Below are 72,089 nucleotides of genomic sequence, written 5' to 3' on the forward strand. Positions count from 1 at the left end.
TCCTCTGGCTTCACGCATAGATTCCATCCCCTGTCTTTAACCGGGCCAACCCTTTCCCTGGCTACCCTCTTGCTCACTACATGTGTATCAAAAGCCTTGGGATTTTCCTGAATCTTGTTTGCCAATGCCTTTTTGTGGTCCCTTTTAGCCCTCCTGACTCCTTATTTGAATTCCTTCCTACTTTATCATATTCCTCACAGACTTTGTCTGTTCCCAGCCTTCTACCCCTTACAAATGGTTCCTTACTAGGCTCACAATATCCCTCGTTACCCAATCCAAGGTTCCTGAAACTTACCATGCTTCATCTTCATAGGAACATGCCGGTCCTGCATTCTAATCAACTGACGTTTGAAAGACTCCCACATGTCAAATGTTGAGTAACCCTCAAACAGCCGCCCCCAATCTAAATTCTTCAGTTCCTGCCCAATATTGTTATAATTAACCTTCCGACAATTTAGCACCTTCACCCGAGGACTACTCTTATCTTTATCCAACAGTGCCGTAGATTAGGAATAGGGCAACAACTTTGGTGTATCCATGAAAATGTGATTCTCAGAATCCAATGATGCAGCATAACTAAGACATTTCATGGCACAGATTAACAAAAGAGTCAAAATCTTATCCAAAATAAACACACAAAGGATCTAAATGTATTCAGATTGCCTGAACTTTAGTGGAATTATCAATATAGAAATACAATTGTTTTGAGCAGTTTATTTTATTCTCCTAACGCAGTAACTTGTGGCGATCTTGTATATTAAAAATAAATTATGATTTTGTTTCTTGGACTGTATACAAACACACTTTCATTGAAGAAATATTTTATCATGGAGTCCAAACCATCAAGAATCCTAATCCTCTCTTTGTGCAGTTTTGGATATCTGGGCAAGTTCTTTACTATACCACACAGAAACTAACATCCCAGAGGAACATGAGGAAGAGCTTTTGGTTAGGTACCAATCAGCAGTATTTTAAACACACACAGGTTTGGCATCAACTCGGGAACAGCAAAGGCTCCAATATTAATGTAAGAGTGGGTTCCAAGTGGGGTAAAGTCAGAGGCTTGGATTTTCCAAAATTTCATCTTGGTTTTAATACAAAATGTCGCAAAGAATTTACGGTGATGGTTCTTGGATTTTCATGTGTGGATTACTGATGGGACCACTTACCTGTGGGAATCCAGGCAGAGAGGTTAGTGCTGGCGGCAACTCATTCTGTCACCACAGGAGAAGTTTACATAAATCCCGGGCTGGATTCACCGTTTTGGAGGTGAAGTGCCGACGCTGGCATGGGAACTGTGACGTTTTACGGCAAAATCAGCGCTGAACCCTGACCGATCCTGCGACTGGTACGGGGCTAGCAGCCAGGGCGAGTAAAACTCCTGGCTCCCAAGATATAAACACTTGGAGAATGGCCGGGTCTGTGCCCACGCATGCGCATGGCGGCGATCTGCAGCAGTGGACATGATCCCCCCACACCCCCGGCCATCCTTTGCCCCCCCCCCCACTCCGGCCAGCAGCATGGCTCCTGGCGGACTGTGGTGGCGCTGGACACAGCCCGCAGCTGCCACGCCGGGTTCCCGACTGCTGAGACCACCCCCCCATGCGGTTGGGAACTTTACCCATTAGGGGCGGAGCCTTCAGGTGATGCGCCGACGGCATTCCAACGGCGTGCAGCATGCGACGCGACAACGTTATTTCGGAGGGGGCGGAAGATAGAAAACCGGCGCTGCCCCCGATTTCGGCATCCGAAGGGATGCACCGCCCGATCGCCGATGGGTGAATCCCATCCCCCATCCCTGGCCCAACCAAACATTTCAGTGCAATCGATTAAGCCTTGGAAAATTTTGGGCAGAGCTCTGGGAGGAATAAGAGGCACTGACCATGGTGGTGATTTTCACAACTATTGGTAATGTGTGGCCGCTGGCTCCAGCAGGTAGAAGGTCTACTTCCAGAAGGTTGCAGATGTCGGTCATCATTTCGGTAGTGCCTCCCCTGGCCTCAGGCTCTCTGTTGGTCTCCTCTCTTCTGTGCACCTGTTCACTGTGGTGGATGGGGGATGGATGGCTTCCAGCTCCCATGATCAATGGTGCCTCCAATCCGGTTGGTGGTCCTTTGAAATGCTCCCAACTTCGCAAAAACATCAATGCAGTCATGATAAGGGGTGGGATTCTCCATTGGCTGACGCTGAAATTGCAAAACAAGATTGGGCGGAGAACAGATTCCGACACCCAAAATCGCAGCGGGTGCTCATTTGACCCCAAATCACAATTCTCCGTCACCTCGACAGTGGCATCAATGCGTACCAGAACGCACGTCCACCGTTTTGACCTGTAGCCATCTCAGATGGCCACCTGCAAAGGGCCATGGGAATTATGGCCAACCCAGGACTCAGAGAGTCCCAGATCTTGCGTGTGTATTTGCAACCCAGATAACTAGACGCGATCGAAACCCCCGCTCGTTTGCTTTCTAATGGCCAATTTCCCCAGAACAATAGGACTGCACTCAAGAAACCGATACAGCCACAGACTGATCGGCGCCACTCCCTTTACTCAGAGACCCCAACTGCCAAGGCCAATGACCGCTAAGGACACGCCATGCCATCAAGGCACCCGCCCCTTTATTGGCCAAAATCGAAGGCAGTGATCGAAGCCTGTCGAATTATTGGGTCCAAGTTAAGGACCGCCCCAAAGAGCGTGAAATCCCAGAGGGATAAAAAGAGACACAGCCATGTGCTCGGTCTCTCTTGGATCCGGCCTGTGCCAACCCAAGTGCAGCATAACAACCAGACAGACAAGTTCAAGACCAACGATTGCTACCAGACAGATGAGCTCAGCAGAAACAGAGCCACTTCTTCCACCCAGCCATGCAAGATCCGGACAAAGGCCTTGTCCATCTGCATAGAGCCGGTTGCCCTGAAGTTAAGTATAGGTTATTGTAGTTGCTAGGTGTAGTGTTTTGTGTTGCACGTCAAAGTAATCCTTGTGTGTGAATAAACTATCTTTGAACTTAAACTGACTAACTGATTGTGTGCTCCTTTGGTCGATATCCGGTAAAGCCTTGTGGTGGTATCATTTGATACCTGGCGACTCTAAAGAGCATCATTATTAATTGGCAACATTATTGGTGCCGATTGGCAACAGACCCAGTATTCTCCAGAGCCTCTGCGATTCTCTGCGTCCGATTGGCCGAGTTCCCGATGGCGGGGTTAGCTTGTGCTTTTAAAAATTGTGAAAACGGCGTCATGGCTGATGAGGGTGAGAGAGAGGCGCGACTGTGGGCTGCCACGCCGGACACTGGCCAGGCTGTCTGGGTGGGGAGGGCCCTACCAGGGCTGGCGAAGGGGGGGGGGGGGGGTGTGGTGACAGGGGAACAGGCTGAGTGAGTGGTCAGTGTAACCTTCCACGGAACTGGGGTGGTGTCCTGTCATGGACTGCCATTGCCGCGTGGCTTGCACACCCCACTGACCTCCCACCTTGGCCTCTTGTTCTGCAAGTGACACCGGCCGTATGGGTACCCCCACACCCAACCTCCGTCACACCCTCCACCACACAACCGCCCGGCACCCACTGGTGGCCCACCCAGGGCAATGCCCAAAGTAGACCCTAAGGGGGAGGCCTGGTGGGGCTGTGCCAGACGACGTTACCCCAGCATCAGGGACTGCGCCAGTGCCAGAAGCCCCCACTGTGGGCTGGCCACCCACGGGACCAGGTGTGCAGAGGTGGGGGGGGGAGACATGTGGGGGCAGAGCCTGCAATGCCAACTGGTACCACCATGTAGCCCATTGGACCTAGTTGGGCACTGGGGTATGCACCATGCTAACATGTCGGCCTTCCACAGACGGGAACCATATTATGCCTGTGACCCAAGACACCCCGGAGCTCGAGTCTGGGGATGACACTGATTCCCTGTCACAGCTGTCTCCAACACCTTCCATCATCCCAGAGACTATCACCTCGGTTGGGCACCTTAATGAAGAGGCTCCTGGGACACTATCTGAAGCATGATGCTGCTCTCCTTGCTGCCATCTTGTTGGCTAGGATGGTGCGCGTGGGGAGTGAAGTGTGTATATGCGGCTGCAACTTGTCAGCCTCCTGAGTGTCAATCGTGAACCTTGGCAAATCCGGCACCATTCCTCATTGGAATCGATTATGTTCCACATTGTGCCGGTGCGAGCCCGTTAACAGTAGCAGAATGGGTCCTGGTGCCAGTTTTGTTGTCTTGGAACTCCACGAATCCTGCGCCACTTTCAATACTCGTCTCAGGAACGGAGAGTCCAGCCAGCAGTTTATAAACTCACAAGAGCTATCTGAATGCCGTGATATGGAAAGTCGTTCAGAAATTTTGAAAACCTTGGGCTGGATTCTCCGATTTTGAGACTAAGTGCTGACGTCGGTGTGGGAACAGTTGTGTTTTACGACAGCAAAAACGGCGCAACAGGTGCCCCGAAACAGCAACTCTAAATGGGCCAGCAGCATCGCCACGGGAACGCAATCGGTTCCAAGCGAAACGGCGCCGGATTCGCCGGGTCCGTGATTGCTGCACATGAGGCTCACACGCTGGAGCCGCACTTAAAAGGTCCTTCCCTCACACACACCGTCCCAGCCAACACGGTGGCTGGAAGGAGAGCAACGCCACAGTTCAGGGACGCTGAGCTGGAGACCCTCCTGGACGCCATGGAGGAGAGAAGGATGACCCTGTAGCCCAGCCTGGGAGGAAGGCCGTCAGGCACGACCGTTCGTCGTGTCTGAGAGCAGGTGGCAGACTTGGCCAGCGCCATGGGCAACTTCGTCCGGACTGGCATACACTGCAGGAAGAAACTGCACAACCTCCTCAGGGTGGCAAGGGTGAATAGGCAGTGCTGTGCCCCTGGCACCAACCCCTCACACAGATATCACCCAGACACCCCCCTCACCCCCCACCGGGGGACGGCCAAACCCCCACCCTGCCCCACATGCCTGAACGCTTGCCAGCCGCCATGGCCGGGTGCCCTGGCCCCTGAAGCCATCATCTACCCAATCCCTGGGCTGCATGCGCCGGACTGTCTAAGTGTCGTTGTTTGTGTTTGCGCCCCCCCCACCCCCCTCAGGAGAAGGCCGCGCACAACCTCCGGGAGCCGGAGAAGACCGGAGGGGGATCACCAGACCTGTGGCCCCTCACCATGCCCGAGCAGAAGGCATTGGATGTGGTCAGCGGTCCGGAGGAAAGGGCATCCCGGGTGGTGTGGTGTCGCCCTGTTCTGCCCGCTGGGGCTGCCGTCGGTGTGGCCCTGGGTGGACCCCCGGTGGGTGGCTGCTGGTTGGGTGGGGGGGAGGCGCACCCATACAGCTGCTGTCACTGTGTAGGACCAGGAGCCGGGATGGGTGGTCAGTAACGTGGCCAGTCATGTGGGGGAGGGGGGGGGCACCCCGGCTGCCCGCCTACACTCCCCCCCCCCCACTTCCTCCTTTCCTCCCCGGCCCTGTCAGGGCCTCACCGCCACAGCCGGCACAGCCGAGGTCTGGGCCGGCAGCCCGCAGTCACTCCACGCTATTTCCTACCTCCTCTCTCTCGCTCAGCAGCCAGGACGTCAGGTTCACGATTTTTATAACCACAAGTGAACCACGCCGTCGGGAACTCGGCCTATCGGAGGCGGTGAATCGCGGAGAAGTAGCCAGAGCATCGGGCCCGCTAATGATAGTCCTACTGTACGTCCAGGCCGCGCGACGAGCGACGCATTTACGGCATTTTGGGGGTGCCGGAGCATCCCGATTTGGCGTCAAACCGGTGTCTACCGTGATTTCGGCGTCGGAAGCTATTCTCTGACCAAACGCGTTTGCCGATTTCGGTATTGGCTAACGGAGAATCCAACCCCTTATTTCCTTGCATTATTTGATTCTGAATTATTAAGAACACATTTGGTCTTCATTCAGAGAGGCTTGGTGCCCCTGGTAATCTGTGCCTGTGCTCAGAGTAAAATAAATGAAGTGACACCTTCTAAAGTACTTTGCCAGTATTAAGCAGCTGACATAGCGCCGGCGACACATTCACAACACAGTTCCACCGAAATGTAAACATTTGCAATGTCAGTATGTAGTCAATTCAGGCTGCCTTCTTCCAGTGCTCCTGCACTCCCAGCAAACGTACAGAACTAGGTCAGCGTACACATAATTACTTTATGAGGAGCTTTCATTCAAGTGAAACACTTGTCAATTTTGCCCTAAGGTGGAGCCACGGCCGCATTAAATGTTGCTGACCTAACAATGGCTTTAAGTTTTGGCTGGGGAAAGAAGACTCCCAGTCACACGAGCCTGCAGTGTTATATCATGAATCCTTTGCTGTAACCGACAATTTGCTTGCTTTTTAACTGCCAAAAGCACATCTTGAACTTTCCTTTATCTTTGCCAGTAAGGGGCAATGAAAGAAGTCCACACTGAGTTGTAGAGATAAACAAACTCATTTGTTTAACACATGAACTATTATGTACAGCTCCAGTAGTTCCTGCCGGGGGAGGGGGGAGTTTCACCTGTCGGGAACTTGGTGTGGTGGACTCAGTCCAGCGCCGCCACAGTCGGGGGAGGGCCGATCCGCAGGCAGGGGGTGACATTATTCGGGGCTGGGGGCACTGTGTGGGGTGCTCCTGGGCGTGCAAGCCAGCCGAAGGTGGGGACTATTTCGCGGGCTTGGTCCGTGAGTGGCCACCGCCATGTAGCACGGTTGCTGCAGGCCACCGCCACGCGCATGCGCGGCCACGGTCCTGGCAATTTTCCGGGCTGTATCGGCAGCTGGAGCCGAGTGCTTTACGCTGCCTTCCTGCTATCCCCCAGCAAAATGCAGAAACAGTGGCCATTTTGCGCCATTTTCTCTGGCATAAAACGCCACCATTCCCACGCTGGCGTGGGGCCATAGCCCCAGAATTGGAGAATCCAACCCAAATGCGGGCTTCTCCGCTGGCCGATGTCGGAATTGTGAAATGCGATTGGAAGGAGAATTGGTCGTGAATCCAAAATCGTGGTCAGCGCCATGCTCCGGTGCCATGACAGCAGCGTCAATGCCTTCTACTCCGCACGTACAATAAACACATTATTAGCGGGCCTGACCTGGTATTCTCCGCAGCCTCCGCAATGCTGCGTCTCCACCGGGAGGATTCAAGGTTCACTTGTGATTTCAAAAATCGGGAAACAGACACCGTACCGATGAGGGAGAGAGAGGAGGTAGGACACGCGGAGGCGTGACCGTGGGCTGCCGGTCCTGCCACTGGCAGGGCTGGCTGGGTGGGAGGGACGTCTGCCAAGCCCCAGGGGGGCAGAGGGAGGTGACAGGGTGGGGGGGGTGACCAGGGGATGGGCCGTGGGGTCGGGGTGACCAACCATGGGACTGAGGTGTCCAGGCATGGACTGCCATTGCCGCGGCCTGCACCCCACTGACCTGTGGTTGTGCAGAGTGCCACCGGCTGTGTGGTGCACCCACCACCCTCCCACTACTCCCCACACCCCTGCACCCGCCTTCCAGTCACCCTTCCCACGCCATTCACCCCACCACCCCAGCCCCCACACTCCACCCCACCTGTCCTGGGCCTCAGCCACCGCCCGTACAGGGTGCCCCAGGTTGTGGAGATCTTGACACATGGCTGAAATCTTTGGCCCCAAGGCCTCCACCACGGACGTCACCCGTGCAGTGTTGGCCTGGGTGGCATGCATGGTCGGCACCACCTCCTGCTCCTGCAGGTGGCTGGACTCCTCCAACTGGACCTGCAGGTACCGGATGCTCGCCGACAACCCCTCATGGAGTCCCTGGCTCTGCGACTGCATCGGTCCACAGTGAATTTGATATATTGTGCCGACTGGGAATATAGGGCCTCCATGATGGCGCGGATGCACTTGTACACCGAGATCTGTGAGATTCCAGACAGGTCCCCTCGGCGCCTGGGAGGACCCCGTGGTGAAAACGTTCAGGCCGTCGGTCACCTGAACGGCCACTGGGAGTGGGTGTCCTCCCCCTTATCCCTGTGGTGCCAGGTGTGCCATGATCCTGCAGATAAGCCGGATGGTCCCCCTGCTTAGCTGGAGTCCTCAACAACAGGCCAATCCGACAGGTCCTCGAATGACAGGCGCTGCGGTTCACACGAGACACACGGTGCCTCCTTTCCACCTACTTCTCAGCCTGTTGGGCATCTGGCTGTCCTGTTTCTCGGAGCCATGCTCCACTGCTTCAGGGCCCTCCCTGAGCAGCTCCTGCTCGTACAGCCTCAGGGCATCCCCCACGGCTGCGGCAGCCAGGATGAAGGTCATTATTCTTGGTTGGAATCCCAAGTCCATTGTCTGGAGGGGGTGAAATGCAGATATGTTCACATGGTGCATACCCCCGTACCCAACCAAGTACAACATGCTCCGACCTGCAGTGCAGCCCCTGCCCCACATGTCTCCCTCCTCCCCCCCGCCCCCATCCCATACCCACCTCCGGCTGTTACCACTGGCACTCTGCCCTCCGCACCACTTTCCTGGCCCCGGAACCCATCCTTGTCGGCAGGGTTACTGGTGGCTGGCGCTACCCATGCCAGCGGTATGCTCTGTGGCCCCGTCCGTGCCCTCCTGTTGGGGCTACTATGGGCATATCCCTTGGGTGGGCTGCATGATGCCCCACCAGTGGGTGGTGCCCTGTTGTTGATGGGGGATTGATGGGGTGGAGAGGGGTTGGAGTGCGGGGTTGGTGGGGTGGGGGCACCCATACAGCCGGTAACACTCTGCGCAATCATGGGCCATGGTGGGGAGTCAGTGGATTGCAAAGCAAGATGGCTGCATTGCAAGCCATGGCAATGACGGTCGGTGTCTGGGCACTGTGGGCGGCAGGAGGTTCACCATCTCCGGTCGCCCTCCGCTACCCCTTCCCCAAGACTGGCAGACAAACGCCACCCCCCAGCCAGCCATATCAGTGGCATGACGTGGCAGTCCACGGTAGCACCTCTGGGGACATGTCCTACCTCCTCTCTCTCTCTCAGCCTGTTTCCTGATTTTTAAAACCACAAGTGAAACTCGCCATCGATAATTCCTTCTGGCTGAGGCGAAACATCTGGAACGGTCGGACACGTTAATGATATGCCAACGGCGTTGCTGTATGTGCGGAGTAGGATGCATTGATGCCGCTGTCGAGGCTCTGGAGTACGGCATTCTGTTGGGTCACAATTTTCAACTTACACACCATTGTTTACCCAATCGTGTTTCGCGATTCCGGCATCGATGGATGAAGAATCCCGACTGATGTTCTCCCGCCAGAAGCGGGGTGGGATTCTCCATTCCCTGACACTGATTTTGTAATTGGCCATCGGGCGAAGAATCCCTTTTTATGAACGAATCGGGGGCGGTGCCTGTTTTGAGATGCTCAGCCCCTTTCAAAATGGCATCATCGTGGAGTACACCCTACTCCAGGGATCCATGTAAAAGGGAGACCTCCCACAGGAGCCCCTGTAATAGGTATACGCCCCACAGGGACCCCTGAAATAGGGAGACCCCCCACAGAGATCCCTGTGATAGGAGGACCCCCCCCCCCAGGAACCCCTGTCATCGGGAGACCCCCCACAGGGGCCCCTGTACTAAGGATACCCCCACAGGACCACCTGCCTGAAGGGGTCCTCCCACAGATACTCCCTCTCCCCCAGAAAAGAGACCCCGTATGGAAGCTTGAGAGTAGTCCAGACAGCGACAGCGAGAGTATTTACAGCTGTAACACTTACCTTGCAGCTCCAAGTGTCCATTCCTGTAAGGAGAGCAGCTGTCACCTGCGACTGGTTCACACAGATCCATTAGCTGCAAGGCATTCATATCTTTCTAGTAGTGGTCTGTGATTGACAGCTTCTACAAACCATCTGCAGCTTTGATCCGTTCATCTCCCTTCACAGTTCAGTGGCCTAAGTGGTGAAACCCCAATGTTTGTAAACATTGACCACATCAAAGAGAGGTAAGTGCAGTGAAATCATACATTTGAGTGATTGGAATGCACATAGCGCTTAGAATGTTCTTACCTCTCTTTGATGTAGCGAGATCAACCAGCGTTTCACACCAGTGGGATCTCCCTGTCCTGCCAACAGTGCAGCCCCGCTACAGGCTTCCTGGCAGCATGGGGTGGATTGAATGGGAATTCCCACTCTCTCTGGTCATCGTAGTGATGCAAGTGGTGTGTTCTCAGCTCATGACTCCTGGTGGCATTAATCAATGTCTCGGCCCTTCATGTCATGCTGGCATGCATTCTTCAAGTGGAGCTTTGGGCTTTCTACTGGTTGTCTGGCTCGGGCTAGCACACCGTACACAATGTCCATGGGTATGCAACAGCCCACCATCCTGCAGATGGGTTCGAGCTAGTTTAATCTGCCTCTGTTTAGTGAGTGCTAACAGACTTGCTCAAACTAGGGCACATAACCATTACCCTAACTCTGTGGCTCCTTCTCCCAGTCAATTCTCTATCCGTGTCAAAAAGGTTGCCTCTAACTCCATGAACTCCCACTGGCAGTGTACTTCCGCCTGCGGGTTTTCCGACGGGATACGGTGGCTTCAATGGGAAATCCCATTAATAGCAGCATGTGCAGAGCATCCTGCCACCAGCGAACTGCGCGCCGCCTCCTGCCACTGAGAAACACACGGCTGGAAGGCTGGAGAAATCCGCCCAATAGAAATAATATCCAAAGACTCTCTTATCTCCCCTTTTGTGACCTCCACAAAAATCCAGCTAGACAGTGAGCCATGACTTACCTATTATAAATTCATGCTGGCTCTGATCAGATCATATTTGGCCAAGTGCTTGCTCGTTCTGACACTAATGACGGATTCTAATAACCATTAGACTGTAATAGATGAATAATTTCTTGCCCTCTCTCGCTCGAACTCCAAACCTAAGGATTCCTGAACCAAGAGTCCTTTTAGAGTACCCCGGCTAAAGTGTTTTCCGTTTCTACAACTACTTCTTTTAACATGCTGGGGTGGAAACCAAAGTTACACCCTCCAAGAAGGTTGAGTTATTTTTTTCTGATGTTTGAAAGTAATGCTGAAAGAGTCTTCACCTGATAATTCTCAGCCCTTACTCAGACTATTTCTCTCTACAGATGAACTCTTCATGGTGTTTTCACGACTGTAAGAAAGGTAGTGTTCAGTAAAATGCGGGTATCTAAGAAGCAAACTATGGGTTGAATGTAAACCATGAGCTCCTTATCTTCCTTGTGTCCCACAATCTTCCATCTACGTGAGATGAAGGAGGCGCAGCAAGTCCATTTGTGCAAAACACTGATTTTCAATTGCGGCTCGTTGGTGGATTTGGACCACTGAGGGAATGTTTTTTTTTGTTGCAGTTTAGTAATTATCCTTTACCGACCTTTGAGACTTGAGAAGCTTCAGCAACTAAGACTGAACCTGCAATGCTTTCAAATTTCTGGTGTCAGCAGACACAGGGACGAAGGGAGAGATAGAAGGAGGAAGGGATTTGCCGTTTAATCCGATATGGTGCAATCACACATTGTGACAAATGTGTTTGGTTCTTGTCCCTTGTACAGCTGCTTTTTTTAATACAGCAACAGCTCTCTTAGAACTCCAGACAAATTATTGTTAAACAGCTACTACTTTAGCTAGAAGTCCAGTCTTTGTTTCTTGTACCGTGGGGTAGGGTGTTTTTCCAAACTGTAATCTAACCAGCAATAGGTACATTATCCTCCAATAATCAGGCATCCTCTTGAAGTCCCCATTATCACAAATACCAGTCTTCAGCCAATACAATTCACTTCACTTGATAATAAGAAATGGCTGAGTGCAATGGATATAGAATAGGCTATCGCTACAGGAACCATCCCAGCTGTAGTGCTGAAGATTCAGAGTCCCAGGACTGACCACATCTCTAGCCTAGCTATTCCAGTATATCTACAACCCAACAAAGTTACAAATTGCCCAGGTATAATAAGGGACAAGTCAAACTTGGTCCATTTTTCCCCCACCAGCCTGGACAATACTATAACAGAAGCGATGGAAGGTGTCATTGTCAGTGCTAGCAAGTGGCACTTACTTGCCAATAACCTACTCCCCGATATTTAGTTTGCATTCCACCAGGGCTACCCGCCTGCAGATCTCATTGGAATACTCTCCACTTGGCTGGATGAATACACTCAAGAGGCTCAACACCATCCAAGACAAAGCAGCCCACTTGGTCGAGATCCCACCCATCACCTTAAACATACAGCCCCTCCTCCATTGGCGCACAGTGTCAACCATATAAAAGACACTCAGCAGAAACTCATTTCACAGACCTTCCAAACACACCGTCTAGTGGGCCAAGGCAGCAGGCCAATGGGAACACCAGTAACACTAAATGTCCCTCAATTTCACACATTCCTTCACTTTGGGTCAAAACCTCTCAGTACTTTGGGTATACCTGCACCACAATGACGGCAAGAATGTGGCTCACCATCACTTTCTCAAGGGCAATTAGGGATGGGTAATAAAAATGTTGGCCTAGCCAACATCCTGTGAACAAAAAAAAAGTACAGCTCCAGAACCAATGGAGCTCCTAAAAATATGATCCAGAGCCTATCCCATTTCATTCGAATTCTAAGATGAATGTCACCTGGTCGAGAGACCGTTGTTTCTTCCCAACGTGCGGATTTATTAACCTCTGTAAATGTGAAATGATTCTTGGCCCGTTCTGACTGGATCTGGAATTTGTTGAGTCTCTATCTGTGAAATCTGACAAAGTATCCATTTAACACATCTGCTATTCCCTCATTCTCACCAATATTTCCACCAATTTATTCCTCAGAGGAACTATCTGGTCTTTAAGAAAACATTCCATTGGAAATAGTTTCTTCGGGGCCCTTATTTCTACAGCTATCTCACCTCTTCTTTCACTTTTATGAATTGCTCCTGATGTCTAGCTTTGCAGTTCTATTACTCACCTCAGAAATGTTTACAATGTTGGCATTTGAGCTTCTAAAATCCTCAAAAGTTGTAGTTTTCAGCTTTAAACTTGATCATATCAAATCTGAATGTGCAATAATCAGTGAAACACAAGTGTATATTTTTTCTAGTTTGTGAATACATTTTATTGGACTGTTGAATGCTTCCCTCTGCTGCATTGTGTTAAGGCTATCAAATTGCTTCTGGTTTGACCCATATCACAGCAACATAACATTATTCAATTATCTCTGATCGGTATGCATTACCCGTCAAGGGTTACTTTGATTCCCTGGAGTTTTTCTGGAGTTTCCCCTACTTAGTCAAGCATTTTGCTGCCTCCCTGCTTTTCCTTATCTGATATTTTGTAATAATAATGCTTATCAGTTATAAATTTTACTCTAGCCCTCATCCCTTTCCCCTTTGCGAATGCAAACTCCAGAATGAAAGTGGAACATGGCTACAATGAAACTTATATCTTATCTCGCATCACTGTTTATTAAAATATTGGGATACATTGCAAAGATTACCTTGTGCTACTCTATAGCACTGTTAAGGGTTCTCAATTACAGCAAGTACTAAATCATATCAGAAATGCATAATTATCATACAAATGTGTGCATTCGCACCAATAGGAGGCCTCTAATACAGGAATAGTAGAGGAGGATTAGAAGGCAAAGTTCAATCTAGACCTGGAGCCAAGTAGATTGTGCCAGCAATCACTGATTGATAACTTCCTTCAATTGCTGTCAACTCCATTGTACGAGCATTGCAGATAATTGAAACACCACATAGCGGGCTGAACTTTAATGAAGCATCACAGGCCCCTGATGGTGAGCTGGATAACTAGGGGAAAACCCCCCTCATCTTTTCCGTGTTTCCGTGGCAATCGTGAGCTTGACCATCAGACTTTGTATACAATGGTCCAAATCTTCCGGACCTCAGGTGGTCAGAGACCAGATGTCACCTGGAATAGGACTGGGCTGGGGGATATCTTGGAAGTCCCAATACAAGGACTTTGTGGGAATTACCTGGAGGGTTTCAACGTCTGACGAGCAATTCCCTGCATCCAGAAACCTTAAAAAAAAGTCTCCAGCTCTGAGTTAATGTTGAAGACTTGGGATGGTTCTGACTCACTTCCCTGGATAGCCACGCAGAGAACTTTAGAGAGGAATAAAACATGTTTAACTCCTGGGTAAATATACAACTGACCCCCAGGGCACCATGCTGACTCTGCACTGACACACCCAACCCACCCTCTGACTTCCTGCACAACTCTCCAACTTCCCAAAATACTGAAGCTAGTGCGATAAATAAGGGGCATGGCTTGGCGACATGGATAATCCTGTCCCACATGAAAAGGCTCTCAGAAGAGGCCTGGTTCAAACTCAGGGCCGGAAATGCAGTGCAGTGAAATATAGAAAATAGGAGCGAAGCAACAATTCAACCGTGATTGGCACTCCTCAGAAGATTCATCCCAATATTGACGTGTTGGGTACTCTGATACACAGATGAACCAACACGGTTGCGAATGAATGTCTGAGTGGCTGGCAATGAGGTCTGTGCCCTGAGCCGTCTCCTGCTCGAGTGCCCAGGAAGTGTCGTGTTCCCTGTTTTGTACTGTGTATGCTCTTGTCTGTGATTGGCTGTCGTGTTGTGTGTGTTCATTGGGCCGTTGAGCTGTCCATCATTATGTATGTATGTATGTGCTATGATGTTCACCTGAATATCATGACAAATATGTCTCTGTTCTTTTGAGCAACGCAAACAACAGATATTCTTTTTACAGAGTTAGGAATCCCGACTACTTAGGTTCTTCGAAGATTGCAGACTGTGATGCATATCTGGCAGACAGGGTCTTACCATTAATCATACATCACAGTGCATTTGACGTTAGCAGAAAAGAAAATCTGTTGACAGTTAATCTTTACCAAAAAGAGAGTTGTGGTAAAATACCAGCTCAGTGCTAATCTTATTTACACTGTAGCCAATGCAAGCTGAAAGTAGTGAGGTGGTTTTCCTGAAAGGAGCTCCCATCTCCTGTTTTTAGTAAACTTTGGTGATCACTCTCAATCTAGTTTTGTTTAAAACAGCCAGCCTTACGATAATGCAAATTCCAAAACACTTTGCATCGATGTAAATAAGTGATAGCATAATGGAGCTTTGTTGTTTCTGTACAAACAAAAAATCCAGTCAAAATAATTCATTTTGTAAGTGGTTGCAAAGTGATACATAGGAGATTTACCAGGATGCTGACTGGAGTCTGAGCTATGAGGAAAGGTGGAACAGGCTGAGGCTGTTTTCCTTGGAGCAGCGAAGGTTGAGCGGGGACCTGATAGAGGTGTATAAAATTCTGAGAAGGCACATTTTCCATTAGTAGAGGGGTAAATAACCAGGGGATATATATTTAAGGTAAGAGGTAGAAGGCTTAAGAGGCGTGGTGAGGAGAAACGTTTTCACCCAGAAGGTGATGGGAGTCTGGAACTCACTGCTTGAAAGAGTGGTTGAGTCAGAAAGTAACCTCGGTGGCGCACTGGTTAGCACTGCTGCCTCACAGCGCCAAGGATCTGGGTTCAACCCCGGCTCCGGGGCACTGTCCATGTGGAGTTTGCACAGTCTCCCCGTGTCTGTGTCGGTCTCACCCCCCACAACTCAAAGATGTGCAGGGTAGGTGGATTGGCCACGCTAAATTGCCACTCAATTGGAAAAATGTTTCAAAAATATAGAAAGTCTTGTAATATTTAAGAGGCATTCAGATATTTACTTGTGCCGCCATGACCTCCAGGGCTGTGGGGCCAAGAGCTGGAAAATGGGATGAATGCAGTCAGATTGTTTTTTAAAAAATTTAGAGTACCCAATTATTTTTTCCCAATTGAGGGGCAATTTAGCACGGCCAACCTGCCTACCCTGCACATCTTTGGGTTGTGGGGGTGAAACCCACGCAGACACAGGGAGAATGTGCAAACTCCACACAGTTAGTGACCCAGAGCCGGGATTCGAACCCGGGTCCTCAGCGCCGTAGTCCCAGTGCTCACCATTGCACCACCGTGCTGCCCAGTGTAGTCAGACTTTTGACTGGCATGGACATGATGGGCCAAATGGCCACTTTCTGTACTGTAAACGTTTGTGAGTCCATGAGAAATACTCTAATTTTCCACCTCCAAATGAGGAATCTGCTTGAAGCTCTTGGAAATATGTGTAAAACAGGACATGTGCCATAGTTATATAGTGTTGCTATGTGCATTGTGTGAGGATTCCTTTTAATCTGAACATCATGATGCAATTCAGTTATGTTACAATATGGAATGCATTTGGGTATCTAATGACAGACGGCCACATATTTATATTGTGTTTTTAAGTTAGCAAAACATTGCAAGGCACTTCACAGAATCAATTAAGAAACAAAATCAAATAAAGAACTTGCGTGCTATAGCATCATTCGTGTTCTCAGCAAGCCCTTAAGTACCTCACAGCTCACAAATTATTTTGTGAAGTGTAATCCCTGCCATTTTTAGCAAACATGACAGCCAATGGCCTCAGCGGTGCTCACATCCCACAAAAGAACAATGGCACACGTGGGTTCCACAGACATCAATGGGACAAATATCCAGTTAATGTGTTTTTATTGGTGGTATTGGTTGCAAAATAAATGTTGGCCCCAAACTGGAAGAACTCTTCTGATTTTGTTTGAATAACGGCATAGATTTTGTTTTACATCCACCATTGTAGCCAAAATAATAATAATAATCTTTATTGTCACAAGTAGGCTTACATTAACACTGCAATGGAGTTACTGTGAAAATCCCGTCGTCGCCACATTCCGGCACCTGTTCGGGTACACAGAGGGAAAATTCAGAATGTCCAATTCACCTAACAAGCATGCCTTTCGGGACTTGTGGGAGGAAACCGGAACACCCGGAGGATACCCATGAAGATACAGGGAGAACGTGAAGACTCCACACAGACAGTGACCCAAACTGGGAATCGAACCTGGGATCCTGGCGCTTTGATGTAACAGTGCTACCCACTGTGCTACCGTGCTGCCCGAAAGAAGATGTTTGAATAACATTGAGCATTTGGTCAATGATAAATGTCAACTGTGCTAAGCTTTGCCCTGAAGTGTAAACAGAGAGCCCAAGGCAGAGGCAAGGGTGATACCAGAGTAAGCCAGACAGGCAGTTGGATCTCAATGAGTTGCTACAGGGCAGTTAAAACTAGATAGTCCACTGTACAGTTTTACTGAAAACTTTCAATGTGACAACAGAATGTTTTCTGTCTGCAGTTTTGTGTTTGTTGTGGGATGATAAATTAAGCTTTGGAACGTTTAACAGAAGGCAGCAAAGGCCAGGTAATGCTCTGTTGCTTATGTTACTGTCCGAAGTTTTAAACTCTGACATAAACGTTGAAGAAATGGCTATGTCGAATTATATTCCTCACTAATTTCTTGAAAGAAAATCAACATTTTTGAGTAAGGAAGCATCTGCTGTGAAATTTATGAGATAACCTGAAATTTCCCTGGCATTGCTGGCAGGAATCCAGTGAGTCTGTTCGTGCTCCTCCAACAGTGCCAGCTGTTACACATTACCATTGGATGGGCTGGCTGCTAAGCAGGTGGCATAATTAATTGGTCTGATATACTACAACCCTCAGACAGGAAGAAATATTTCGTTATATTCAACACCAATGATACATAACTAATCACTGCCCTCAAAAATGCAGATCATTACTGTTTGCTTCAGTTATATGACTCAAGGATTTAGCAATGATTTTGTGAGAAATGTGCTTTGTTTTGGACAACTTGTACCAACGACTAAATGGAACAAATCCATTAAAAAAAATGACTGCCAAAAATTATTGGAAAAAAATTATTGTTCGCTGCAGACGTGATCTACCAGGGCGTTGTGATCCCACACGTCGATAGAAGCTGTGACACTGAATTTGACCCACTTCGAATTAGTTGGGCAGCACGGTAGCACAAGTGATTAACACTGTGGCTTCACAGCGCCAGGGTCCCAGGTTTGATTCCCTGCTGTGTCACTCTGTGTGGAGTCTGCACGTTCTCCCTGTGTCTGCGTAGGTTTCCTCCGGGTGCTCTGGTTTCCTCCCACAGTCCAAAGACGTGCAGGCTAGGTGAATTGTCCATGATAATTTGCCCTTAGTGACCAAAAAAGGTTAGATGGGGTTATTGGGTTACGGGGATAGGGTGGAAGTGAGGGCTTAAGTGGGTCGGTGCAGACTCGATGGGCCGAATGGCCTCCTTCTGCACTCTATATTCTACGTTCTAGTGTTAGCCTGACTCAGTCATATAACTCTTCTTCAGTTTATGGATTCATGTCCCACTCAACTTAATGGAGAAGATATCAGCGTTTAAAGGGTTGTGTGGACAGATTGCATGACTTGCATTCTTTTGAGTACAGATTATTGAGAGGTGATTTGATTGAAGGGAATTGAAAATAAATCTTTAATTAGCCTATTCAGGGTGAAATCAAGAAGCGCTTTTTCATATCACGGACAGTTGAAATTTGGAACTTTCCCCCCCCATAATGGTGAGAATATGATGACAAGTGAGGCCTTCAACAATGAGATCAACAGACATTTGTTAACCAAGGAAATCAAACGATGTAGAGCCAAGGCTGACAGGTGGAGTTAAGGTACAGTTAGATCTAATTCATTGTGGAGCAGGTTTTATAAGCTCTTAAATCCATAACACTTCAGTGCAGTACTGAAGGAGTGCTGCATTGTTAAGAGGTACTGCATTTCAAATAGGAGGTTAAACAAAGATTCTGTCTGTTCTTTGAAAATAAAAGATACAATGGCACAATTTGAAAAGAGCAGGGAGTCCTGTTGGTGTGCAACCCTCAACCAAGAAATGAAGGTAATTAAATTTGACTTCTGAACAGCACGAAAGCACATTAACTGGGCATTCATTTCATTTTAGGGTCCTTGCAGTGTGCAATTTTGCTTCCCCAGCTACCTCCTGAGAAACTATAACTGCAGTTCAAAAATTATTAATTGTTTTGGAGTGTCCTAAGGATATAAATAGTAATATTTTCTTATGTCAGTGGTATCAGAAGATAATGCTGAACCATTCTGCTTGTTTACTATGTGAGTAAAGCCACTGTTAAAATAGTGAACAGAGGAATGATGTACAAATGCTTTCAAATTTATATCATCTTTTGACTATATCTCCACTGAAAAGCAGTTTCTCTAATTCAGTGGTCAGGAAAATAGTAGTGAGATGAAAATATCAGTGAAATCCAAGAAATTGGAATATTTGCTGCTGGGTATATATTTTAAAGCTTGTCGGAAAATGTATGCTTCTTAAGGCAGGGACAGTTTGGTTAATGGAACTCGTATCTTTGGTTATGAGAGTGTCCCTTTAAGAAAGGTTTTTGTCTTATCACATGGCTTCAGTGATGTCATTTGTGAGGGTGGAGCTGGGCTGTGGCTCTGGGAGTTTTTTTTTGTTTTGCTCTCACATTTGGCTGCTGTGGACTCAGACAGAGAACAGACATTCTTTTGGCCTGCCTCTCTATCTTCATTTTAAAAGCTGTTCCAGATTGCTTGGTAACTTAAAAGAGATAATTGTCTTCTGGAAGGAATTCAAATCTGCTGTTTGAAAAGGGAACAGAGTATCAATAACAACAGTCATATACCAGTGAGAATTCTGTGTGCTGGGCCACGCCTTTAAAAGGGATTTCTGGTTTTATGTGGATTTTGTTATTGAATTGGAACAGTTAAGGGGGAATTCATGAAGGGTTATACATAGATTACTGTAGCTGTCTGGGGTCTTTGTGGTTGTAATTGATTTAAAAAATCTTGTTGTGTGTGTTTATACAAATGTTAACTAAGTTCTAAGACTAAGACTTGTTTTTTTGATTAAAAGTGCCTAAGAAGTCTGTTGAATAACACCTGAAAGGCAGGCTCTTGTGCTCATCCTAGCCAAATTCAACTAAAAGTTAAAGGTCAGGTGAATTCCATAATATACTTTGAAGTTTTTAAACCCTGGCCCAGAACACTTTGAAATGTCAGTGGGCTTAGCAACACTGAAAACAGATACTTACATAAGGGAAGTTGATACCAATGGGGAACAGAACATGGGTTTGAATAGTTTAATAATGGTTGAAAGGGTGGGACAAGGTGTGAAGAGAGGTTCATAAAGTGAGTGTACTTTGCATTTACATTCTAAAAGCTCGACTCAAGAAATCAAGGCAACTAAGCTTGACTTCTGAAGACATTCGCTCAGCTAAGGAATAGTCAAAGAGGAAACTGTATATAAGGAGATATTTAACCCATCACAGCTGTCTCCAACATCCTCCACCATCCCAGAGACACTCACCTTACTTGGACACATTAGTGAAGAAGCTCCTGCGGCACTAACTGGTGTGCACCACATGTCGCATCCGGTACATCAGGTGGATGTAGGAACAATCGAGGGGGCAGATGATCAGTGGGCAGGCCGACGCCAGGAACTATCTGCAGACCAGACAGGTTTGGGGCTTCTGGAACGGACAGTCCCATCAATCGTGGAGATGCAGTCGCAGAGCTTGGGACTACAATGAAGAAGGGGGTGGTACTGACAATGCGTGCCACCCAGGCCAACACCGCATGGGTCGCATCCGCGGTGGAGGCCTTGGGGGCGATGGTTTCAGCTCTGGATCAGCATGTCCAAGGCCTGGGGGCATTCTGCACAGGCATAGGCCGAGGACCAGGGTAGGGTTGCCATCTCGCAGGCAGCCATGTGCCAGAGCCACCTGGATGTAACAGTGGCACACCTGAGCATGGCCCAGTCACAGCAGGCCATGGCTGTGAATGTCAGCGGCATTGCCGAGGCACTGACCAACATGGCGCAGACACTGAGGAAGGTGACCCAGTCCCAGAGGGAGATGGCGCAGGCACTGGCTGTTGTGACACAAAGCCAGAAGGTGGTGGCACAGTTGCAGCGTGATGTGGCGCAGTCCCGGATGGAGATGGTCCACTCCCTGTGCTCCATGGCCGCGAACATGTGGACCCTGGTCGAGACCAGAGCGGGCCTCCAGGACTGGCAGCACCAGGTGGCAGGGAAGCCTCAGGGGCTACCTCCCCTCGCACACGCGCACCGTGGAGTGGCCCAAGGATCATTGGACACCCCGAGGGAGGGGTAGGTGATGGGGCCTGTGCTGGTGAATCCTGCAGGGGAGGTGCCGGAACACCGAAGCACATCGGACTCCCTTCTCCTGCATCTGATGGGCAGCGGGCAGAACAGGGCTGCACCACACCACCTAGGACACCTGTCATGTGAGAGTGCCTTTAAGAAATGGACGTTTAAGCAATGTACCTTTAAGAAATGCAGTAATGTCAGAGTGTAGATGGAGCTGGGCTTTAGATCAGCCATTTTGCTGTTGTTAGTTTGAGTTTTGAGAAAAAGAGTTTGGGTGTGTCTGTGTTTGCAGTGAGCTGGATCTGCTGTGATCTCTGCCATGAAAGACTATCTCTGGATCATTTGGGTGATTTAAACTCATAATAGTAAAGCCTTTCACCTGATGTGTTGCTGTTTAAAGGTGTTAAGTCTCTTGGATGTTGAAAGGAATAACTGAAGGATTATTTAGTGTTGTAATATTTTCGGGGTTATCTTTGAAGTAAGAGGTGGTAAGTGATCCAATGTTTATTTAAAAGGTTAAGTTGAGTTCATGGAATAAACATTGTTTTGTGTTTAAAAACCCACGTGTCCATAATTGAAATCCCACACCTGGAGAACAAGCTGTGTGCTCGGAAAAGCAGCAATCCATTAAAGGGGGAGGTTGGTTGAACTCCATGATACATTTTGGGGTTCTGAAAACGCCTCTCCCTTAACAACTGGGGGCTCGAGGGGGATAAAAGTCGATCTATTGGATTGGCTTTTGTGAACTTAAAGACAGTGAAGGAGTGTTGCTTTTCCGGTGTGGTATTTTAGTTTAAGTGTGTTGTGGACAATGGCTCTTTCAGAGGCTCAGAGGTTTTTGGGGGTGGTGACTGTCACACGCAGTACCTTACGGACAGAGACTAAAAGCAGACTATTGGGTCTGGCAAAAACATTGCAGTTAACATTACCTGACAAAATGCGAAAAGATGAGGTAATTATGGCGGTGGTTAAGCATTTAAAGTTGCCTGAGATAGAGTTTGACTCATGGGAAATGGCAAAACTTCAGTTGCAAAGTAAACAAATGGAACATGAGAAAGAATTAAAGCGTCTTGAATACGAGAGAGAGATAGAGGAAAAAGAGAGAGAAAAAAAGAGAGAGAGAGGAAAAAGAAAAGGAGAGAGAAGAAAGGAGAAAAGAAAGAATAGCCCTAGCAGAACAAAAAGAAAAAGAAAGGGAGATACAGATCAGGGAAAAAGATAAAGAGAGGGAGTTTGAACTTCAGAAAATGGCCATGAAACATGACAGTCAGTTAAAATTGGCAGAGGTAAAGGGAAACGTACAGTTGGTTGATAGTGATGAGGATAGTGAGAAAGAGCGTCAAAGTCAAAGGCTTGGTGGGAATCTATTTAAATATGACCAAGCATTGCCAAGGTTTGACGAGAAGGAAGTGGTAGCCTTTTTCATTTCATTTGAGAAGGTAGCTAAACAAATGAAATGCCCACAGGATCATGGGGTTTTACTGATTCAAACAAAGCTGGTAGGTAGAGCTCGTGAAGTGTTTGCATCACTACCGGAGGAGGTATCTGGAACGTATGAGGAGGCGAAGAAATGCATCTTAAGTGCATATGAACTAGTGCCTGAAGCTTACAGACAAGGGTTTAGAAATTTAAGGAAAGAATTTGGTCAAACATACATGGAGTTTGAAAGGATCAAACAGAGTAACTTTGATCGGTGGATAAGGGCTTTGAAAATAGACCGTATGAAGCTCCCAGAGAAATTATACTTTTGGAGGAGTTTAAAAATTCAATTCCTGATGTAGTGAGAACTCATGTGGAAAAACAGAGGGTTAAAACTTCGAGATTAGCAGCAGAAATGGCAGATGATTATGAATTAGTTCATAAATCAAAGATTGCTTCCCGACATCAGTTTCAGCCGGTGAGGGATAGAAACTGGGGCCATGAGAAATACTCAAGTGATAAAGGTAAAGGTGATCTGATGGGAGACAATAAAGAGAGTGTACCTCAGATTAAAAAATAAATCCAGGAGGGTGGAAAAGAAATGAAAAGTTTCAAATGTTTTCACTGTAATAAAGTAGGTCATGTAAAGTCACAGTGTTGGTGGTTGAAGAAAAGCACTGGGAAGGCTGATGTGGTAAAACAGGATAAGACAGTGGGATTTGTTAGAGTGATAAAGGAAAGCCCAAGGAAAGCGAAGGAGGTGCAAACGATTGTACAGCCTGTTCAAGAAGTAATTGTTAAGAAGGTGCCAGATGTCTTTAAAGAATTTACTTGTGTGGGTAAAGATAACTCATGTGTATCAGGAGGAGCAGGTAAAGAAGTCACAATTTTAAGAGATACATGGGCTAGTCAATCTTTAAGGGTAAGAGATGAGGAATTATGTAGTTTGGGAAGAATGTTGCCAGAAAAGGTGGTGATATGTGGAATTCAGGGTGAGAGGAATAGAGTTCCATTATATAAGGTAAGGTTGGAAAGTCCAGTGAAGAGTGGTGAATGGTAGTAGGAGTAAAAGAGAAACTATCTTGTCCAGGAATACAGTTTATCTTGGATAATGATATAGCTGGATCGCAGGTGGGAGTGATGCCTACTGTGGTTGTTAAGCCAGTGGAAAATCAGACAACTGAAGGGTTGAAGGATGAATATCCTGGAATTTTTCCGGATTGTGTAATAACCCGATCGCAAAGTCACAGGTTAGGACAAAAGGAGAAATCAAAGAATGACGATGAAGTTGAAGTGCAATTATCAGAAACGATTTTTGATCAGAGGTTGAAAAAGAACAAGAACAGGTGGAGGATGAGGCGGATATTTTTAGTTCAGGAAAACTGGCGGAGTTACAACAGAAAGATGTCGAAATAAAACGGATATATCAGAAAGCATATACGGAAGAGGAATCTGTGTGTATACCAGAGTGTTATGACCGTATAAGTGATGTCTTGATGAAAAAATGGAGAACTGTACATATGCAGGCGGATGAAAAGTGGGCAGAAGTTCATCAAGTAGTATTGTCGGTAGGGTATAGAAAGGAGGTGTTGTGAGTTGCACATGAGGTACCAGTGGGAGGTCATTTGGGAATAAGGAAAAATCAAGCTAAAATCCAGAAACATTTTTATTGGCCTGGACTACATAAAAATGTAGTTAAATTTTGTCAATCATGTCACACATGTCAAGTGATAGGGAAACCTCAAGCAGTGATAAAACCAGCGCCCTTAATACCCATTCCAGCATTTGAGGAACCTTTTACAAGGGTCCTAATCGATTGTGTAGGACCGCTTCCTAAAACGAAAAGTGGGAATCAATATCTTTTGACGATAAGGGATGTGTCTACTAGGTATCCAGAGGCCATTCCAGTACGTAATATTACAGATTAAAGGATTGTGGAGGAGTTACTTAAATTCTTTACTAGGTATGCTCTTCCCACAGAAATTCAATCGGATCAAGGATCGAATTTTACTTCAAAGTTATTCAAAGAAGTTATGGATAGCTTGGAATAAAACAATTTAAATCAACTGCGTACAATCCAGAATCGCAGGGAGCGTTAGAAAGGTGGCATCAGACATTAAAGACAATGTTGAGGGCATATTGTCAAGATTATCCAGAGGATTGGGATAAAGGAATTTCACTCATATAGTTTGCAATTAGGGATGCACCTAATGACTCTACCAAATTTAGTCCTTTTGAAATAATTTTTGGTCATGAGGTAAGAGGACCACTTAAATTGATTCAGGAAAAATTGGTGGGTGAGAAATCAGAAATTAACTATTGGATTACGTGTCAGATTTTAGGGAACGATTAAATAGAGCAGGTGAATTTGCGAGACAACATTTGAAAGTTGCACAAAATGTGATGAAACGGGTAGCGGGCAAGAAATCCAAAGTTCGTAGTTTTGCCAGTGGGGATAAAGTTTTAGTGTTGTTACCAGTGGTATGGGAGCCTTTAAAAGCTAGGTTTTGTGGACCCTATCAGATTGAAAGGAAATTAAGTGAGGTGAATTATGTGGTAAAAACACCAGATAGAAGGAAGACTCACAGAGTGTGTCATGTGAATATGCTTAAAAGGTACTTTGAAAGGGAAGGAGAGAAAAAGGAGGTTTTAATGATTCTAACTCAAAGTGACAAACCAAATCCAGATGACTGTGAATTTGACATACCTCAAATTAAATTGGAAAATGAGGATGTTTTTAAAAATTGGGATGAATTGTTAAGTTACCTTCCAGAGGAAAAACAAACTGACCTGAATGAGTTATTGATATCACATGGGCAAGTTTGTCAAGATAAATTGGGAAGTACTAAAATGGCTATACATGATGTAGATGTGGGAAATGCTGTTCCTATCAAACGACATCCATATAGACTTAATCCTTTAAAATTGGCACAGGTTTACAGAGAGATTGAGAGTATGCTGAAAAAAGGCATAATTGAAGTGGGTTGCAGCCAATGGAGCTCACCCATAGTGATGGTACCTAAACCAGACGGTACCCAACGGTTGTGTATGGATTATCGAAAGGTGAATGCAGTTACAAGAACGGACTCTTATCCTCTCCCGCGTTTGAAGGATTGAATTGGGAAAATAGGACAATCTGCTTTTATTTACAACTTCCAGGCATTTAAAACATCGTATGAAGTTCTTCAATCGACTTCAAGTGGCGGGTTTGGTGATGAACCTAGCCGAAAGTGAATTTGGAGAAGCCCAAATCACTTTTCTTGCGGAGTTTCCAATACCCTCAAGGCAAAGGGAACTAATGCAATCTCTTTAGCATGAATGAATTTGATCGAACCTTTGTGCAAAAGATTTGTAGCGTGATTACTCCACTGATGGGCTTGCTAAAGAAACATCAAAAATTCCAGTGGACGACGGACTTTCAACAGGCATTTGACTGCCTGAAATCTGTGACCACCAATGCTCCTGTATTGGAGAATTGCAAGGGGTTCTGTGGTCAGATTGAACTAAAGTATCTGATTCTAAAGAGAAATGCCGAGGAATAGAGGAATGGATGGATCATGCAGAGACTTTATTCAAAGAGACTGTCAATCGAGAACGATTTCGGTTGGAGGAAGAAGAACAAAGAAAAATGGACCATATTATTATACCTGTTTGCGTGTGTTGTTTTTTTTTCTTGGGGGGAGGTGTAATGTGAGAGTGCCTTTAAGAAATGGATGTTTAAGCAATGTACCTTTAAGAAATGCAGTGATGTCAGAGTGTGGGTGGAGCTGGGCTCTAGATCAGCCATTTTGCAGTTGTTAGTTTGGGTTTTGAGAAAAAGAGCTTGGGTGTGTCTGTGTTTGCAGTGAGCTGGATCTGCTGTGATCTCTGCCATGAAAGACTATCTCTGGATCACTTGGGTGATTTAAACTCATAATATTAAAGCCTTTAACCTGATGTGTTTCTGTTTAAAGGTGTTAAGTCTCTTGGATGTTGAAAGGAATAACTGAAGGATTATTTAGTGTTGTAATATTTTCGGGGTTGTCTTTGAAGTAAGGGGTGGTAAATGATCCAATGTTTATTTAAAAGGTTAAGTTGAGTTCATGGAATAAACATTGTTTTGTGTTTAAAAACCCACGTGTCCATAATTGTAATCCCACACCTGGGGAACAAGCCATATGCTCGGAAAAGCAGCAATCCATTAAAGGGGGAGGTTGGTTGAAATCCATGATACATTTTGGGGTTCTGAAAACGCCTGGCCCATAACACACCCGAGCAGCAGCTGGGCCCATACATGTTCGGTCACCCCAGAAGATGGCCGCCACGGGGACCCTGGTCGCAGGGCAGGTGTCACAGCAGGCCGCCTCCACTCCTGCTATACTGTCTGGGGAACCACTTAGACGTAGCATTAGGGCCCGTAAAGCCAGAAAGTTAGACACCAGTTAAGTGGTCCCAGGTGCAGGGCACAGTTTAGCTTTAGGGGGGCACAAATCTGTAACTATTAGTTCACATTAAACACCTGTTACCACTGTTACAACCTATCTCGGTGCTCTGTCAGATGGGTGTGAAGGGTGGGCTGGTCTGGGATAGCCAGAGGAGGTGGGGGGAGGGAATGGGCATATGTTGTGGGGATGCCCGTGTTCCCCACAGCTCCACCCATCTCCACCACCACCACCCCAGGGGTTCGAAGGCACCGTGAGATGGAATGGACAGCTCTCATACAGGGATCACCCAGGTGGACGGTGGAAAGTGCTGCCATGGGCAGGAGTCAGATTTTGCCATACAATTTGGAGCATCGGAGCTCATCACAGAGCGGTTGTCATCATCCTCCATCCCATGGACCAGACCCACTGTTACTGTCAACCCAGGACCCCCACCCCGTAGTGCGGCAGGTAGGTAGCACGGTATTTTACATGGAGGGGACATGCATCCCGCTGATCACCCCCTGGACCCAGGCATGTTGGCGATGGTAGCAAACCCTACTGCCTCCTGTCACCCTCCCACTGGGGACTTTTGTTGCACTCCTCCGGGGTCTCTTGCTTTCTTCAGTTGAGTTTCCCTCTCTCTGGGGTCTTTTGTTGCCTATAGACATTTATTGAGAGCCTCTGGTGGGTTCGTGTCCACATGGAACTGGATATACTGCCCTGCCTGTGTGGATGCTCCTGTGCACGGAGGTCTGTGCGAACCCGACAGATCCCCACTCGGCGACTGGAAGGGCCCTGTTGAGTAAAGGTTCAGGGTGACCGTGACCTTGACGGCCACTGGGAGCGGGTGTCCCCCCCCATACCACCACGGTGCCAGGTATGCCATCATCTGGCAGATATGTTGCACTGTCTCTCTACTCAGCTGGAGGCTTCGACGGCATGCCTGCTCCAGCTGGTCCTCGAATGACACGCAGTCCCGCTACACACAAGGACTCATGTGGCCCCTCTTCGGAACCTCCTCTTCCTCAGCCAGTTGGGCACCTTGCTCTCCATCCTCAGCGACTGCTACCTGTCCCTCAACGGCACGCTCCGCTACTGCATGCTCCATGACTGGAGCTTCCTCCTCGTACAGCCGTAGGGCATCCCCCAGGGCTGTGGCGACCAGCGGGAAGGCCACCATTGCTGGTTGAATTCCAATATCCATTGTCTGCAGGGGGTGAAAGACCAACATGTTTACATGGTGCAAAACCTCATGCCCACCAGGTCCACTGGTGACCCTGATTGGCACTGTGGGCTCTGCCCCCCATGTGACCTCCCCCCCCATCCCCATACCACTGGCCCTGGCGCCCATCCCTGATGCCAGGGGTACCATCGGCGTGCACTGCCCTTGCCAGGGGAACGCTCCGCAGCCCCCGTAGGGGCTACTGTGGGTGTTGCCCTGGGTGGGTCACCAGCGGGTGGCAGCCAGGTGGGGTGTGGCGTGAGGGGGTGGGGCCATCCGTACACCCGGTGTTGCTCTGCAGAACCAGGGGCCAAGGTGAGCGGTCAGTGGGGTGCGCAGCAAGATGGCTGCGGTAATGGCGGGCCGTGCCTGGGTACCGCCCCAGTCCTGTGGGGGGGGTCACCCCAGCCGCTCGGCCTGTTCCCCCCATCACCCCCGGTTTCACGATTTTGAAAAGCACAAGTGAACTGCGCCACCGGGAATTCGTCCCATCGGAGGTTGAGAATCGTGGAGGCCCCGGAGAATAATGGGTCAAGCCCACTAATGACATGCAAACGGTGTTTTCTGTACGTGCGTTCCAGTACGCATTAACGCACTGTCGAGGTGACGGAAAATTGCAATTTGGTGTCAAATCGGCGCTTGCTTCGCACTTCACGATTTCAGCATTGCCCAAAAAAGAATCCCGCCCACCGTATACCATTCCACGTTGTATTAAGGGAAAAAGAAAGGCGTGTTCATTGTCTTCCATTGTATCAATGACCCTGAGTTTCCGAATAGATTCGGGAGAACGCTGTTGAAATCAATATTTTGTTCTTGGTGAGCAAAAAATTTATTTGTGAAACTTTTAAGACTCTCCTGCGAGCAGGTCCACTTTTATGGCGTTTGCTTTGTCGAGCATTTGTTAAATTGCTCAATTTCCACACAAATATGTGCTCATGCAAAAGCATCTGGAAGACACTTGGAACCAGAGACTCTGACGGGTTCCTGCAAATGTATTTTTATGTCTGGTTTCATTGGAGTGGGTTAATACCCACCAGACAATGCAGTAACTATATAGTGTGGAAAATGATAGTGGATTTGGATGTCAATTTCACTGAATCAGATGTCTGCTTGGAAAACATCTATCTTCCAAAATCCTGTGAAATCTCAAACTGTGCCAAAACGCAGCCTTGAGCAGAAAAAACCTCAAAAATATTTGCAATACTTTCAGCGGAAAGTAATAAGCTTAATTTCCCCTCTGGGTCACTTCTTTTCTCTGACATCTCGAATCGTGCACACCCAGGAACATTATTGCAGTTTTTGCTGAAAGTTTCCCCCACCTCTTAGCTCCACAGCAGTATTCCCCCTGAGCTGCTGAATAAGGTGAAAGAAGGGAGAAAAGTACAAATTTCATAATCTCAGTAGAAAACCTAACAGCCATATTGGCACATGCCAAACTACATAATACAGTGATGGATAGCAATACTACTGATGAGGCATCCATAGTCCATGCTGTTCAATCAATCTCTCCAGCTGTATAGGAGACTATTCTTCCCTGGCAATGATTTCCTTATGAAAACCTATTAAAAGCCCAACTGGCACTGATAGTGTAGATCAATTCTATCCAATTGGTTTTTATGGGTAGTGGTAAGGATGGGTATAGGGTTGAACTTGCATCTAGGTGGGGTGGTAGGATGGCACAGTGGTTAGCATCACTGCCTCACAGTGCCAGGGACTTCAATTCCCGCCTCGGATAACCGTCTGTGTGGAGCTTTTACGTTCTCTCCGTGTCTGCGTGGGTTTCCTCCTGGTGCTCCAGCATCCTCCCACAGACCAAAGATGTGCAGATTAGGTGGGTTGACCATGATAGATTGCCCCTTAGTGTGAAGGTTAGGTTACAGGGTTAAAGCTATAAGGCGGAGTCATTTGCTGGGCCGAATGGGCACTGTAGGGACTCTATGATTCTAGATCTGCAATGTTCACAATCCAGGTAGACAAATTCCATTGTGACATTTATCTCAATACCAATACCTTCTATGAGCACTCAATCCCTCCACGACTGTGGCAGCTGTGAGTACCATCTACAAGATGCGCTGCCGCAATTCACCAGGGCACCTGAGGCAGCACCTTTCAAACCGTGGCCTCTACCATCTAGAAGCACAAGGGCAGCAAACACTTGGGAAATCCACCACCTCCAAGTCACTCACCATCCTGGCTTGGAACTATATCGCCTCTCCTTCACTGTTGCCAGGTGAAAATCCTTGAACTCCATCTCTCAACAGCACAGTGGGTGTATCTGCACCACAGTGACTGCAGCGGCTCAACAAAGCGACTCACCACCATCTTCTCAAGGGCAATCAGGGCTGAGCAATAAATACTGGCCTAGCCAGTCAATCCCACATCACAGAAAATAATTTTAAAAAATACTGTGGGTGTTTAAAAATCTGGCCTTCTTGACAAGGAAAGCATACGAAGCTTCAAAGACGTGGAATTAAAAGCAGTAGGTGGGGTTTCGCACCCATGTTAGCCATGGCAAGAGGCCAAAAACAGGATTTGTGCTGGTGAGATCTCTGATCTCGATTTTCCCGGGGCCTTTCCGATGATGTGATCAGGTTGCCACCCAGAAAGGGCGTGAACCTGATTTGCGTGAACTTGAATCCATTACTATGTACTTAGCGTGGTTATTGGTGCATCTTCAGCCCTCATTGAATCTTCCCATCCACCGGGAGTGATGTCGCACCAACATGAATCACTACTGCTTTTTAAAATCATGAAGCAGGCGCAATGACCTCCGAGAGGGTGCCAGGAGGTGAGAACCACTGTCTCCACCTAGCACTGGGGAGTCTAAGGGGATAGAGGCCACAGGCCAGCTCTGTAGAGAGGAGGGCTGCTCGGGTGTATGCGGGGAGGATGAGGTCCTGGATTTCCCAGATGGGGGTCACGGTTGGTGTGGGGCGGTTCTGATGTCCGCTCTCTGTGTTGTTTAAAAGTGCTTCTGGGGCTGTGTTAGTCTGCGGTCAGAGGCAAGGGATTATGGAGTGGCTGTGGGCCACATTGTGGGGGGGGGGGTTGGATTGTGGTGAGGGTCAAGGAGCCGGGCCTAATGGACTGTGAGGATGAGACTCCGAAAGAGAAGGCAACACAGTGCCCAGTCTTGGTGGGGGGGGGGCACAAAGTCTGGAGAACCTGTCCAGGACTCCTAAGTATTGACGCCTGACAGCAATGAGATCTTGGAATGATGCAGACTGAGTAAGAAGGGTGCCTATTAGCTCTGCCTATCCCTGAAGATAAAGCAATAGTGCCCGCTAACATTCCTAGACTCATGCTCATCTGCATGCCTCCACCTGATGTGCATCAGAAGATGTGTGGCGCTCACCAAATAGTGATCCAGAGTCCAACCTGCTAAGTTTGCAAACTGAGTTGTGGGTCTCTGGGATGGTGGATGGTGCAGTCAATAGCCGTGACTCTTGATCCATTTCCTCCTCCGACAACTCCGCTGAGGTGACGTCGAGGGTGGGTGGTGGGACACTGCTGATAGATGGGCCGGGCTCTTCAGGTGATATTTCTGCAAGGCAAGAGATATGGTTTTAATCCATGGCCTGGGCAAGTGTTTGGACTACACAGAACTCACTTGAGACTGGTCATCCGGAAGAAGGTGCAATGGCTCCTCACCTTTCTCTCACAGGCCCACCTCGTGCTCAGCGCAGGCCCGCTCCTGCTCCTCCCCTGCGAGCTCCAGGACCCTCTCCTTTTACGGAGTTAGGATCCTCAGCTGAGGCATCCCACCACCCAACTTTGCTCGCTCACGGCGGTTGTGGGAAGGCTTGTCCTGCAGGAACACAATGCGGATGATGTGAACTGGCCACCTGGCGGGTCAGATGTCGATCACACCTGGCATGTGTGGGCACTGCATGGAAGTAGGGGGGGGGGGAGGGTCTGAAGAGGAGTGCCAAGAGGGGGGGTTTGAGGAAGCTTGTGGGAGGTCGGGTGCTAGGACCCTGCAAGGTGATGGCTATGGGATAGAGGTATCATTTTAGGAGGTGACGGAAGGCGCAGCGCAAGGAGAAGACAGGGAGCACTTACCCTAGCTGATTAGAGTAGATCATTCATCTTTTTTTTGAATTGTGCACCTGTCCTCATGGCTAGGCTGCTGGCTCTGACAGTGCTGCCACCATCTACCAGGCGGGATCCCTCAATTTGCTGGAGGACCTCCTGACATCCCGTGGATATATTGTAGCCCGTCTCTCCTCCACCACATCCAGCATACTGGTGAGGGCCCCCTCAGTGAATCGAGGAGCTGGTCTCCTCACTGGCTGGAATAAGTGTAAGTGCTATGGAGCCATCTAAATGCAGCGCCACCTTCATTAAAGTGCTCAGATGACCCCCGGGGCAGGCGAATCAGATGCTTCACACCTCAGGCGTGGCGCTTTGTATGTGGGGAAAAAGAAATCTTCGAAGTGACTGAAAATTACAGTGTGAATCAAGCTGCTGGGTCCAGCGGGAATCACGTTAATTTTCATGCCAAAAATGTCACTTTGTCACTTTTTATGAAAATCCCACCCAGTGTTCCTAAAAATAATTTGCACCGTCAGTCATCATATGTACCACAAAGCAAGAATGAGGAAACTAAAGAATCTAAAGCCAGGGACGGTTGTACTCTTTACAGTCTGGTTGAAGTGACCCAATGGAATCCCTATAACTCACTGGCCAGTAAATAAATGCTGCCAGCTCCTGCACAGCTATTGGAAGTGACTCGCTGTTATCTGTCCAGGGACTTAACTACTGTGCTACCCTAGCCCACAGCTGTCCCTTCTTACATCTCTCTGGTTCAGTCTTAAGAGAAAATGATTCCGTCCAGAATCAGCAGACATCAACTGAAGTGTAAGATTCATACCCTACACGATGGACGTTGTGTAACATGCTTGAAAACATGGGCCAAAGGTTTACAGCCGTTCACACTGGGGGGATCTTCCAGTCCTGCTGATGGCACACACCCACTTTGGGTTTCCCAATGATGAGAGGTGCACTCAATGGAAAACCCTGTTGACAACGGCCGAAGATCCTGATGCTGGTCAATGGCCAGCCGCTTTGGGATGGGTTTGTAGAAAATACCGCCGTTAGCATTTATAACCAACCAACACCTTGTATATTTCTAAAAGAAGAGATGTGTGCCAAAGCTTTTCACTTTACACACATCAGGGCAAACACAAGAATGTCAAATTTTAAAAGATCAGTACAATTTATATTACAGGGAAAAAGGTGCTGATTGGTTGGCAAGTCAACTCTGATTGGCCAAGGCACTCCCATGGAAAGACAACAGGGACTTTGGGCAATCCAAAAAAGGTGCAAGGCTTTACCATATTCTCCATTATTGGGACTTTGTCCCCATGCTGGCATCAAAACGGTGGTGTTTTACTCCTGAAAATCCTGGATTAAAGGGACACGAATTCCCAGTCCTGCAGGGAGCTAGCAGGGACCCAGAGTAAATCTCGCAGCTTTTGCTGCAGATACGGGTCCCCGCACTTCCGAGTCAGAGGCCGCGCGTCTGCACGGCGGCGGTTTCTAGCGGCTGCGCCGTGCTCCATTGCGGACACGACTGCGGAGGTAGACCCACAAAGGAGACCCCTCGATCGGCTGCATGCCCGACCCTCAACCCCTGCACGAACATTTCCCAGCCACCTATAAGGTCCCCCCGGCCTCCGATCCACCCGCCCCCGACCAGGTTGGCCGCGGACTGAGTCCGCAGCCGCCACGCGAGCATCCCAACCTGCTGGACCAGGTTAGATACGCACTGTCGGGACTCCGGCCGGTCAGGGATGGAGGATGGCGGAGCGGGCCTCTGGCAATGGCCCAGGCGGTGCGGCGTATCCCCCAGTGAGGCCGCTTTTCGGTGCCCGGAGAATTGGAGAACCAGCACCGGTCCTGATTTCTGCGTCAAACTGGATTCTCCGCCCCGGCGCTGGCCGTGATTTCGGCGTCGGGGTGCAAAGAATCCATCCCCTTTGTTTGAGAGAACAGGGGCTGGATTCTGCGCCCCGCCGCGCCACATTTCTGTTTCACCCCGCCGGTGGGATGCTTCGTTATGCCGGCTGGTCCATGGAGTTTCCCATTGTGGGGCAGCCCCACGCCATCGGGAAACCCCCTGGCTGCGGGCAAAACGGAGCATCCCGCCGGCGGAGAATCCAGCCCCATGTCCCTGTGTATGAATATATGTTGTGTTTAGCAAGTGTAAATGAACCACGTTATGAGTTTGACTGATTATCTTAAATTGGTTATTAGCGTAGATATCAGCACACTCAGGATTCTTTAGCAATGCTACCCAATCACGGAATCACATCTAAAAGTAGTTTTGGATTTTGCATATCTGGGGGTACAAGCATAATATCTGTTATTATCTTGTTGCTTAATATCTCGTTTGTCTGTCTGTTTCTCCATATCGTCAATTCCAAATTTAGAATCGTCACCATGTGTGACTCCCTCATTTATTTTTTTTAAACAACCATTTGGGGGACAAGAAGTCCGGAAAAAAATTCTGTCACAGTGCGAGCACTCTCGCAGCCTGTGTTTGATGAGCTGAGTGGGCGGACAATTTCCCCGTCCTCTGCGAACTCATTACAATCAAGTGTTTTGAACATGTAAATAGCAGGTGGGGAGGATAGCAACCGAAGGGTCGCCAGAAAGGGGACAAAGGTTGTGGCAAAGGTGCATTCTTTAAACCACAGTTGTAAAAACAACAGCAAAAGTGTTTCGAAAATAATTCTCTGAATGGGGTGCGTATGATCCGCGGAAGAGCAAGAATGGGTGGAATCCCCAGGTAGGGCGGTGACCAGTGCCGTTTCCCCACTACCCGAGCTTGGCTGACCAAATGTATAGGGAGTCCTCAGACAGGGCGGGGATCAGTGCCATTACACCACTGCCTGAGTGACTTTCCAAGAGCGGTAAGAATTTGAGGATATATGGACTTCAGCAAACTTGTGCCTTTAACTGCCATGTGGCGTCAGAAGAGTAATCATTACTGTATCAAGAAATTTTTCGCGAGGCTGACACACAAAATCGTACAAGAGAGAGAACATTCAACATTAAAAAAACACACTGAAGAAGAAAGCGGGCAGGTTCCATTAGGGAATAGGACACCGTAAATCTCTATCAGTTGCTTTCTCTCATCATCTGGACACCTCAAGGTTTCATTCCGAAAGGGTCTCAAAGGGGTTAGCATGGTGGGAGTCAGACTCGGAGTCATCACCATCTCCCGGGTGCCAAACGCGTGCCTGGAGTTTGAGTGCCAATGCGGCGTGTGCCGATGTGGGGTCCATCTCATTGTTCTGTGTCAGACGACAGGAATTATCGTGGTGCCTATGTTTCGAATTCAATAGGGCGGTAGGGGCAAGGGGGGTGTCGCTACCGTCGGGTGGTGGGTCAGTTTCCGGTAACGGCAAATAAATTGCCTCTAAGGGGCTGAACATATCGTGGTCGGTGTCACTGGGGCCGTAGTGACTGGGGCCTGGCCTGTGTTTCCATTGTTTGGGCCTATTAAGGGCGTCAGTTGAGCTGTCGCTGTCGCTTTGGTTGTCGCTAGCAGCCGAATCAAGTGTTAGGGTGAAATTTGACTCTGGGGACGGGGTCAAGGTCATGTCTGTGGACGTGCTGTCGCTGCTGGGGGAGGGCGGGATTGGGTTGTCAGTGGGCGGGTCTCCGTTGTCTGCCATTGCCAATGAGAGGTGGTGTGAGTGGCTGCACTGTGTTCCATAAACCTTCAGCTGGTTTACATGGAACCATCCTGATTTTCCATTAGGATACATGATCTTGTAAACTGAGGGGCTTACTTTGTCGGAAATCGAGTAGGGTCCTGCAAACTTAGGGGAGAGGAATGAACTGGGATTGTACAGGGAGATCATGACTTGCTGTCTGACTGTATATTCTGTCGGGTGTACTGTCTTATCAAAGCAAGCCTTACTCTGCTTTCGTCTAGCGCCTAGTCTGTCATAATATCCACTCATGTATTTAATAAGTGGACAGGCAGTGATTGACACACAGGATAACCAATGAACACACGACACATAACAACCAATCACCAGACAGGACACCACCACTATAAAGCACACAGGGCATTAAGACTCTCCCTCTCTCTACAGGGCACAGCTACTGAGATAGTAAGAGTGCACAAGCCAGTGAGCACTATCACCATGAGGTAGAGAGTTAGTCTGGTCAAGCCAGTAGGAGGTTATCAGTTAGATTGATGGAGTGTCAACTCACAGCAGACTATGTACAGCAATCAGGAAGTTCAATAAAACAGTGTTGGACCATCTCCTGTGTCGGAAGCCTGTTTCTAGTTTCACTGCATCCAGTTGCAGTCAACGTTGAAGCAACTCACATAACACATCATGGTACCAGAGTGCTATTAATCCTAACGAACCTACCTCGAGTGCATCTGCAACGACCAGCAAGCAGCCATCCAGCGGCATGGAAAGGATCCAGCATCCTCCGCAACTCCGGCAACCTCGGCGCCAACCGGAAAGTCTTCAAACAAAAGTTCCTCCTGTACATCGAGGCCTCCGACCTCGAGACAGCATTGGATGCAAGAAAGATCGCGCTGTTCCTGTCGACTGCGGGGGATCACGCCATCCACATCTATAACTCGCTTACGTTTGCCGATGGCGAAGACAAGACAAAGTTCAAGACAGTTCTGCTCAAATTCGACAGCCACTGCGACATTGAGGTGAATGAGAGCTTTGAATGGTACATCTTCCAGCAGAGGCTTCAGGGTAAGGATGAACCTTTTCAGCCCTACTTGACCCATCTCCACATCCTAGCGCTGTCATGTAACTATGACTCGACGGCTGATTCCATGATCCGGGATCAGACCGTTTTTGGGGTCCAGTCCGACTCCCTGCGGGAGCAGCTCCTCAAAATCAAACAGTTGACCCTCTCCGTCGCCATCGAAACGTGCGTTGTCCATGAGCATGCCAGAAATCGTTACTCCCACATCAGGGCGACAGAAACTGCAAAACTGGCCTCCCACAAGGCAGAAAGGGTGCAGGCCATAGCGAAACTGCAAGGCCTGAGCATCGAGGAGAGTGGCCGTTTCGCGTGTTTTTCTCGGGTCCCCACGCATGCGCACCACGCCCGGGTGGACGATGAGGCCGAAGACCCTGAGGCGCATGCGTGAACGACGGCCGACCGCACTGCGCATGCGCAATGGCGCACAGAACGTGCTGACGTCAGCGTCATGACGTGTCCGAATTGTGGCTCCGCCCATTTAAAGCGACAATGTCCAGCCAAAGGCAGGCGATACCTACAGTGTGGAAAGCCTGGCCACTACGCAGCCTTCTGCAAGTCTGCTCCACCGAACAACAGCCAGCGATCCCAGCTGCAGCGCAGACGTGTCCGCTGCGTACAACAAGGCATGCAGGATTCTGATCCAGACAGCCCAACGGACCCTGATGCTGACTGCCTCGAGTCTCCATATCGGGTGGGCATCGTCACCACACGCGAGTTGGTCTCTATCATGCCTGCCAATCGCCTTTCGATCCTCAGTGTGGATCCTGACGACGAGTGGTGTGCCGTCATCACGGTCAACCAGTCTCGCATCCGATTTAAATTGGACATTGGCATGTTTGTGAACCTCATATCACAGTCGGACCTCGACAGCATCCGACACCAACCTAGCATTCTTCCACCAGCCTGCCAGTTCCATGACTACAATGGTAATGCCATAGCTGCCAATGGGTCATGTCAGCTAGGTGTCTCTCACAAGGCAATCAAGGCAACGTTGAGATTCGAGATCGTCTGGCCTGACAAGGCATTCCTGCTCGGTGCTCCCGCATGCAAACTCTTAAACCTGGTACAGCGAATTCATGCCATGTCCTCCACACCGGCGACTGCCTCGCCCAATGCAAATCTCCAGGCTGAAATTGACAACATTCTCACACAATACCACAGTGTGTTTGATGGGATGGGCACTCTCCCATATCGCTACACGATATTGCTCAAGCCGAATGCCACCCCATTCATCCATGCACCACGCTGGGTGCCGCTTCCTCTCAAGGATCGTCTGAAAACGCAGCTGCGAGAGCTCCAAGACCAGGGCATCATCTCAAAGGTCACGGAACCCACAGACTGGGTCAGCTACATGGTCAGCATCAAGGAACCCTCTTGCGAACTCCGCATTTGCATTGATCCCAAAGACCTGAATCGCAACATCATGCAAGAGCATTACCCAATCCCGAAGCGTGAAGAATTGACCTGTGAGATGGCTCACGCCAAATTCTTTACCAAGCTGGACACTTCCCGTGGCTTCTGGCAAATTCAGCTGGACGCGTCCAGTCGGAAGCTGTGCACTTTTAACACTCCGTTCGGCAGGCATTACGACAACCACATGCCTTTTGGTATTATATCAGCTTCCGAAGTATTTCATCGCATAATGGAGCAAATGATGGAGGGCATCGATGGGGTGCGTGTCTTTGTGGACGACGTGATCATCTGGTCCACGACGCCCGAGGATCACATTGCTCTCCTCAGACAGGTTTTCCAGAGGATTCATGAAAATGGCCTCCAGCTCAACAGGGCCAAATGCTCATTTGGTCGGTCCGCTATCAAGTTTTTTGGTGACCACATTTCACAGCAAGGTGTGCAACCAGACGCCGACAAGGTGCTGGCAATCAATGCTATGAAGACACCAGAGGACAAAAAGGCGGTCCTCCGCTTCCTCGGGACGGTAAATGTTCTCAGAAAATTCATTCCCAACATGGCATCCCACACCACAGCCCTCTGGCATCTCGTTAAAAAGTCGTCAGTGTTCCAGTGGCTTCCCGCACATCAAGCGGAGTGGGTGGAGCTGAAGGCTAAGCTCACCACAGCCCCAGTACTGGCGTTCTTTGACCCAACCAAGGATACCAAGATATCCACAGATGCAAGCCAGGACGGCATTAGAACATAGAACATACAGTGCAGAAGGAGGCCATTCGGCCCATCGAGTCTGCACCGACCCACTTAAGCCCTCACTTCCATCCTATCCCCGTAACCCAATAACCCCTCCTAACCTTTTTGGTCACTAAGGGCAATTTATCATGGCCAATCCACCTAACCTGCACGTCTTTGGACTGTGGGAGGAAACCGGAGCACCCGGAGGAAACCCACGCAGACACGGGATTGGGGCGGTGCTCCTCCAGCGAGACGATTCCTCTTCCTGGGCTCCAGTGGCATATGCCTCCAGGGCCATGACTCCGACCGAACAACGGTATGCCCGGATCGAAAAGGAGTGTCTGGGTCTCCTGACAGGAATAGTCAATTTTCATGACTACGTATACTGTTTGCCGAAGTTCACGGTGGAAACAGACCACAGGCCTTTAGGATTTAAATGACATGACACCTCAGCTGCAGCGAATTCTTCTTCGTCTCCGCCGATATGACTTCGAACTCGTCTCTACACCGGGCAAGGAGCTGATCATCGCGGATGCCCTATCCCGATCCATCACCGTGCCGTGTGAACCAGGCGACATCATTCGCCACATCGAGGCACAGGTGCAGTTGTGTGTCAGCAACCTCCTAGCCACTGATGAACGAGTTGTCCATATATGCGAAGAAACTGCCAAAGATCCTCTACTGCAGCGCGTGATGCAACACCTTGCCCATGGCTGGCAAAAGGGGCAGTGGCCCCAGTTCTTCAATGTTAAGGACGAGTTAACGGTTGTTGAGGGGATACTTCTTAAACTAGAGAGAACCGTCATTCCCCAAAGCATGCAAGCCATGGTGCTCAGACAGATCCATGAGGGTCACCTTGGGGTCGAAAAATGTCGACACAGAGCTCGGCAGGCAGTCTACTGGCCTGGCATCAGCCAGGACATTGCCAACATGGTCCTCAACTGCACAACATGCCAGAAGTTTCAACCAGCTCAGCCCAAGGAAACACTGCAACAGCACAAGATCGTGACTTCTCCGTGGTCCAAGGTGGAGATAGACCTCTTTAATGAAAATGGGCGTGATTACGTGCCCTTGGTCGACTACTTCTCCAGCTACCCAGAAGTGGTGAAACTGTCGGACCTCACATCCAAGTCAGTGATTAAAGCCTGCAAAGAGACATTTGCCAGGCACGGCATACCACTCACGGTAATGAGTGACAATGGTCCATGTTTCTACAGCCAAGAGTGGTCCGACTTTGCACGATCCTACCACTTCAGTCCCCACATCCAGTCCCCATTACCCGCAATCAAATGGGAAGGCCGAAAAAGGGGTCCATATTGTCAAGCGGTTGCTGTGCAAGGCTGCAGACTCAGCCTCGGACTTCAACCTGGCGCTGTTGGCATACAGGGCAACCCCTCTGTCGACTGGTTTGTCTCTGGCGCAGCTCCTCCTGAACCGCAACCTGAGGACTACTGTTCCAGCCATCCATGTTCCAGACCTTGACCGCCTCACGGAGCTGCAGAAAGTGCAGCGATCCAGGGACCAGCAGAAGATCACGTATGATGCTCATGCCAAGGGTCTACCTGCGCTGCCTCCAGACATTGTTGTTCATGTCCAGTTGCCTGAGGGAGGTTGGTCAGCCCCAGCTATTGTCGTCAGGCAGGCTGCCCCCAGGTCCTTTGTTGTCCTAATGGCTGATGGCTCCATTCTACGGCGCAACAGGAGGGCGCTACGAAAGGTTCCCTGCCCACAGCCTGGCCGCACTTCTCCGCATGTCATCATGCCTCCTCCAGACATCTCGCACCATGAGGCCACCGATCTGGCAGCGATCCCGCCTGTCCATGTGCCGGCGTCCCCCCTCCGCCTCTGAGGTGATCAACAAGAATTCATCGGCCGCCACAAAGACTGAATCTATAGACTTAAATCTTGTAAATTTTGTTCAGTTTGCTCTTATCTGCACGATAGACACCTTCCCATGTACATATGTTCATTCACTCACCACTTGTATATAATCATGCGTGTATATATATCGCCACGTTCCAAAATTTACTTCAAAAAGGGGAGATGTTATAATATCCACTCATGTATATAATGAGATGCAGACAGGCAGTGATTGACATACAGGATAACCAATGAACACACGACAGATAACAACCAATCACCAGACAGGACACCACCACTATAAAGCACACAGGGCATTAACACTCTCCCTCTCTCTACAGGACACAGCTACTGAGATAGTAAGAGTGCGCAAGCCAGTGAGCACTATCACCATGAGGTAGAGAGTTAGTCTGGTCAAGCCAGTAGGAGGTTATCAGTTAGATTGATAGAGTGTCAACTCACAGCAGACTATGTACAGCAATCAGGAAGTTCAGTAAAACAGTGTTGGACCATCTCCTGTGTCAGAAGCCTGTTTCTAGTTTCACTGCATCCAGTTGCAGTCAACGTTGAACCAACTTACTTAACACATCATAGTCGAACAGCTGCAGTGAGCTGTGCTGCTTTAATATTCTCCAACATGTTTTGGACCGCTTTCTCGTGGGTCAGGGAGGTGACTACGGGGATGGCCAAATCAAGTCCAAATAAATACTCGGTACCCTTCATGGGTCGTCTGGTCATGAGGGTATGGGGGGTGTAACCTGTCGAATTCGACTCTGTGTTTCTAATAAGCATCAGTGCGAATGGGAGCACTGTGTCCCATGTCATATTGTGCTGCTGCACTATTTTCCTAAGTGTTGCCTTAAGTGTCCGATTTATGCGTTCCACAATGCCACTGGACTGCGGGTGATAGGCAATATGAAACTTCTGTTATTTGCCAAAAATCGTCATGACATTTTTCATGACCCTGCCTGTGAAGTGCGAACCTTGGTTCGACTCAGTACTACGGGGTGTCCCCATCTAGTAAAAACCTGTTCAGTTCGAATTTTTGCCATGGATTTGGCCGTATTCGTTTGTGAAGGGAAAGCTTCTACCCATTTCGTGAATGTGTCGACGACGACCAACACATATTTGTATCCATTTCTGCAGGGGGGAAGGGGACCAATATAGTCTAACTACTAGTTTGTGCACGGGCCATTTACAGGGCGGGTGTGTCCTGGCTGGCCTTTCTTCACATATCTGTTAGGATTGTTCTGTGCGCAAAGCAAACAATTCTCAACGTAATGGTTTACGTCGGTTTTTAAATCAGGCCACCAGCAGAGAGGTCTGAGGTGGGCAAGGATGGATTCTATCCCTTGGTGTCTGTGTCCGTCATGGAATTTGCAAATAATCTCGTTCCTATCCTGGGTGGGGACTACATAAATACCATCCTTTAAAATGATTCCCTCATGGATCGTTAAAGTATCTTTAAACTTATCATAGGGAGCTGGAAAGTTTCCTTTTAAAATTTCCTTTAGTGTCTCATCTTCTTTCTGCGCTTGGGCTAAGTCTTGGATGTTGGTCTGTGAGACCTGAACCACGTGTACTGGGGCACTCTCGGGGGGTTGCCAAAAGTGGCCAGGTCGTGAGCCTGCCTTCGCTAGGGCGTCTGCTTTCACGTTACTGGGTGGGGAGGAACGATGGTGACTTCTAACTTTAACTATTCCGTATTTTCTGCCTTTCGCTATAGGGGTTTACCGTCGGCAGATATAAATCCTCTCGATTCCCACAGGGGTAGGAATTCTGTCAGGCTGTTGCAGACGTACAAACTGTCTGACTATATGTCTGCTGGGGTCGGGAACGGATCTGGGTGCTGGACAATGTAAGCGATGGCTGCTAACTCGGTTGCCTACGAAACTAAATGTCCAGGCAACTTCAATTAAATTTCCTCAAGAGCGCGTCCCTGCGTATCCTCTACAGAAATTCCACATCCTGTGATTCTTTTGCCATCAAGAACTGTGGAGGAGCCATCTACGTACATTTTCAAAGCTTTGTCTGTGAGCTGGGTCGTCTGTGGTCGGATTTGGTACCGATTTGGGAACAAAGGGGCCTGTGCTGTGCTTGGGTGCTATGATCTCGCACTCATGTGGGGTTCCTGCAGAGTGTAAATTGCCAGCCAGAAACATGTGCGTCTTTGTCTGTTTTACTGTAATGTCGTAACCTTGTAGGAGTAGGGTCCAGCGCGCTGCTCGAATTTGGCTTACTGTGCCGTCTTTTAATCTGCTGTCTAATAAAAGCTGTGTCGGGGTGTGCTCGGTCAAAATGGTTTTGGGGTTGAGTCCTGTTATGTACGAGAAGTACTGTACCACCCAGAAAACTGCTAGCAGGTGCCTTTCGCAGGCTGAAAATCCCTGCTCTATTGGATCTAAAACTCGTGAGGCATAAGCTACGGGTCCTAAACGATCGTGCCTTTCCTGAAGGAGTACGGCCGAAAGGTTTCGGTTGGTGGTCGCTACCTCTATCGCGTATGGGGAGTCTGGATCTGGGGCCTGCAAAGTGGGAGCTGTGCTTAGGGCGCGTTTCAATGTGTCAATGGCATCCGTGTGCTGTGGAAGCCATTTCCATGGGGCCTGTTTCTTAAGGAACTTGGAAAGTGGGGCTGCTTTTGTGGCGAAACCGTCTATGTGGTTCCTGCAGTAACCGACCAGTCCTAAAAATGACCAGAGCGCTGTAACGGTTTGGGGCAGGGGCAATTTTATAATCGAAACTATCCATTTCTGTTCTATTTCATGCTTACATGATGACCGTACCTAAATAAATAACTTTTTCCTGGACAATTTGGGCCTTCTTGAGGTTAATTTTGCATCCAATTTCTTTGAGGAGTCCTAATAATCCCGAAAGAAGCGAAATGTGCTCTTCCTTGGTGTCAGTCTGTAGGAGCAAATCGGCCACATACTGAACAAGGCATTCAGGGCGGGAAAATTTTGATAAGCCATTCGCCAATTGTCTGTGAAAAATGGAGGGGGAGTTGTGGAAGCCTTGTGAAAGGCACGTCCACATGTACTGCTGTCCCTGGAAAGTGAATGCAAATTTGTACTGGCACGTTTTGTCCAATGGAATGGACCAAAAGCCATTGCTAATCTCCAAAACCGTGAAAGCTTTTGACTAGAGTCCCTGTTTTAACATGGTCTCGGGATTCGTGGCAATGGTGGGGGCTGCTAACGGAGTCATTTTGTTTAATTCCCTATAATCGATGGTCAGTCGCCATGAACCATCTGGTTTCCGTACAGGCCAAATCGGGGCATTGTTCGTTGATGCTACGGGCCGAATCACTCCTTGGTTTAATAAACTCTTGATTACTTTCTCACCCTCGGCTTGCTGGGGAAAGCCGTATTGTTTCTGGGGCTTAGGATCAGGACCTGTAATGTTAACCACTTCTGGAATTTTGCCGCAGTCGTGCTTGTGCTGGGCAAACAATGCTTTATGTCTTTTCAAGATGTCTCTAACCATTTTGTCTGTGGCAATGGTTTCTGGATCAAACCAGTACTCTCCCACTGAGCTAATTCTGTGTGCGTAGTCTCCTACTGTGAGCGTGGCGGGGGCGCGTGCTGCTCTAGCCATTTTCCACACACATTAATTTACGGGGTCAAAAGAAAGGTTGTGTGCACTCATAAAATCTATTCCCAAGATGTGTTCTGCTGTCTGGGGTAAACCTACCAATACGACTGAGTGTTTTGTTTTAATGTTGCCAGTATGGACATCCACAGGGGCTGTAATATATCCCTGCTGGAGGTGACCTGTAAAGCCACTAAGGGTAATGGTGTCTGTAGTGGGCCATATACCTCGTTGGTACATCGTGGAGGAATTTAACATTGTTCGCGACCCTCCTGTGTCCCAAAGGAACTCTACTGGGTGTCCCTGGACTGTGCCTGCAACTACCGGTCTTCCAAACTTATCCCAAAGGGAATCGCAGACCCAAGTTGGGGAGCCCGAACACCATCAATCGGTGCCATTTATGGCCAAATTATCTGCTCGGGCGCTAACGCTGTGGATGGGTCTGGCATTGATGCTGAGGTAGCATTTGTGTGTTGATTCCGTTGCTGTTTCGGGGGGGGCCTTGACATTCTCATGCGTAATGTCCTTTCTGTCCACAATTGTAACATTGCTGCGCTTTAGGGTGCTGTGCATTACTTCTGCCTTCATTTACCCATGCGGGGTCTTGGTGTGCCCTTACTGGATTCATTGTGGCGTCTACTCTTTCTTGGTCTGTCTTTTTCTGTAAGGACTGTTCCCAAGCTCTCAATAATCGCTTCAGTACCCACACTTCATTGTGTGCCGGGTCTGAGGGGTCGTAGTTGGCACATGCCTTTTGTCCTGCCTCCGTGGCATGGGAGACTAGAATACGGGTCCATTTGGCCGCATTGTCTACCGATAACTGGGTGCGGGCTAAGTCACCGAATACTGCAGTAAAGTGGATCCAGAGGTGTCCAGCAAATGCTGTTGGATGCTCTCCCTTTTTCTGTTTGTACCGGTTGAGTCCTTCTACCGGATTTCCTCTATTGTAGGCAATGGCGTCTAAAATGGCTGTTTTCATGTCTTGGAGGCTACCTCCTCGTACATTTTGTGGGTCGGGAAGGGTTGAACTAACTGACGGGTCTAGGCTCATCACTATGAGCTTTACCTCTTCCTGCTCGCCTAAACCGTACATGAGGATCTGTTGCATAACTCGTTCGAAAAAGTGGTGTGGGTCTGACGTGGGGTGAAAAGTCTCAATTTTATTGCGGACATCTCTTAACTGGGTGATGGTCAATGGGGTGGTGTACACAAAATCGGGTTGGTCTTCTGTTGTTACGCTGCGTGGTGATGGGATTCATTGGGTTGGGTGCTGCCTGTGCAGTCGGTGGTGCGTGTACTATCGTTTTGGGGGCTGGGGGGCTCTATTCTGATTTTCTGTCCCGTTCACGTACCGTTGGGCCGTTTCACTAAGTTCCTGCCAATCGGGGCCATTTTCCTGATCTAACTGTGGGCCAAAGGTATCTCTGAACCGGTTCTGAATGGATAGCAGTGATTGCAATCTTGCAATTTGCTGTCTGAACTTGGCATGATCCACTGAACACTGCCTCTGTTCCGTGGTGGAACTGTGGAGTTCTCGGAGGGCTGGTTTTAAATCCTCACATTGTTTTCTCAACTGTTCTACCTGGTTCTCTGTTTCCCCTCTTACCAACGCACGTTGCGTGTCCTGGTAGGCCTTATTGTATCGAATCTGAAAGCTGCTGAGGTGGGCGAGACAAGATTGATGTGCCCTCTTGACATCAGCCATCTCCTTGTCCTTCATCGTTAGCTGCTCTCGGAGCTGCTCATTTAATCTCTCACACTCGCTAATGTTTCCCTCTCTACTTCTCTCTATCTCCTCAAGCTGTCTACGGAGCGTCCTCACGACCTCCTCTGTGCCTCACAATTGTGCCAAGCAGGACACGATTTCCATCGGCTTACGAACCTTACTCAAATTCTTTTTGTGGATCTCGGTCAGGCTGTCCCACCAAGTCTGTCCTATGCTGCCAGGACCTGTTTCCACATTCGCACAAAATTCCCACCATAGGGGCCATCCTTTCCCCTTTAGGCATTTCCTAATCTCTTCCTCCCATATGGGACACTGTTCTGCTCCGTTGGTCGCTGCGACCTCGGGCTCTTATGGATGCATAAGGCGTTCCATTGCCTTCATGGCCATTCCTACGATTATCTCTGTCTCTACCAGGAATTTGAGACAAGGGGGAATAAAGCGGTGGTGCAAACAAAGATACAGCTCAAGCTATTTTCCGGTTTACGCGACTCCCGAAAGTTTCGCGCAACAAAATCTATTGAGGTTCCCTTATATCCCTTTGTTAGTACGCATGCAAATTACACACTTCCGAATTCTGGAGGTTTGATCGATACTGGTTTCGCTTGTGGTTTCTTTTACTTTGCCAATTTGGATTTCTAATTCAATCGTTTTGTGGGTTCTCTCAGAGTGACACGGTCACTCCTGGGTCAAGTCCCGTCAGATGTCGCCAATAACTGTTGCCTTTTTTACCTATTGTAAATATGTCAATCAGTGAGGTTGCCCTCCTTTCTTTGGATATCGATATTATATTGCTCAGTGTCGCCAGGTTTGAAATGATACCACCACAAGGTTCAACCGGCTATCGATCAAAGAGCCAAACACCAGTTAGTTAGTTCAAGATCAAGGGTACTTTATTTACACACACAATTAATCAAGTAACATAAACACTACTAGTTAAATTACACATATCGACTAAGACAACCTGTACTTAACTTCAGGCACCTGGCTTAGGTCAGAGGAACACTGGCTGTTGTTCGATTCTGGATCTATCGGGTCTGTAGAAGTAACTGCTGCTCAGCTGGGCTCATCCATCTGGTAGTGGGCGTTGAACTTGAACTTGCTTCTGGTGGTGCTGCAATTGGAGGTAGACGCTGCCAGAGTGCCAGGTCCAAGAGAGGCCGAACACATGGTGGACTCTCTTTTTATTCTTGGGGGTTTTCGCGCTCTTTTGGGCGGTCCTTCAGTTTGGACCCCACTAATTGGGTAACTCCTGATCACTATGATCGATTCGAACCAATAAAGAGGTGGGTGCCTTGATGGCTGGGCGTGTTGCAAGCGGTCATTGACCCTGTTGTTTACGCTTCCTGAGTACAGGGAGTGGCGCCGAAATGTCTGGGACTGTATCGGTCGCTCAAGTATCAGTCCTTTGTCTGGCGGAGATGGGCCATCAAAATGCTAATCGGCTGGGGGTTTCGATACCGTCTGGATTCCTTACTCGCAAATATACATTCAGGCTCTGAGCCTGCCTGAATCTCACATTGTCCATTTTTCCCGCTATGCTTTGCAACCTTCCCTGATCCTGGTTGCAAGTGGCCATCCCAGATGGCTACAAGGGTAGATGGATTGACCACGCTAATTTGCCCCTTTATTGGAATTTTTTTTTAAAAAGAATCTGACTGTTGCAAGCAGCATGATTAAAAATGAGGAAAAGGAGTGCAGCACATTCTGCTTGGATTGGGATTTATGTGGTTCATGTCTCTGATGTGCAATGGACCTGCATTCAGGCTATTTAGCACAGAGGATTCTGAGTTGTGAGGAGGAAGGGAACAGACTGGGTAATATCACGAGGCACACTTTCATCCAGGACGGAGCAGTTGTTACAGATTTTGTTTGATTTTCTGAACTATCGTTTGTGCACTGCAACATGTTAAATTTCACAAATATCATTGGAGTTGAAGTTGAATCAAATTCCCCTGAATCTGACCAATCAACTAAGGTTTTCAAATTGACCATTATAGGTTTCCCTTGGGTGAAAGTATATTTGGGAGTACATCAAGTCACTGAATTGGTTTGGGTGAATTCGTGGCATATTAAAAAAAAGTTATATTTATTACATTGAAACAACACAGCAAACCGTTTTCTTCTTTATACATTACATCACCCCTGCTACTTCATACTGCCACAGGAGATTCCAGCAAGAATTCTTAGAATGCCTGAAGAAATCCGATCACATCCTGAATGACTTCTGAATAGTAGTGACAAGGGTAGTCTGCAGCACCATTCAGCCACCTGCTGCACAACTGGAAGTCAGACAAGGGTTCATGTTGATGCCTTGGACAAATTGGCTGCAGCATTTTGTCCTAGTTATAAATGTCATGAAAACAAATCTTGGCTGATTTAGGACTGGGGTATCTGAAGCCTTAATCCCTCAGAGGAAAAGATTGAGTTGTTTAAGAATTTTTGCAAAGGAAGTTCTTTGTCTGTGAGGTTGAAGTATGTCCTGTTTTGCACCGAGTCACAGACTAAAAACCCACACCCCATTTTCAGGAGAAGCTTAATAATATTTAAAAGAGGCCTAAATGAATACAGGAAAACAAGTGTCTGATATCAACATGATGTACACGGAAGTTGTTATAAATTTTGTAAGATTGATATGTTCAAAACTGCCTCTTTAATTTAAGGTAAAACGGAGGGGGTTAGAGGGTCGTGTGCTCTGTTAGAAGTTCTGCCTGACAACAAGCCTTGATGACCTGGTTACTATGGGGCCAGGGAGGCCAGTTTGAGACTTAGTAGAAACAAGGTGTAAAATGTTCACACCTAAAAACAAAGGCAAAAGCAGCTGTGTTGGCTGTGGATAGACTTTCAGTCTCCAGGTTTTGAGACATAAAACAGAGCGAGGGAGGGAGAGAGAGAGAAAGGGAGGTCTCACAGAGAGACAATGTTCGCAGTCAGTGTGGTCAACACTGCAAGTACTCTGCGACCTACCAAAGCAAGATGCAGGAGGGAGGACAGACTCTGGTTGAAGAGATGCATCCTGTCGCAATGTAAAGAATTCTGGAGATTTGGCCTGGTTGTGACTGGTTTGAGGGGGCATGGAGGAAGGAAATGCCGGGATTGTCCTTACTACTTTTATTCCGTTAAAAACTTTTCTTAAAACTGACGGTCACTCAACATTATGAGCCAGTGAAATGTGGAGAATGAATCTGTTGGAAGTTGGATTGACATTGGACTGGTTCTTGTTAATACTTGATCTCACTTCCCTTATCTGGAAGGAGGAGAACAAGCCCGGGAATCTCAGAGATTCCATGATCGTGACCACCTTCAGGAAAGGTGACAAGTTCAACTGCAGAAACCTGAGAAATGTCTTTGCTGTAGGCCACAGGCAAAGTCATCGCTACAATCCTATCCTGAATCTCCTGCTCCCTGTGGCTGAAGAGCTCCTCCCAGTGTCCCAATGCAAATTTTGTCAACTAAACGTCACAATGGATATGATCTTCACTGCATGGCAACTACAAGAAAAATGGGAACAGCACCAACCCTTATACCTGGCCTTGGTTGACCACACAAAGGCCTTCGACACTGTCAACCATGAGGGATTATAGAACCATAGAAACATAGAAAATTGGTGCAGGAGTAAGCCATTCAGCCCTTCGAGCCTGCACCACCATTCAATATGATCATGGCTGAAAATGCAAATTCAGTATCCCACTCCCGCTTTCTCTCTATGCCCCTTGATCCCTTTAGCCTCAGGAGTCACATCCAGCTCCCTCCTGAATATGTCCAACAAACTGGCCCCAACAGTTTTCTGTAGTGCAGAATTCCACAAGTTCGCACCTCCCTGAGAGAAGAAGTTCTTCCTCACCTCAGTCCTGAATGGCTTACCCCTCATTCTGAGGCTGTGACCCCGAGTTCTGGACATCCCCAACTTCAGGAACATTCTTCCCGCATCTAGCCTGTCCAGTCCCATCAGGATTTTATATGTTTCTATGAGATCCCCTCTCGTTCTCCTAAACTTCAGTGAGTACAAGCCCAGTCAATCCGATCTTTCTTCACATGTCAGTCCTGCCATCCCGGGAATTAGTCTGGTGAACCTTCACTGAACACCTCAATAGCAAGAATGTCCTTCCTCAAACGTAACCAAATCTGCACACAAAACTCAGGGTGTGACCTCACCAAGGCCCTGGATAACTGCAGCAAGACATCCCCACTCCTATACTCGAATCTTCTCATTATGAAGGCGAGCATACCATTAGTTTTCCTCACCACCTGCTGTACCTGCATGCCAGCCTTCAACGACTGTTCCACCATGACACCCAGGTATCATTACACTTCCCCTTTACTAAACTGTCACCATTCAGATAATAATCTGCCTTCCTGTTTTTGCCACCACAGTGGACAACCTCACATTTACCAACATTATACTGCATTTGCCAAGTATTTGCCCACTCAGCCAGCCTGCCCATGTCACCCTGCAGCCTCTTTGCATCCTCCTCACAACACACACTGCCATCCAGCTTAGCGTCATCTGCAAATTTGAAGATATTGCATGCATTTCTTTTGTGCAAATCATTAATGTATATTGTGAACAGCTGGGATCCCATCACTGAACCCTGCAGTACCCCACTAGTCACTGTCTGCCACTCTGAAAAGGACCCATTTATTCCCACTCTTTGCTTCCTGTCTGCCAACCAATTCTCTATCCCCAATACCATGAGCTTCAATTTTGCTCTTCTTGTGTGAAACCTTGTCAAAAGCCTTTTGAAAGTCCAGATAAACAACATCCACTGGTTCACCCTTGTCCACTCTACTGGTCACATCCTCAAAAAATTCCAGAAGATTTGTCAAGCACGATTTCCCTTTAGTGAATCCTTGCTGACTTGGACTGATCCTGTCCCCACTTTCCAAATTCTCAGTTATTTCATCCTTAATAATTGACTCCAGCATTTTTACCACCACTGATGTCAGGCTAACTGGTCTATAATTCCCTGTTTTCTCTCTCCCTCCTTTTTTAATAATGGGGTTACATTAGCTACCCTCTATTGGAATTCTTCCAGAGTCTATAGAAAGCTGCAAAATGATCACCAATGAGTCCACTATTTCTAGGGCCACTTCCTTAAGTACTCTGGGATGCAGAGCATCAGGCCCCAGCAACTTATTAGGTTTTAATCCCATCAATTTCCCCAATACAATTTCCTGAGTAATAAGGGGCGCGATTCTCCGCTCCCGCGCCGGTTTGGAGAATCGCCTGCCGCGCCATTTTACCCCGCGACGCTGGTCCGACGCACTCCCGCGATGCACCCAAGCGGTGGGAACGGCCCCGTCGAGTGCTGCGCAGCGCAGGCCGGAGAATCGCCCGGGACACCCAAAATGGCGATTCTCCGCTACACCCGCTATTCTCCTTCCCAGATGGGCCGAGCGGCCTGCCCAAAAAGACGGCTTCCCGCCGGCGCCATCCACACCTGGTCGCTGTCGGCGGGAACAGCGTGGGAATGCTGGGGGGGGGCGAGGGGGGTTCTTTCACTGGGGTTGGCTCAAAAGGGGTCTAGCCCGTGATCGGTGCCCACCGATCGGCAGACCGGTCTCTCTGAAGGAGGACCTCCTTTCCTCCGCGTCCCGCAAGATCCATCACACATCTTCTAGCGGGGCAGTCTCGGTGAGGACGGCAACCACGTATGCGCGGGTGACGCCAGTTAGGCGGCGGATGATGTGGCGCCGCTTTTATGCTACGCCAATGCATGGCGCGCGCTGACGACGCTGCTTTAGCGACTCGCCCCCCGAATTTCTTGCGGCCCCGATCCTAGCCCATTTTCGGGCCCTGAATCGGTCGAGATCGGGGCCGTTTCGCGCCGTCGTGAACCTCGACAGCGTTCACGACGGCGTGGGCACTTAGTCGCGGGAGCAGAGAATCGCGCCCAAGGTTTCCATCAGTTCCTCCTTCATGCCAGACCCTCTGTCTCCCAGTATTTACTCGCTTTTGTTTCTGTCCCCACCTTACCTCCCTTCGACTTCCTGCATCGATTCCCATCCCCTGCCAAAATAGTTTAAACCCTCCCCAACAGCACTAGCAAACACTCCCCCTAGGACAATGGTTCTGGTCCTGCCCAGGTGCCGACAATCCGGTTTGTACTGGTCCCACCTCCCCCAGAACCGGTTCCAGTGTCCGAGGAATTTGAATTTCTCCCTCTTGCACCGTCCCTCAAGCTATGTATTCATCTTAGCTATCCTGCCATTCCTACTCTGACTAGCACGTGGGACTGGTAGCAATCCTGAGATTATTACCTTTGAGGTCCTGCTTTTTAGTTTAACTCCCAACTCCCTGAATTCAGCTTGTAGGACCTCATCCCATTTTGTATCTATATCATTGGTGCCTATATGCACGACAGCTGGCCATTTATCCTCCCCCTCCAGATGCCCTGCTGCTGCTCTGAGACATCCTTGACCCTTGTACCAGGGAGGCAGCGCACCTGGAGTCTTGTTTGAGGCCGCAGAAACACATATCTATTCCCCTTACAATTGAACACCCTATCATTATAGCTCTGTCACTCTTTTTCCTGTGCTCCTGTGCAGAAAAGCCAGCTACGGTGCCATTATCCTGGCTGCTGTGGCCTATCCCTGCTGAGCCATCTCCCCCAACAGTATCCAAAATGGTATGTCTGTTTTGAAAGGAGATAATCACAGGGGATCCCTGCACTGCCTTCCTACTCTTCCTCTGTTTGGTGGTCACTCATTCCCTATCTTCCTCAGTAATTTTTATCTGCAGTGTGACCAACTTACTGAACATGCTATCTACAATTTCCTCAGCATCGTGGATGCTCCGAAGTGAATCCAGCTGCAGCTCCAGAGCCATCAAGCAGTCTGACAGGAATTGCAGTTGGACACACATCATGCACATGAAGGAGTCAGAGACACTGGAAAGGTCCCTGAATTCCCACATAGCACAGGGGGAGCATCCTCCTCCATTTCAGCTGTCCCTTAAAGATTTGTCACAATCCTCCGACTGCTCGACAATGACATGCAAGCTGTGATCCTGACAGATCCACCACAAACCCAATTCACTTTCGGACTGGGATCAAGCAATGCTGTGTCTTGGCATCAACGCTCTCAATCCTCCTTGCTGCAAAGCTCCGTCTCCCTCAGGAAACTCCCCACTTAAGTGGAGCTAAACTACAGAACAAATGGAAATCTGTTCAACATCTGCCTCCTGCAGGTCAGATCCAAGGTAGTCCCATCGTCTGTCAGTGAACGACAATATGCAGACGATGTATGTGTCTGCGCACACTCGGAGGCCGAGCTCCAAGTCATCATCAACAACTTCACCGATGCATACAAGAGCATAGTCCTTACACTAAGCATTCATAAGGCAAAGGTTCTCTGCCAAACTGCCCTGCCACACAGCACTGCCAAAATCCACAATGAGCCCTTGAACAACATGGACCGCTTTTCATGGAAACTTACTGGCAACAATGTTTGCTGCTTTGCAGAAAATAAATAAAATTTTGACTAATTTATTCCAGTGGTTATCGTGGTATTTTATAAAACTCAAAATTTTAAAAATACGATGTTGCTAACTCTGTTTGATTGTGCTAGTCACCAGAATATCCGTAATATTGAACATGCACCTAATGCAGTAAACAAACTGGCAACTTCAATCAATCATCAGTGGATTATCTACTCGGGAGGGCTGAAATGTTGGTTGCAGATGATATCAGGTAAGTGTTCTAACAGAACTGTATGTCCCATAGGAAAAAGCCAATGTGACTGCGTTCAATTTCCTAATGGGGGTGGGAGAGGAATTTCCAGCTTTGTTTCCCTAATAGTCATCTTGAGTTTTTAACAGCTTTTTGTTGTCTCTCTTGGAAATTACATGGCTACTGGGGGTATTGGGTATTTCTGTGTGGGGCAGATGTGATAAGCCAGTGGTACTTTACTGTCTCATCGCGTTCACATGTTTGTATGATTTGAGTGAAAACAGCTTTCAAAAGCAGTGATAATTATGTGGGATTGAGAAACGTTAGGCCCGGATTTTCATTACAATGGCAAGACTCTCTGCCGTGCCAAAAAATCTGGAAATGGTTGAAATTTCTAAGTCTGAGGGGTCATTAGTGTCTCTTCAGGGATAACGAGGTGTCTCTTCAGGGATAACGAGGTGCACGTTTCTTCAATGCTGCCAAGTTGCTCCTCTAGTTTGGAGGCCACAGGAAGACATAGATCCAGCCATTTTAAAAGGTCTTTGTCTAGTTTCTAAAATTTTAGAAATAGCTATGAGGATATCTATACAGTATTATAAAAAATAAAGTGTTAGTTCTTACATATACCCCTTTTGATATGATCCCATTACCCCTTTGGAAGAGGTAAGGCATCGTTTTGGATTGTTAAAAGAGAACATGCACTTTTTACACACAAACTCACTGGATCTGTCCAGCTGTCGAAAAACTGTTAAAAATCTGTCCAGCTGTCAAGGAAGTGTCCAAGCACACGCGATGAATTGGCATGGAGAGAATGATGGCAAAGGTTGGGGGGTGTCGGGGATTGTATGAGTTGGCACTATATTGGCATAAGGGGGATTAAGAGGCCATGGGGGTGGGTATAGGGGCATGGGTTAGCACAGATTGGCATGGATGGGTCATAAAGAGCGTGTTGGGGTGAGATGATGGCTGGAGGGCTGTTTTACTGTTATTTTTAAATTTACTTAAAAGGAGTGCCAAAGCATAGCGGCAGCCTCCACATTCAGTCCAGAGTTGCCTGCCCCGAATCCTATATATAAATAGCCCCCCCCCCACATCCCTTCACACACCCTCTACCCGCCCCCCCCCGCCCCGCCCCACCCCACCACCAACGATTGAAAATCCGACCCATGGGCAGAAATTTTAAAAGGTGCCAGTAAATCTCCCAACTATGCAGACCCAACCTGACCTGGTGTGAAAATCCGGGCTTTAATGTAACTTGGTTATTACCTTTAATTCTTTACAGAGCCATCATCAAAGCAGGCATCATCAGCAGTTCCATCTAAGATTTTTTCACTGTAGGTTATACTTGCACTGCAATAGATGCCATTGGAAGGTATCAGAAATCTGACATCAGAATCTGGTCCTGGAACTAAGTAGTGTGTAATTTGCTCGAGGAGCCAGCTACACGCAGTTTGTGTATGGCACCTCATAGAGAGCAATTTGGAAATTTTAAAACATTCTACACTGACCTGAATTAACTTAAATGTCCTGACAGTGAAGACACTGCCGCTTATATTCCCATAACATTTAAATCCACATGAGTAGAGTCCATGCGCATTAACATTCCAGTCTGGCAATGTAAATGGATTATTGCCTGTTTGGATTGATACCATAGGCACTATCAGAGTTTGGCAACTACAATTTAAATGCAGCATTACATAAATTGTTACACTAATCAAGTGCTGTTGCACAGTAGAACAGTATCTTTGCAAGATGTATAATATGTAACATACAAACATGCAACTATCTCCGGTATAGTCAGCAAACATTAACATTTTTCAACCCTGTGAATTTATAGAATCATAGAATCCCTTCAGTGAAGAAGGAGGCCATTGGGTCCATTGCGTATGTACTGAGCCTCCGAAGGAGCACCCTATCTAGGCCCACGCCCCCACCTTATCCCCGCAACCCCACCTAACCTTTTGGGCACTAAGGGGCAATTTAGTACGCCAAATCCACTTAACATACACATTTTTGGACGCTGGGAGAAAAACGGAGCACCTGGAGGAAACCCACGCAGACACGGAGAGAATGTACAAAATCCGCAAACTTCCCACCTGAGGTGGGAATCAAACCTGGGTCCCTGGCGCTGTAAAGCAGCAGTGCTAGCCACTGTGCCATTTAGCTTCTCATCATCAAGACAAAAAAGCATCCAATAAATGAATGATTGGGCAGTAGGTTATGTACACAGAACTTTTCCAAATGGAGGTTAGGATGAATGACCTTCAATTTTGCATGGCAGCGCAAGAATTCTACTTAAATGAAGATTGAGAGAAGTGTTCAAAAAATTGACATTTCAATGAAAAATGTAAAGAAAATCTACCTTATCCTGTTTCAATAGCAACAAAAGAGTTCTAAGGTTTGCAGACGAAAGATAATGAAATTCTGTCTGTTTCCATTTCCTTTCTGCACACTGAGGCCACAAGTGTAGGCCGAGTGTCAGATGTATTTGACAGGCAATCACCTCTGACACAGGACTAATTATGTTCCTGAACTTCCTTAACAGAGGAACCTCCTGACAGTAACGAAACTTCTTCAAACTGTTTAATGTGAAACAGCAACTACCAAAGGCTTTATCCAAAAGATCTGTGGAATTCGAGGTGCAGTGAGACACGAATGTCAATATCATTATCAAAGAAAACATTTAAAAATAGTTGCGACTTATATATGAAATGAGATGAAAGCACACAGACATTACATTTCATCATTAAGAGCTTGCGGTTGAATCTATTCCCCAGAGAAGTGACAAGGGTCCCCATCACTCTTAATTCACACAAATGAGCTGCATTCTTGGCTTCTTTGTGTCATGTCAGTGGGCTTAAGTTCACGCTATAAAGAAGCTGGTATCTGGCACAAAGCAGTACAATTTGTACAACATACAGGTGGGTCATATTATGGGACATCTGCCAGGAGTGGTGGATGGCATTACAGAGAAAATACATTGTATTTGGCACTCTTAGGAAAGCCACCATTTTAAAAAATGTTAACTGAAAAGAAGATTCTCAATGCAAATGAGATTTACGAAATACTTAATGAATGATTATTTCTGAATAAACCCTGTACAGTACATATCCAGTCCCTGGAAGAAACACATCTATCGTTCAGGGAAAATAAGTTGTTCTTTTGAATGTGGTGCTCCAAATGTTCTGTGGCTTTCAAAAGCAAAACTCTTGTCAGATTTTAGTCTAACGAAGAATGACAGAAAGCTTTGGTCAATGGCACTGAGCCATTGTACACAGCAACCATGTTGATATGCAAGCTCTTTCAGTAAATATTTCAACATGAATGAATAAGAAATTATAAAGCCGTTGTACGCGGGCCTCTAATTCAAAAATGTATTTCGCATGCGACCAGCACATGTCCAATACTCAGTAACACCAACAGTGGTGGAGATGCTTTGGATTACCGTGTAAAGCCACTTCACACAAACAACACAACAAGACTCAATTGTGGCATGCGTCACAGTTTACACACAAATGATTCACTTGGCAGGATTGTGCCCTGGAAAGACTTCATAACGTCTCCACCACAGCCATCCACACTGCAGGTTCTGATGTGGCTAAGTGCATCAAAACAATATTCTATTAATGAGCTGCAGATTAAGAAAGGCAGGGTGTCCTTTTCCATTTCGTACATTTCTCCGACTAAAGTTGAATTGCAAGAAAATAAAGATTTCCAACTGATTCACTGGGCTTAATTTGTTCATTCATGAATGACTTTGGACCCAAACCTGTTACAATCTGCAATATGCACCTTGGTCAAACATTGTTTCATGGTCGCCTATATATATTGCTTTATCTCATCACTTTGGACTTGCTGTAGTCCTATTCATTCAAGGGATGTGAGCATTGTTGGCTGGGCCAGCATTTATTGCCCAATCCTAATTACCCTTGAACTAAGTGGCTTGAGAGATTATTTAAGAGTCAACCAGGTAACACGGTGGCGTAGTGGGTTAGCACTGCTGCCTCACGGCGCCAAGGTCCCAAGTTCAATCCCGTCTCTGGGTCACTGTCCGTGTGGAGTTTGCGTGGGTTTCGCCCCCACAACCGAAAAGATGTACCAGGTAGGTGGATTGGCCACGCTAAATTGCTCCTTAATTGGAAAAAATGAATTGGGTACTCTAAATTTATAAAAATAATTTTTTTAAAATTTAAAAACATTTAAGAGTCAGCCACAAGGCTGGGGATCTGAGGTCACAGCTGGGATTCTCCACCCCGTCGCGCCACATTTCTGCCCCGACCGGCCGGCGGGGTTCTCCGTTTCGCCAGCCGGTCAATGGGGTTTCCCATTGTGGGGCAGCCCCACGCCGTCGGGAAACCCCCGGGCGCCGGCAAAACGGAGACTCCCGCCGGCGGAGAATAACGGCCCTCGTGTAGGGCCAATTCAGGTGAGGACAGCAATTTTCCTTCAATGAAAGACATTAATGAACCAGATGGGTTACATACTGTAGTGGTGATGAGACAAGTTGCATTTGACCCAAGATCAGGTCAAAAATCAATTTGATCTAATGGAATGGTAAAACAGTTCCAGGGGAATCAGCTTTCCTGTTCCTATCCCCCCAAGGATATTATCAAAGTGCAAACACTTCAACATAGGTTAATATTGCCATTTAGATCGAGAATTTTAAAATGGCTCCCGGCATCAAACTGTGTGCAAAAATCAAATGGAACTCTATAAAATATGCAAATGCATAAATATATACAAATAAAAATATGCAGATGAATTTCCAAATATTATGTACAAATCTTCTGAATTGTTTTGCAATGAGGATCTTTCCTGTTTCACCATTATTTTTCAAATGTGCTAAACCAGCAGCAGTATGTCTGTTCCAATTTATTACCAGGTTTGTCAACAGCAGCAATGGGATGATCATCAACAGAAAAAGACAGCAATGGGCAGTTTTACTGAGAAATGTCACAAGAGAAGGTTTATCAGACTAATACCTGGAATGGGCAGGTTGTCTTATGAGGAAAGGTTGAAGTTTAGAAGAGTAAGAGACGATTTGATTGAAACATATAAGATCCTGAGGAGGATTGACATGGTGGACGTAGAAAGGATGTTCCCTCTCGTGGGAAAATCTAGAACGAGGGGCCACTGTTTAAAAATAAGGGGTCACCCATTTAAAACAGAGGTGGGAATATTTTCTTTCTCTCAGAGGGTTGTGAGTCTTTGGAACTCTCTTCCTCAAAAGGTAGTGGAAACACTTTGAATGATTTTAAGGCAGAGCTAAAGCAGTAACTCACCAAAGTTCCTTAGACAACACCTTCCAAACCCATGACCACTACCATCTAGAAGGACAAGAGCAGCAGATACCTGCAAACCCCACTACCTGGAGGTTCCCCACCAAGTCACTCACCACCCTGACTTAGAAATATATTGCCGTTCCTTCACTGTCGCTGGGGCAACATCCTGGAACCCCCTCGCTAATAGCACAGTGGGTGTACCTACACCCGAAGGACTGCAGTGGTTCAAGAAGGCAACTCACCACCACTTTTTGAAGGGCAATTCGGGATGGGCAATAAATGCTGGCCTAACCAGCGACGTCCACATCCCGTAAATGAATTTTTAAAAAGCTAGATAGATTCTTGATTAACAAAGAGGTGAAAGGTTATCAGGGGTAGGCAGGAATGTGGAGTTGAGGTTAAAATCAGATCAGCCATAGCTTGTTGAATGCAGTGGCTACTCCTCCTAATTTGTATGTTTATATGCAAGAGAGCACAGATTTGCCTTGGGTAGTGCAAAATGGGCAACAGCAAATCTGTTTTGTCCACCGACTGATTTTCTTTCCCATTGCACTCATTTTACAAAGGCAATCAACATCTTACTGATATCATAGAAACAGCCCCATTTAAACACAAACATCTATTATTAACAATTAGTCTGGAAACTGGTGTATTCAAATAAATTCAGATTGGATTGACAGATTGGATTGAAGTGGCAATGAATTCTATTCATCAACCTTTGACTTCATTGCAGTTTAGAGTGCAGAGTGCCATTGACCCATTCAGTTTGATAATAGTATCTGATAGAAATAAGGGAATAAAACTCCACCAACCTCAAGTATTTATTTTAGCCGTCACTCCTGGATTAAATTAACATCTCTAAATCTCTCAGGGTTCTTGAAAATGTGGGTAAATTGTAGTGTACACCATAATTACAAATTGTTACAATTTGCAGTGTGTGTGGTGGTTTTTTTACAGTCTGAATGTTCTGCCTCTGTTCAGTTATGTGACAAAACATGCATTTATGTGCAAGATGCATTTGGGCATCTAACAGAAATGAAAAGAAAGAAAGAAATTATGTTGGTAAGAGCACGTTTCACATTCTGAGGATGTGACAAAGCCGTCACCGAGAATGCCAGTCAGTTTGTTTGTCCCGTCAGTGAGTCCATGGTTATTGAGAAGCACCAAACCTCAAACCTGGAGTAAGGATTTCAGCCTTTGCTATCAGCTACGGGGAGAGGGGAACATGGGATGGCTCCAAATACAGAAAACAGGAAAAAATGTAAGCTACAAGAGGAAAGATTCAACAAACATGTTCATTGGAATTTGATCATGTTAGCAGCAGCCACTATTAAGCACCTTGGTTTTAAAACAAGTACCTCCACAACTCCAATTTGTCACCAAAGAGATAAAGGGGTGATCTTAAACTCTTTACCTAAGAGGATGCAGTGTCAGTGATATGTTCACATCCCCCATCTGATGGGATCCAGTATGGGGACAGAATACAGTTGGCAAGCTAACCATCCTCGAATTGGCACTATTGGGCAGTTCACTGAGCCAGAAGCAGTAAATGCAGCATTCCTACTCCTACAGATCCACAATAAAATGTTATAGATTGTTTCTAGCATGACCTTAAGACAGCTGCTTAGTGGCTCACCCACTGTGTGATTTTTCTGCCTATTCACACTCCACAAATTGTGAATATGGTCCTAAAATAAGCATAGGATCTTGATTTTCTTATGTATAATCAAATAACTTCCTGCTTCAGGCAGGAGTGTTGGGGCACCAATTTTAAAAAACCACCTTGTTGTGTTGTTATACTGATATGAAGGCACCAATCGCTCATAAGGGATTGGATAAAATCATTGTGCGTTAATTTATTAAGACTTGGCACATGGGACAGATATACATGGATAGGAAGCTTGGGGCCATCAGAGCTGTTCTGTGTTTGATTCACAGACAAAAGTGAAACTTAGACTGGATCTCATGACGCACTTACCTTCTTGTGATGTCATGCTGCCATCCCTTAAAGGCACATTAGAACATGCCTGACAACTGCAATCGACGGTGCAGCTGTGAGTGAGATTGTCATTCTTCCAAGGAAGCTTTTGTAATGTTTGAAGATGTTCCCTGACCTCACAAGGCCTGGGGCACGATCAATTTGGGTGGAGACGAAGTTGAATTCAAACTGAGGCTTCATTAGTATCAGGTGTGTGGCCTCCTACAACTGCTGACGAAATGGCAGCGAGCTGGAGGCCACGCATATTTATAACCCTGGGCGGAGCTAGCATGCAGGGGCCCAGGTGAACCTGTAGTGCACGTTCTACCGTACAACCCTTAATATATGGACAGAGTGGGTTACCACATTCACCCCTGTTAAAATTGAGTCCGACGGAGGTGGTGGATAATTATATACAATTAGCAATCTTTAATATTTACAGAACAGTAAAAAACATGTCTCTGGTCAACCGGCGGGCCGGTCAGAGGTTCAGCCGGTCCGGCGCCTTGATGGTCCTTTGAGATCGACGAAGTGGAGCCGGCGAGGTTGGTGCTGTCGTGGTCGAAGTTGACTCCGGGAGCGTGCTGAAATCCTCTTCATCAACGGGGGTGGGCAGGGGGAGGACGGACAGTCCTCGGGGGGGTGGGGGGGGGGGTGATGGGGCGGCGGGGGAGGGGGGGTGGCGCCGGGGGCGGCGGGGGTGGTGTGGGGGTGGAACCTGCTGGTGCCAGGTCGCTGAGGGAGACGGTATACTGGCGGCTGTCAGGGAACGCCACGTAGGCGTACTGTGGGTTTGTGTGGAGCAGGTGCACCATTCCCACCAACGGATCTGCCTAGTGGAGCCGCACATGTTTACGGAGAAGCACGGTTCCCGGAGCTGTGAGCCAAGTTGGGAGCGATACCCCGGATGTGGACTTCCTGGGGGAGGCAAAAAGACGTTCATGCGGTGTACTGTTAGTGGCAGTGCAGAGTAATGAGCAAATGGAATGTAGTGCATCAGGGAGGACCTCTTGCCAGCGGGAGGCCGGGAGATTTCTGGACCACAGGGCCAGCTGGACGGCCCTCCATACCGTCCCATTCTCCCTTTCTACCTGTCCGATTTCCCGGGGGTTGTAGCTCGTCGTTCTGCTGGAGGCGATATCCCTGCTGAGCAGGAACTGACGTAGCTCATCACTCATGAATGAGGATCCCCTGTCACTATGGATGTAGGTGGGGAAGCCGAACAGAGTGAAGATAGAATTAAGAGCTTTAATGACGGTGGCAAACGTCATGTCGGGGCATGGGATGGCGAATGGAAAACGAGAGTATTCATCGATCACGCTGAGGAAATATGTGTGTCGATCGGATGAAGGGAGGGGGCCTTTGAAATCCATGCTGAGGTGTTCAAAGGGGCGGGAGGCCTTCACCAGGTGCGCGCGGTCCAGCCGGTAGAAGTGCGGCTTTCACTCTGCACAGACCTGGCAGTCCCTGGTGATCGTCCTTACTTCCTCGACGGAGTAGGGCAAATTTTGTGCCTGAATGAAGTGGTACAACCGAGTGACCCCTGGGTGACAAAGGCTGTCGTGCAGGGCCCGGAGTTGGTCTACCTGTGCGCTGGCACATGTACCTCGGGATAGGGCGTCTGGGGGCTCGTTGAGTTTGCCAGGGCGATACTTAATCTCGTAGTTATGGATGGAGAGCTTGATTCTCCACCGCAAGATTTTATCATTTTTGATCTTGCCCTGCTGTGTGTTGTTGAACATGAAGGCTACTGACCGTTGGTCAGTGAGGAGAGTGAATCTCCTGCCGGCCAGGTAATGCCTCCAATGTCGCACAGCCTCAACGATAGCCTGGGCCTCTTTTTCGACGGATGAGTGCCGAATTTCAGAGGCATGGAGGGTGCGGGAAAAGAATGCCACGGGCCTGCCTGCCTGGTTGAGGGTGGCGGCAAGGGCGACGTCCGATGCATCGCTTTCTACTTGGAAAGGAAGTGTTTCGTCTACAGCGTGCATTCCAGCTTTGGCAATATCAGCTCTGATCTGGGCGAAAGCCTGTTGGGCCTCGGCCGTCAGGGGGAAATGAGTGGACTGTATGAGTGGGCGGGCCTTGTCCGCATAGTTTGGGACCCACTGAGCGTAATACGAGAAGAACCTCAGGCAGCGTTTGAGGGCCTTGGGGCAGTGGCGGAGGGGAAGCTCCATGAGGGGGCGCATGCAGTCGGGATCGGGCCCCAGAACTCCGTTCTGGACCACGTAGCCGAGGATGGCTAAGCGGTTTGTACGGAACACACACTTCTCCTTGTTATATGTGTGGTTGAGGAGAGTGGCGGTGCGGAGAAATTTAGCGAGGTTGGCGTCGTGGTCCTGCTGATCATGGCCGCAGATCGTCACATTGGCTAGGTATGGAAACGTGGCCCGCAAGCCATACCGGTCGACCATTTGGTCCATCTCCCTTTGGAAGACCGAAACCCCATTGGTGATGCCGAAGGGGACCCTAAGGAAGTGATATAACTGGCCATCTGCCTCGAAGGCGGTGTATGGCCAGTCCAATTTACGCATGGGGAGCTGGTGGTAAGCGGATTCCAGGTCCACCGTTGAGAAGGCCCGGTACTGTGAAATCTGGTTAACCATGTCAGATATGCGTGGGAGAGGGTACGCGTCGAGCCGCGTGTACCTGTTGATGGTCTGGCTGTAGTCCACGACCATTCGGGTTTTCTCCCCAGACTTAACCACTACCACTTGAGCTCTCCAGGGGCTGTTGCTGGCCTCGATGACTCCCTCCCTAAGCAACCGCTGGACCTCGGACCTGATGAAGGCCAAGATGTGCAGGTTAGGTGGATTGGCCAAGCTAAATTGCCCTTAGTGTCCAAAATTGCCCTTAGTGCTGGGTGGGGTTACTGGGTTATGGGGATAGGGTGGAGGTGTGGACTTGGATAGGGTGCTCTTTCCAAGAGCTGGTGCAGACTCAATGGGCCGAATGGCCTCCTTCTGCGCTGTAAATTCTATGTAATTATCCTGGGTGCTGTACCGTCTGCTCCTGGTGGCGACGGGTTTGCAATCTGGAGTCACGAGCTGCCGCTGAGCGGGCCTGGCACACCACTGTGTAGTGGCCCTTCTTCCCGCAGGCCTGACAAAGGGAAGCGTGGGCCGGGCAGCGTTAGCGGGGATGTCTTTGCTGGCTGCAAAAATAGCATCGGGGCCCCCCGGAGATCACTGGCTGGCGTGTAGCGCAGGCGTATTGGGTGGGTAGCGGCCCGCTGACACGGCTGCCTGTGGGGCCTATGAAGCGTAGGAGGAGTGGGCCGCGCAGTTGGGGGCGTAGAACTGGACATTGCGCAGGGCGACCATCATGGAAAGCGCTAGTGTTTTAGTCTCTGCAAGGTCACGCGTGGCCCCTTCTAGGAGCCGCTGCCTGATAACATCAGACCCAATCCCAGTTACAAAAGCGTCTCACATAAGGAGATCTGAGTGCTCCTTAGCTGTAACGTCCTGGCAGTCACAGTCCCAAACTAGTGGGATCAGGGCCCTCCAGAAGTCCTCGATTGACTCACCAGATAGTTGAGTACGCGTTGCGAGCGCGTATCTGGCGAAGAGCGTGTTCGTCTTCTGCTCATAATTGCCTTTGAGTCGAGTCATGGCATCAGCGTAATTGGGCGCATCCTGGATCAGGGGGAAGACTTTGGAGCTGAGTATGGAGTACAATATTTGAATCTTCTGAGCATCTGGAACTGGGGTCGGCGCCGCGTTGATATACGCTTCAAAACAAGCTAGCCAGTGCTGGAAGTCCTTTCTGGCGTCGCTTGCGTGTGGATCCAGCTGCAGGCGATCTGGTTTAATCCGGAGGTCCATCTTCTGAATCAGAGACTAATAAATTGAGGCACGATCAATTTGGCTGGAGACGAAGTTGAATTCAAACTGAGGCTTTATTAGTATCAGATGTGTGGCCTCCCACAGCAGCTGACGAAATCGCTGCTAGCTGGAGGCCACGCATATTTATAACCCGGCTCTTGGGCAGAGCTAGCATGCAGGGGCCCAGGTGAACCTGTAGTGCAGGTTCTACCGTACAACCCTTAATATAAGGACACAGTGGTTTACCACAAGGCCATAAAAGGAAAGCATGTTCCCAGCTGCATAAGCACCTGACAAGAGCTGTGTGTTATCAGATTATTGAATACAGATTAATGCTGTGTGTGTGTGGCTCATGGCTGAGGTGGCAGTAGAATCCACCATCCTGCTGGACAACTTCAAATCAATGCAGGGCAGCCTACAGATAGTGCAACTGCATGAGCCTCTGAAACCTCCCCCTAACTTCCTGAGAGATCCAGGAACAAAAAATCAATTCAATGTGGTGGCACTGAAAAAAGGCATGAAAATCTGTGGGACTGTCCAGAGAACTGTGCGGATTAGATTGTATACTATACAGGGCAACATCTCAGAGAGACCCAGAGGATATTCATTGGATTACCTCACAGAGACAGAATGACTTCAAGCTGCCTTGAGGCCCCTTTGTCTGCTGATGTCTGGTACCCAGATGTTGGAGGTGGTGGTGTAGTGGTGTTTCTGGATTAGTAAACTAGATGCCTAGGTGAATACCCTGGGATCATGGGTCTAAATCCCATCACGGCTGTGGGGGGAATTTAAAGTCAATTGGAATTAAAATAAAATCTGGGATTGAAAGCTCGTCTAATTAATGCTGACCATGAAACCACCATTAATTTTTGTAAAAGACCATCTGGTTCATTAATATCCTTTAGGGAAGGAAATCTGCCATCGTTGCCTGGTCTGGCCGACATGTGACTCAAGACCCACAGCAATGTCGTTGATTCTGAAAAGCCATCCAGTCGAGGGGCAATTAGGAATGGACACAAATTCTGACCATACCAGTGATGCCCACATCCCATGAAAAGACTAAAAAATAATTCCCATCATTAGTGGAGCAGCTGGTGTTCATGCTGCAGAGGTTATTTCCCCCTCACAGCAGAAGGCATCACCTTTGCAAGACCAGGATGCAACTGGACAAAATGGCAGCCCATCCCGTCAACCCATATTGATTCCAGGGGCGAAGTTCTCCGGAAACGGCGCGATATCCGCTGACTGGCGCCCAAAATGGCGCAAATCAGTCGGGCATCGCGCCGCCCCAAAGGTGTGGAACGCTCCGCATCTTTGGGGGCCGAGCCCCAACCTTAAGGGGCTAGGCCCGCACCAGACGAATTTCCGCCCCGCCAGCTGGCGGAAAAGGCCTTTGGTGCCCCGCCAGCTGGCGCGGAAATGACATCTCCGGGCGGCGCATGCGCGGGAGCGTCAGCGGTCGCTGATGGCATTCCCGCGCATGCGCAGTGGAGTGAGTCTCTTCCGCCTCCACCATGGTGGAGACCGTGGCGGAGGCGGAAGGAAAAGAGTGCCCCCACGACACAGGCCTGCCCGCAGATCGGTGGGCCCCGATCGTGGGCCAGGCCACCGTGGGGGCACCCCCCGGGGCCAGATCACCCCGCGCCCCCCCAGGACCCCGGAGCCCGCCCGCGCCGCCTTGTCCCGCTGGTAAGGTAGGTGGTTTAATCTACGCCGGCGGGACAGGCATTTTAGCGGTGGGACTTCGGCCCATCCGGGCCGGAGAATCGCGGGGGGGGGGGGGGGCCGCCAACCGGCGCGGCGCGATTCCCGCCCCCGCCGAATATCCGGTGGTGGAGAATTCGGCAAACAGCAGGGGCGGGATTCACGCCAGCCCCCGGGGATTCTCCGACCCGGCGGGGGGTCGGAGAACCTCGCCCCTTGTCCTGAAGGCCGAGAGAGAAACGTCATCATAATGAACATCTTGCAATGTTTTAAGCAGCCAACTACATATCAACACCCATCTGCCTGTACCAATGTTAGAATAGAGACAAGGATGAAAAGGAGCAGACAATTAAAATCTCTATCAGTAGAGGTATACACTCTCTCAAAATCGGCAGACTCGAGATTGAGGTTGTGCCGGATTTTGGATTTTGCCGGATTTCGGATTGGGCGCTTTAAAATGATTCCACGCATCACCTTCTGCTTTTTTGGCATCGATTGGGAAATCTAACTGTTGTATATTCCATATATTTCAGAACAATGCAGAGATGAAAGATAAGAATTAAATCCTACACGTGCACACAATCCATGCGGCACTTGTCAACAGAGACAACCCATCGGCTTTGTTTTATCTTCCATCATGAGCAGGAAGCTTTTTTTGATGATGTTGGATTTGAAGAGAGGATGATTCATTTAAAAAGAAATTGAGTGAAAATCTTACTTTTTCAAGAGTTTCTAAGTGGACAGCAGGTTTATTTACAGTTCTTTAAAATATCTCTGCAATCCCAAAATGTCTGTACTCATGTGTAGTTCAGCTTTTGGTCGATTCTGTGGCATTTCTTTACTTTTCTCTGAGCTCACGCCCAGACTTAACTAATCAAGCACAGTGGGCATAGATGGGTTAGCTGACCCTCATAATCAAACACAGAACAATCACAACACTAACATTGGTCCATTCTTTTCCAGTTCTGCTCGCCATAGGAGTCATAATAATAATAATACTTTTTATTAGTGAGACAAGTAGGTTTACGTTAACACTGCAATGAAGTTACTGTGAAAATCCGTAGTCGTCACATTCCGCCGCCTGTTTGGGTACATTGAGAGAGAATTCAGAATGTCCAATTCACCTAACAAGCACATCTTTCAGGACTAGTGGGAGGAAACCGGAGCACCTGGAGGAAACCTACGCAGATGTGGGGAGAACATGCAGACTCTGTGCAGACAGTGATCCAATCTAGAAATCGAACCCTGGTCTCTGGCTCTGTGAAGCAACAGTGCTAACCACTGTACTGCTGTGCCGCCATATCGCGGAGGGAAGGTAAATTTGATGGAGCACTTAAAGGTTCGTTGACCTCGTCCGGAAATCTCGGGTCTCAGGATGGGCGGGACTGAAAACTCCCACTCATAAAGTGAATAAAATGCTAGAACATTTCGCAAAACAGTGATGGGTGCATGCTGAAAGGTTATCTTGGCTCCCAGATGAGAAGAAAACAGGACAAGGGTGCAACATCATCACATCAAGGGCTGCATGTGGTTGTCAGGGTGTGGAGATTCTTTAGCGAGAGTGAATGAGATCCTGGGTTACCAATGACCGCAAAGGGACTTCATGGAAGTAATGAAGTCCTGAGAGACAATCCACCGAATATCCTCTTGTGTCTCTGCGATGCTGCGCTGTAGTTTGAATCTGTATAGCTAATGTTGCCTGCACTGGAGAGTCCAACAGATCGGATGTCCCTTCATTCAGTGCCACCACATTAATTTGACTTATGTTTTCCTGGCTTGTTCAATGTGTACCCTGGTCTTCAGTGCCATTACTGTCATATAGTACAGCTGGTCCTATCGAATGGTGTCAAAAGGCATGGATACAGAGGATATCCCTCATCACTGAGCAGTGACTCTGACCCTTTACCCTGTTGTATTGAAGTGGAAATTTTTTACAATGGAAGACATCACAGCCAAGTACAATCTGAGACTAATATTGTTAGACCCTCTTCCTTGGTAAGTGCTCAGTTTTACTGCTCTTCTTGTGAAAGCTGCTAACACAGCACAGACCAGTGACTGAAGCAGCCACCTCCCTGGTCTTACAACAGGTGGTGTATTAATTTACTAAACAACAACTTATGTTTATACGTCTTGAAAAGTTCAAAGCTGCTTCATGGGACATTAAAAAGCAAAATATGTTACTGAGCTCCATATGGTGATATTAGGTCAGATCAGCAAAAGTTGGGTCAAAGAGTTTGGTTTTAAGAAGCCTCTTTAAGAAGGAAAGTGAGGCAGAGCGGCGGGGCAGTGCAGGAGAGGCAGTGGCGTACTGGTATTGTCACTGGATTAGTAAGCTAGAGACCCAGGGTAATGGGCCAGGGTTGGAATCCCACCCACGGCAGTGGGTGAAATTTGAATTCAATAAAATGGGAATTAAAAGTCTAATGAAACAATTGTCAGTTGTTGTGAAAACCCACCTGGTTCACTCATGTCCTTTAGGGAAGGAAATCTGCCATCCTTACCTGGTCTGGCCTACATGTGACTCCAGACCCATAGCACTGTGGTTAACTCTTAAATGCCCTCTGAAATGGCCTCACAAGCCACTCAAATCGAGGGCAATTAGGGATGGGCAACAGATGCTGGCCCAGCCTTCAATGCCCACATCCCATGAACAAATCAAAAATAATGGAGGGAGTTCCTGAGCTTTGGGTCGAGGGAGCTGAAGGCGCAGTTACCAACGGTGGTTCTAATAAAATTGGGGATGCACAAGATGCCAGAATTAGAGGAGCGGCGATATCTCAGAGAGTTGCAGGGCTGGAAGAGATTACAGAGAGAGCAAGAGGCAAGTCCATGGAGTGATTTGGAAGCAAGGATGAGGATTTTAAAATTGAGGTGTTGCTTGAGACTGTGAGCAAATGTAAGTCGGAAAGTACAGGTGTGATAGGGGAAAGGGTTATTACTGCAGCTCATTGAGTCAATCTGTCATCTCTCCGAGTATATAAAAATTGACTATAATTTTAAGAAAGGACGTGATTTTGAACAATGTTACAAGAAACAGGAGCATATAGGCCAGGAGCAGGATTAGACCATAAGGCTGGTTTAGCACAGGGCTAAATCACTGGCTTTGAAAGCAGACCAAGGCAGGCCAGTAGCACGGTTCAATTCCCATACCAGCCTCCCCGAACAGGCGGTGGAATGTGGCGACTAGGGGCTTTTCACAGTAACTTCACTTGAAGCCTACTTGTGACAATGAGCGATTTTCATTTCATAAGGCCTTGGAATCCTGCTCTGCCATTTGCCTGACCTTGCACCTCAAGTCCATTTTCCCACCCTGTCTCCTGATTCCCCAACATGTTTACTAAAGGAAAACTTTAACCAGGTGTTGTTTGCGAGGCGATTGACGAGGCAGTGTTTAAACACCATAGAGGATTATTGAACTGAGAGCTATGTACACAGCAGCACAACTGAACAACAACAGGTCTTATTCTCACGACTCCCGGGCTTACACTGCCTTAGCCCAACAGCCAGGTCCGCACCTCACACCTGATAGGCCAACGTTCACACGTTCCGTCCCCATAGGGTCAGGGCCCCTCACATGGCCCACGAAGTATCGGCCCTTAAAGGGGCCACGCTACCAAACCAGGTATAAAAGATTTGCTGTTCATGACCAAAAAGCATGCAGCTTAAAAATAATAAAAATGAATGCCATACAAATGTACTCATTGACAAAGTTATGCTGTGAACTTGGTTTCAATTGGGTCGCTTTTCCTATTATTTTGGTAGGATTTCTGAGAACTTTTCGGAAAAAAAATGAATTTTAATGGATCAATCCCAAAGAGAATATTGAAATGAGTAAAGGGATGAGTATTTGGAATATTTTGGCTCAGGTTATATTCCAGCAGTGGTTAAATACCTGCAATTTTTACATTTCCTTTGAGGAAAACTCTTTTGAAAAACACTCTAAGTGAATGGTTGTATTCATTGTTGCGACGTTAGTTTAAGTGTTGGACAGAAAATTGATGGTGTCATAAGATGTGCTTTATGCCAAATAATGATTTTTAACCCATCAGCAGGAAACCTGAATTGAACCTTTAAAAACAGACACAATTTGCATCACTTTAAGATCCACATTGCAGTTCATTGGAGAGGAGTCAGTTTTTCTGCAAAACCCATCAGAGGCAAAGAAGTCGTCTATTTGGGGTATCGGATGAACCGAGACGTCCTCCACTCGGTTGCTGAGAAGGTTAGAGCGAACACCTGGCCCCGCCCCGCAGGGCACCACAGAGTTTCGCTCTTTTCTTAGATTGGTCAATTCCTATGGCTGGTTCAGTCCGAATTTGGTGGCTGTCCTGGACCCCTTCGTTTGATCCTCAAGAAGCACCAACCTTGGGTGTGGAGCAAGGCCCCCTCATAAACTCAAGGAAACCTGCCCTATTGATTCTTTTATGATCATAGCGTGTAGACAGTTAAGTACTCACCGAATTGGCAAACATACTATTTTCAAATTAAAAATCAACACTTCTGGTTGAAAGCGAAGAGGACAAAGAGGGGAACATAGAATTTTGATCATAGAAGTTACAGTGCAGAAGGAGGCCACTCGGCCCTACGAGTCTGCACCGGCTCTTGGAAAGAGCACCCTACCCAAGCCCACACCTCCACCCTATCCCCATAACCCAGTAACCCCACCTAACACTCAGGGCAATTTTGGACACTAAGGGCAAATTAGCATAGCCAATCCAACTAACCTGCACATCGTTAGACTGTGGGAGGAAACCAGAGCACCCGAAGGAAACCCAAGCAGACACGGGAAGAACATGCAGACTCCGCACAGACAGTGACCCAAGCTGGGAATCGAACCTCGGACCCTGGAGCTGTGAAGCAATTGTGCTAACCACTATGCTACCGTGCTGCCCCGTAAGTAGGGGCTGAACCATTCAGCCCCTACTCCACCGGTCATAACAATGGAAAAAAAGTGTACATGGCATTGTCTTTTTAATCAGTGCTCTGGTGTCAAAGGGCAGCACGGTAGCATTGTAGTAGGGAGTGTGTTGTGGACAATGGCTCTTTCAGAGGCTCTGATGTTTTTGTGGGTGGAGACGGTCACGTGCAATACCTTACAGACAGAGACTAAAAGCAGACTGTTAGATTTGGCAAAAACATTGCAGTTTACATTACCAGACAAAATGCGAAAAGATGAGGTCATAATGGTTGTGGCTAAGCATTTAAGTTGCCTGAGATACAGTTTGACTCATTGGAAATGGCAAAAATTCAGTTACAAATTAAACAAATGGAACATCAGAAGGAATTAAAGCTGCTTGAATACGAAAGAGAGAGAGAGGAAAAAGAAAGAGAAAGAGAGATAGAGGATAAAGAGAGAGAAGGAAGGAAATCAGAAAGAATAGCCCAAGCAGAACATAATGAAAGAGAAAGAGAGATACAGATCAGGGAAAAAGATAAAGAGAGAGAGTTTGAACTTCAGAAAATGACCATG

Source organism: Scyliorhinus torazame, chromosome 2 (assembly GCF_047496885.1).
Source record: "Scyliorhinus torazame isolate Kashiwa2021f chromosome 2, sScyTor2.1, whole genome shotgun sequence".
Taxonomy (NCBI): Eukaryota; Metazoa; Chordata; class Chondrichthyes; order Carcharhiniformes; family Scyliorhinidae; genus Scyliorhinus; species Scyliorhinus torazame.